The sequence below is a fragment of the Polyodon spathula genome, chromosome 1, assembly GCF_017654505.1.
Source record: "Polyodon spathula isolate WHYD16114869_AA chromosome 1, ASM1765450v1, whole genome shotgun sequence".
Classification (NCBI taxonomy): Eukaryota; Metazoa; Chordata; class Actinopteri; order Acipenseriformes; family Polyodontidae; genus Polyodon; species Polyodon spathula.
The window spans coordinates 93,839,125-93,907,521 of record NC_054534.1 but is presented as its reverse complement, the minus strand read 5'-3'; the positions used below and the strand labels follow the sequence as shown (position 1 = coordinate 93,907,521).

Here is a 68,397-nt window from a genome sequence, read left to right as displayed (position 1 = left end):
TTTCACTTTGACATTATGGACTTTTTTTGTGTTGATCAGTGGCAAAAACTCCTAATTTTTTTTAAATCAATGTTGTAACACAAAATGTGGAAAAGTCCAAGGGGGGGGATATTTTTGAGAGCCACTGTGTGTGTGTATGTATGTTACAACTGATACAGCGTACTGCCTTGGGACCGTAAAAACAGTATAAGAGGTATGTAATAACCAGATACATGCACATACCTGCCAAATCAGAAATCAAAACCTAGTACAGTACTAATTAATGTACATATACAATGTATGTAGTATAAAGGTTTATTACAGAAGAAACGGTGTAACCTGTAACTAGTACTGTATGTGCTATCAGAGCACTACAAGGAGGAGAATTTAATGATTTTCTTGTGGTCCCCATGATATTGGTTCTTTATATCAGTGTGTACGTTTTATCCTGTGTAAGTTTGGAAATGGGTTTGATTGTATATACATTTACAGTACTGTACAAGAGAAGTAAATCTCAAGCAATTTCAGGTTACAGCATTACAGAAATGCAAAACAAATGTCCTCACAATCATCTTACACTCCACTCCAGTACCCAAATAAATAAAATGAATAGATTAGCACATAACCTTCAGTTTATACAAACACATTCATTTATCTTATGCCCCCAAACTTTTCTAGGTGGTGCAACAGTTTGTAGAACGTAAAATCTACTTTTGATTCTTGCTGTCACCAACACTTTAAAAACAGGCAGTATTAGCTAGCTAGATATTTTTGCCAGCTACCTACATACCGGGGATGTTTTAATAACCAACCTGTCTTTTTTTTTTTTTTTTAATTTTAAAGAGATTTACATTGGGGCAACATTCTGGTGAAGAAGACCAACCTTAAGGAAGTGAAATATACAATCAATGGGATCACTCACAATGTCGTGACTAATGGTGTTCATATAAACATCATAGACTACACAATCTCCAGGCTGGAAATTGGTTGGTAACAAATGAAGAAAGCAGAAACTACAGAGCTGAATTATACTTATTGGTTTCAATTCAGAACCCAAGTAACCAGGCATATTTATTGGTGAATAAAAACAAATGCTCTTGGGATAAAGCAACATAAAACTAATTCTGTCTATATTAATCTGTGTTTGTTTGAATTGGCTAGAGACAGTTCACCTTCTAATTCATTTTCCCTGGCTGGCAGGCTGGCTAATTAATTTTTTTTCCTGATTTTTCTCTGATTTTTGCTTTAACTGGCTGAATAGATGCGCTGTATACTGAAATCGATCACCTGTCAATCAGTGTGGTGGTGGAGACAAGAAACGTCGGCTCACATTCTTTATAAGCACAATGCAAACAGAACAGTAACCCATTGATAATAGGAGAAGAAAAGTGTATGACTTCCTTGCTGAGCTTTTGAAACTATTGTTTTATCTGTCATGGTGTAAAACATTCCTTCCATCAGAAGTGATATTAGGCCTTTTTTTCCCATTCCTCAGAGGATCTGACTGTTTCCTGTGACATTTCAACCGACAAACAACTCTTTATGGGGCAGGGAGACTACCAGTTTGAGATATATCGAAAAATGAGAGAAGAAAACAAGTAAGCCTTTTAATTATTTGGTTGGTGTTTATAAATCTGACTTGTAGCTTCCCTTTTCAAAGAAATTCATAAAAACACATAAGCAGGAGTCAATAGTATGTTTTAGTTTACAGTTGGTATTTGCTATTAAGAAAATTGAATAACAAAGACCTGCGTTGTAGTACTATGTGAGACCTTTTGGTGTGCTGTATCTCAATTGTTTGAATTGTGTTACATTTGCTGTTACTTCCTTTTGTGTATTTGCACATGTTTTACATATGTTGCAATAACTGGCCAGACAGTAAATCTGCTGTAGATTTGTTTTGTTTTGGCTGGTCAGACCATTATGCTGACATGTTCACTTCAAGGTACTACCCTAGATTAGGTTAAATCCTTTTGATCAGATGGGTGCCCTAAAATATATAAAATGTTAATACATTTGTTTTGTTTCTTTTTTTTTAATTTAGTAACAGCTGGAGTGAGTACAACCCACATACAAATGTTCTGTGGCTTCATTACCTAACGGACAAATTATTGCACATGAGGTACAAACACAAACCACGGTCTCTTGCTTTGAAATCAATTAAGAGAAATATTGAGCAATTCTACAGAGAACTCCTACAATATAAATCAGCAACTGAAGTCCTACAGTCTTGCAGTCTGTTTCAGTGAAGAAAGACTTTGCCTACTTAACAACATTTAAAGAAAAACATGTACTGCTGCGTGTTACTTTCTGAAGATTTTAGATTAATGAAGACTGTGTACCAGTATGCACTGGGCATAGACTTGTTGAGCTGATGGAGACATCCCCTGCCACATTATTATATAATATATATATATATATATATATATATATATATATATATATATATATATATATATATATATATATATATATATATATATAATTAGTGCCTTGCAAAAGTATTCAGACCCCTGACCAATTCTATCATATTACTGAATTACAAATGGTACATTGAAATTTTGTTCTGTTTTGATATTTTATTTTTAAACACAAGTTCAGAATCAATTATTGTAAGGTGACATTGGTTTTATGTTGGGAAATATGTTTAAGAAAAATAAGACTGAAATATCTTGCTTGCATAAGTATTCAACCCCCACACATTAATATTTGGTAGAGCCATTTTTCGCTGCAATAACAGCTTTGTCTTTTGTGGTAAGTATGTACCAGCTTTGCACATAATGTTGGAGTGATTTTGGCCCATTCTTCTTGGCAGATTTGCTCCAGGTTGTTCGGGTTGGTTGGACAACACTTGTGGACCGCAATTTTCAAATAGTGCCACAGATTCTCAGTGGGATTGAGATCAGGGCTTTGACTGGGCCACTGTAGGACATTCACCTTTTTGTTCTTGAGCCACTCCAATGTTGCTTTGACTTTGTGCTTGGGATCATTGTTTGCTGAAAGGTGAATTTCCTCCCAAGCTTTAGTTTTTTAGCAGACTGAAGCAGATTGTCTTGCAGTATTTTCCTGTATTTTGCTCCATCCATTCTTCCTTCAGTTGTAACAAGATGCCCAGTCCCTGCTGATGAGAAGCATCCCCACAGCATGATGCTGCCACCACCATACTTCACTGCAGGGATGGTGTGTCTTGAGGCATGGGCAGTGTTAGGTTTGCGCCACACATAGCGCTTTGAGCTTTGGCCAAAAAGCTCTATCTTGGTCTCATCTGACCACAAAACCTTTTCCTACATTGCAGCTGGGTCACTCTCATGCTTTCTGGCAAACTCCAGACATGCTTTCAGATGGTACTTTTTGAGTAAAGGCTTCTTTCTTGCCACCCTCCCATACAGGCCAGTGTTATGCAGAGCTCTTGATGTGGTTGACTGGTGCACCATTACTCCACTCCCAACCACTGAACTCTGTAGCTCCTTCAAAGTGATTATTGGCCTCTCTGTGGCTTCTCTCATAAGTCTCCTTCTTGTTTGAGCGCTGAGTTTTGAGGGACAGCCTTTTCTTGGCAGTGCCTGGGTGGTGTGATGCAGCTTCCACTTCCTGATTATTGATCCAACTGTGCTCACTGAGAAATAATAACCAAACACTTGGATATTATTTTGTACCCTTTCCCTAATCTATGCATTTGTATTACTTTATCTCTAACTTCTGTAGAATGCTCCTTGGTCTTCATTTTCCTTCAGATTCACAGCCTTACCAATGATCCTTCAACAGTGGGGTTTTTATCCAGAAAATGTGACAGCAACTTTAATGGTTCACAGGTGGAGGCCAATGGTAAGGTAATTGTGTCTTTGTTAGGGCAATTTCTTTCATCGGTGCAAACTGGGAGATTTCACAGCACAGGGGTTGAATACTTATGCAAGCAAGATATTTCAATTTTTTATTTTTCTTAAATATTTCCCAACATAAAACCAATGTCACCTTAAAATAATTGATTCTGAGTTTCAGTGTTTAAAAATAAAATATCAAACAGAATGAAATTTCAACGTACCATTTGTAATTTGGTAATATGAGAGAATTGGTCAGGGGTCTGAATACTTTTGCAAGGCACTGTATATATATATTTTATCTATCTAACCGGAAATTATCAGATTGAAAAAGTATTCATACCCTTTGTAATTGCAAGCCTAGATTTGCTCAGCTGCAATATATTACCTCAGCAAGTCACACAATTTGTTGATGGACTCAACCTGTGTAAGAAATTAGTGGATCACCTGCATTAAATTAATCTGTGAGTATGTATGGTAAGTATGGTAGAGACTTTCAAAAGAAAGAATCAAAATGAAGACGAAAGAGCATTCTAAGCAAGTCAGGGATGTGATTATTGAGAAGCACAAATCTGGGGAATGGAGGTATTCAAAGGTATCAAAGGTATTGAACATCCCTCGGAGCTCAGAAGGGCACTTCTTAGGGAAGCTACTGTGAGGCCAACTGACACTGAATGAGTTACAGAAGTCAGTGGCAGCGTTGGAAGATGATGCTCATGTATCAACAATCTCCAAGGCATTCCACAAAAAGGGCCTTTATGGGAGAGTGGCAAGGAAGCAGCCTAGGGTGGAAAAAGAGTTCGCAAAACAACACTAGAAGATACTGCAGTTATGTGGCAAACGACTTGTGGTCTGATGAGGCTAAAATGGAACTTTTTGGCCTGAATGCTAAGCGGTATGTGTGGTGCAAATCAAACACTGCACACCAGCCAGGCAACACAATCCCCACCGTAAAGTATGGTGGTGGTAGCATCATGTTATGGGGATGCTTTTTAGCAGCAGGGACTGGCAATATTGTCAGGATTGAAGAGAGGATGAATGGTACACAATACAGATAAATCCTGGATAAAAACCTGTGCCCCTCTGCCAAAAAACTCAAACTGCATAAGAAGTTTGTCTTTCAACAGCACAATGATCCAAAGCACACTGCCAGAGCAACACTGCAGTGGCTTAAAATGAAGAAAATAGATGTCCTTTAGTGGCCCAGTCAGAGTCCTGACCTTAATCCCATTGAAAATTCCTGTCCATCACGTTCCCCAACTAACTTGATGCAGCCTGAGCAATTTTGCAAGGAGGAATGGGCAAATATTGCTCAATCACAGTGTGCAAAGTTAATAGAGACTTACCTGAAAAGACTACTGGCTGTAATAACTGCCAGAGGTGGTTCAACCAAGTATTGACCCAGGGGGATGAAGACTTAAAAAAAAAAAAAAAAAAAAAAAAAAAAGTTCAGTTTTTTAGTCAAGAAATTTTATTGTTTACAAATTAGCAATTTCCTTTTTTTGGGGGGGGGGGGGGGCTCTGTGAAGAAGAATGTGTGATTCACAAATAAAAATTCCCAATCTAATGCATCAAAATCCCAGGCTGTGAGACTCTGAAATGTGAAAAAAGGGATGGCGGCTGAATACTTTTTCAAGGCACTGTGTGTGTGTGTATATATATATATATATATATATATATATATATATATATATATGTATATATATACATACGTACATGTATATAAAATAAGGAGTTGGCCGACATTGTCATTTTCTGAAAGCCTACAAAGCATGTACATTTTTATGTTCCCATGTCTTCCAGAAAAAGTACTTTATCCTGCAGAGATGTCATTTTTGTCATAGTGATATTTTACATCTGATTGAGGAAAATGATCTTCTAATGCAGGGGTGTCAAACATTCCTGTCCTCGAGAGCCGCACGGTCTTCTAGTTTTCATTCCATCTTAAACTCTTAATTAACATAAGTGATTGAAGTATTTGTTCAATTGGACATTTAATATTTTTCAAGGTTTTTATAGTAAACTGTGCACTTGATTCAAGGTACACTCCGTATGAAACATTCTGAGGTGTTAGATTTGTCCAATTAATCAAATTGTTAGACCAAATAAGTAGTTGAGAGCTCGGGTGGAACAAAAGCCAAAAGATGCTGCTGTCCTAACCTTCTCAAATGTTTGTTTAGTTTCCAGTTGCCAGCATTTAAAATTTTTTTTTTTTTTTTTGGGCCTATCAAATGTTTTTCTGATACGATGTGGTTTAAATATCAGTGTATACCAAGCATCTTAATTTTAAAATTCAATTCATTGCTCCATGGCAAAAAAAGTTACTGTCATCTTGCAGTTTGCAACTGTTAGTAATTCATTCAAATAAATACAGTAGTCAAAAATCTGATACCTGTTTGTACAAAAAGCAACACATCATCTTTGGACAGTCCATGAAATCTTACACTGTGCACTGTACTATACAAAAAATGTGTTATGTGCCACATTTACCAAAATATAATCACTTCTTGAATTTGGCTAATCACTGGATTTCTGAGGCAACTTTACAAAAATGAAACTAACTTGTGTTAAATTATGTAATAATTTTCAGAAGTTCTGTACAGCATTTTCAATGTTTGTTTTGCAGTTTTATGTACAAAAATTTAAAAAAAAAAGTTTTTCATTGATTGTTTTTATATATAGCAAGATCAACAGGGATCTCTACACACATGTAATGTGCATTTCAGTTACTTTTTTTTATACCCATAACTAACTCGTTTTGTAATTAATTCACATGGGTAAAGTAAGGCATTTCTTGCTTCTATAATTACATATAATGACTGATAACATTTTTTCAACTGAATGGGTGTTTAATACCCAATGAAGATAACCAATGTGTCTAATGGTTTAATTCAGTTAGCACTCCTAGGAGCTGATGTAAGGATAGGCGCAGTGCAGAGAATTGCAGCTGCAAAATCCAAGTTGCCTAGCAACCGTGCAATTTATTTTGCACTGCGGCCTATGTAAGCTTAAGAGCAATGAAAATTACTGAACATGCACAAATGAGCCACAGTCATAATGAGGGTCGCCATGTGTGCTGTCTGTGCATCAGGCTATTTAGTGGCCACACTTACAGCCAGGTGAGGTGAGTTAGGCATACAGAGAGCAGTAGGCGCTGGATATGAGATCAGTTATACTACCAAAGAGTAAATCCTTACATGTCATTGTAATGTTTGCGCCTGTTTTAGTATTCCAGATCCCTGCCCAATTCCATGCTCTTCTTTATTTGAATACATTTCAATATCATTTCAATGGATTAATGATGGCAAAGTGCTAATTTGCTAGTGGGTGCAGAATGCCAGGTGAAAAAGATTCTTTACATATGCCACATTTTTAGAGAACGATGAAGTCCCAATTTTTATGTCCAGTTAACTGGGCATGAGCTGGGGGTGCGGTTAGTAGGACAGACTGCCAGCTAGAAAGGACCAGACCTAAGACAGAAGAGCTGGCGAGGACCACTCTAGTAGCAGACCAGCAGAGCTGGACATGGTAACTAGGATAGAAGGTGGTCACTGACTTGAGGGTGGCGATGCCAACACAACCCAGGGGCAATGGACCCAGCAACCGAAAACACATACAAGGGTTATGACTTGGGGAGACACCCCTCGAGGGAGTGAGACTCACTTGCCCCCCAAAGGGTGGACCTCTGGCTCCTCGCGATATCTCCCACACCATGAGATGAACAAAAGACAGAAGGACAAATGGGACAAGCAGGAGGATGGCTAGTAATTTAGTAGGATGTGAATCTGTATACCTGCTGCTCAGTGGAGAGGAAAAAAACCCTTGAGGCTGATTGGGGGGGAAACCTCTTGTGACCCCAGCAGACAGGAAGCCCACACCAGCATACTAGCAATTTTAGAGGGAGCAGCAACTATATTGGAGAAGGATGAATGAGTGTAGGAATCCACTGCAGAGGAGGACCAGCTCCTCCATATTTGTATGCAGCCAAGTGATGGAGTAAGCATCGAAGGCGGCTGAGAGGCAGCTAATCTCCATAGAAAGATCTTAAGAATCCCACGGAGGGTCAGGCGAACTGCTGGTATGGAGAGAATCCCTAGCATGGACGATGAGAGCCAGGATCTGGTTTTGATTGAAGGAATATGATTATTCGATTCTGGGTGCAGAAGGTTGAAGACACGGAGCAGGCTGTAGAATAGGAGCTCTTGAACAAGGAGTGAGGGCTGCAGACCTGTAATGCTGAGCAGATTGAAGAAGGTTACTGAGTAGTATTCAGTCAAATAGCATCTGGAGAAGCTGGGGATTCTGGATGGGGGTTATGGAAGCAGATGGGACCAGCTTACTGAACTTGGATACCGAAGTAGAGGCAGACGGAAAGCTGGAACTGAGGGCTGAGGTGGCAGCTGGACTGAACGAACATATGAATTGTCTGCTGGGGAAGCTCGGCACCTTTACGCTCCATATTCTAGAAACAAGGGCAGAGAGATGAGATGCCGCCATTCTATGTGTTAGTTAATGTGGGATCGATCAGCGGTTTGCTACTATCATGTCTGCTTGAAATGGAAGGTAAACTCACATTAGGAGGTTTGGGTTTTGCAACTCCAGTTATTCTCTTAATAGTAAACTCAATCAAGACAGATTTCCAGTCTCTTACCACATCTCATGTATTAATGCTGTAAGATTTGAGCGGATGAGTGGCGATCCTATGACTAGGATTGCTAAGGAAGTGCCCTGTATTTTGATTCGATGGGGATTAGCGTTAGCCTTGATTTGTGGGAATGCTGCCACGATCTGCGTATTGGAGGAAAGCTGGAGCATTGGCGGCTCTGGAGAAGTGCAGTAGAGGATTTATACAGTAAACTAGAGCAACTTTTGCATGCTGCAGTAGTGAGCAGATCTCAAGAGGGAGTGGAGATGTGCTGTAGTAACGAGCGACTAACAGTTGAGGACGGGATCTGCTGAACAGAACAGAGGTCTGAGGAAGAAAACAATGGAGTGCTGTCAGTAGCGTTCACAGGCCCAGCTGTAGAGAGCAGAGATCTGCTGAAGCAGAGATAGTGAACGGAGGACTACCATCGGTAGAGTGCGGTGGTCTGCTGCAGAGAGTAGGTATATGCTGAATGCGGTGGATATTGGTCTTTCAGTGTTAAGGCACATTTAGATGGAGCCAGAGATGATGAACGCAGAGATCTGAGACCGCTGCAGAATCCGAGAGGATGAAGAATGTGTTGCTCGGAGGAGTCTGGAAAACCTATTGATTGGTCGGGAGCAGTTTTTGAGAGTATTGTCTATTGGAGTCTGAAACGTTGATAATCGTAGGACATGGTTCTGTGGCGGCTCGCATTGATGAAATGATGACTTTGAAAGTTGAACAAGGTGCCTTGATGAAGCTGGTCAGATTGGAGGAGCAACGCCAGATGAGGAAACATGAATCTGTGAACAGGAATGATGTGAACTGCCTGATGCAGGGAAGCTGGATGTTACTGAGATGGTAGATTCTGAGCATCTCAAAAAGCAGCTGAGTAAGGTTGCTTCATGATCAGGTCCTTGAAGAGGGGAAGAGTTGAAATTGAAGAATGTCAGTTGATATAAGTTGGGAAAAGGTTGAGGAGGCAAGGGAACTCCTGATAATCGCTCAGAGTGACAAAACTGCAGGAATGTATAGAAAAACTGGAGTGTGCAAGCTTCACAGTGATAGCAAACCAGCTTGAAGACTTTGTATAGAATTTGTGGTGTTATACTGCCATCTAGAGATTATGATTTGAATTAACCATTGGCTTGAGTGAGGCCAGGTAGAATAGATTTGGTTATTGTGATTGAAATCCTTCTCAATGTAGAACAATTGTGTATTATTTCAGATTTGAATATATTAGTTGCCTGTTTTAGGACAGTTAGTCATGTATTTGAATACGCTAACACAGTATTTAGATGTCACAATTCTGCGAGTTGACGAGCCCTCGCAGGTTGTGAAAGCGCAGCAACTGCAAGCCAGAAGATTGCAATACTGAAGCATGGAGCTTGCAGTGCCGGATGAAGCTGCCTGGTCACCATGGCGACTTACCACTCCCACAGTCACTCAATGAGGGCATTGCCGTGGTAGCCATGGACAGAGGCGCCGGTGAAAAAGGTGCAGAACAGCGGTGTCAATGTCTTGTTGAAGGAGCTTTGAAAGTCTTAGTGGAGTGCCAGTCTGTCCAATAAAGATGCGGACAAGTTGAGTAAAGAAGCTGTGGTTTGGACGGTGCTGTTGCTGGGCTGGAAGCTGGACGGAGCAGGAAAGACTAACGCTGGAGCTCTTGCAGCTGAATAGAGAAGGTGAATGATGAGAAGAAGCATCGGAGCAGGTAGGAAAATAATTGATAATATTTTGGGAACGCTGCGTAGAGAACTGACCTCCAGTGAAAGGCAACGAAGTGTAGATTAGCAGTGAAGCACGAAAAGACGGTGTCTGAGCATTTGCTACAAAAACGAAACACTAGACAGCAAAGGTGCAAGTGATCAGGACTTAAATAGAGAATAGGTACTAATTGACAGGAAATTGGAAGCCCCCGAACTATGCAGGCTAACATCTAAACATGTTTTTTGGCAGCCATGTATGTTTTACAGCTGCAAATCACTTGACATGTATCCTCAGAGTTACAAATTTCTCCCAAACGAGCTCAAGACCGTGAGGAAACAATTGCACAATAAAACAGAACACTTTATGTCTTATCAAAAGTTTGTGAATAAAATGCAATATAAAAGTAGGAAAGAAGGTTAATATTATAAATCAATAGTTTAAGCAATAATGGTTAGGCAAAGTCTCAGTGTAAATGTCAATTACAAGTGAAAGCAATAAGTTGTCTAATTTGTCTGGTTCTGTAACAAATACATATATTCATAAGTCAGTAAATATATAATAGGAATGTGGAAGCAGGATAATTGAGTAAATAAATCATGAAGTGAATTTATAATTAGTATATTATGAAGTCATTAATTATTTATCAACCAGTGTGTGTGTTTGTGTGTGTGTGTATATATATATATATATATATATATATATATATATATATATATATATATATATATATATATATATATATATATTAGTTTGAATCATGGCACACACATTAACACCCAAAGAATACAGTGCACTCCGTTTATAAGAATCACATCCGTCCCGGATGGGCGGATTCTTATAAGCGGACCGATATGATTACAGTTGTGCGGAAGCACGCTTTTGCCATCAGTAGTTTAATTACAGTATACAAATACAATGGTGCTCAATCACTGAGGACAATACATCAAAACAAGTCCTTGTGGGTAAGCAGCTAGTTACATGACCACCATTATGTTCACTCAAGGCTGAAGAATCCTATTTTACTACAATATAGTTGAGAAGCGATCATCTGGTGAGGGTGCCTAGTTTAACTGCCATGCAGTATTACATAAAGAAAAACAGACTGACATTGTTTTTTGACACATTTATATGAAGGAAAAAGGTATACCGTTAATACAATCGTATAGACATTGTTTACAGTCGACTTCAACTACAAGTCTGTCTGACTCAATGTATATGTTTGTATTATAACAATGTATTTAAACACAAACATTGTGGGTGATTCCCCTTCCCATTTTCTTGTTCAATTTCCAATGCGGTTAGCTCAGACACCTATTTTCAACTTTAAGTCACACTCTACGCTGTGTGAAACTGCACATAGCTGGCCTCTTAAGAAAGGAAGTGAGACAATTCAAAACTTACACAATACTAGAGCAGAGGAACTTAATATAAAAAAGCATATCAAACACAGTTTAAACATAATGCAAAACTTTCAGTGCTGTAAAAGCTAGTTAAGACTAATTTACTCTCTGTGGTTCCTTCTCTTTACACCTTCCTCACAAACATAGGCCTTTTGTCTCTGCGCATCTAAGGTAGACACCTATTACTTTGGCTGTCTGCCCAGGCATCTTATTTGTGACTTTTGTGACAGGGTGCAAGTGTCTGGTTTACTTTTGTAAACAATGTTACTTCTGCATTTTTCCTAGTATTACAACACACATTTTTAAATATAAAATTGTATAAAATAACTTAATCAATACGTTATACAAAAATCCATTCTTTCAATTGTAGAGAAAGCAAACAAACGCCCTCCGTGATCGCTATTTTTGCAGTTTTCTTTGTTTTAAAACCCATGTTTCACAATAGTGCTCCAGTATGTTCAAACTGCTGGAACCCATGCTGTGTTGAAGATAACAGAACCAGATCATGTGCACTGAGCAAGCATTTAATTTGAGTGTCATCCAGTTACTCCTGGGACAGAGGACTGCTCCAGCACTGTAGCCAACTCATTGATATAAATGTTAGAGAGTAGGGCTCAGGCTGCACCCATGTCTCACTCCCCTGCCCTGTGTGTTAAAACTGTCCCTTTTTGTTCTTACTTTTCACACTACTTTTATTTTCTGAGTACCTTGATTCAATAATATCATACACCTTGCCCCCTATGTCACTTTGGAGGCGTTTAAAGAAGAGGCCAGGGTGCCAGATTGAATCAAAGGCTTTTTTTTTTATTTTATAAAGTCGATGAAACAAGCAAACACTCTTCTTTGCAGGTCTGATTGCCACTATTGTTAATAATGGCCTGCGGGGTGTAAATGTGGTCTTTAGTGCGGTGCTTTGGTAAGAAGGCTTACTTGGCACACAGTGTTCTGTCTGAAAGTTCAGTATCCAGGTGTTAATAATACTGCAGAATACTTTCCCTACGTCAGTGTTTACACACGTACCCCTATAATAACTATTTACAAAATTACTGCTCTTCATTCAAACAATGAAGAGCTCAAGCCATGAACATTCCAACTGCTGATTCTGAACGATGTAGTTACTACTAATAGAATTGTTATTTTTTCTTTTTTTTTTTTTTTTTTTTTTTTTTTTTTTTAACATGGGTGCTGTCTTGATTAGCCCGCTAGCGGCTGTTTACTTTTATGTGCGAGAACGGAGTGTTACATCGTCGAATGGGGAGAAGGAACCGACCACAGGAGCCAGTGGTGTGCTGCATCTGAAATGGACCAATAGTGTGAAGCCCATCTCTTCAGTGTTAAAATTTGATTATTGGTCGCAGCCTGTGTTTTTTTTTTTTTTTTTTTTTTTTTTCTTGTATGCACAGATCAGTCTGTCTCTTATTTGTGCAATTACACAGTGCTTCCTCTAGACAAATGCAGCAAAAACAATGCTTAAGAAACCAGCTACTGTAATGTAAAACAGGTCATCATTAAACAGTTTTAGATACTATGATGTGTGTGTTTTTTGTTTTTTTTAAATCTGATCTTTAGTTGCTTTTGTGCATTTTCATTTGCAAGTGAACTGTGACATTAGGGCCTCCTTAGGACTATATTCTGCAATTTTGAACACTGACTTTGGATACTGTTTTGGCCAGGTTAAAACCACCTCTGTTCATCCTCTCTCCCCACTAGCTCATTCAAATCTCCAGTCTCAGAGCTCATAAGAAGCCAGCACCTGTTCAAAGGCTGGTTAGTTAGAGCTGGAGGAAGAAGTCACAGGAAAAACCTTTACCAAACAACAACATTTTCAAACTTAGTCTCAGTGTACTTTAACTTTTTAGATAAAACAGGTGCATCCTTTTTTGATTTTTTGCACTTTGTCTAAACTCTTTTCTTAGCTGTAGTTTCAAGGTCTGTTTAGAGTTTATTGTTTTTGTGTGTGTCAGTCTCCATTCTCTAAGTCTCCTGATTTTTTTTCTAACCAAGCTGTTACACCATTCCACCCATCACAACTGGACCGGCTCATCATTTTCAACGATCTCAATTCTTTCCTCAGTCTTCTACATTCAACATCATTGCTTTGTTTACTGGACTCATTTTGGGACTTTATCATTCGGTGAGATTTATTCCTTTTTGTTTGTTGGATTTTTCTACTTTTTCATTTGCTACTTTTGGTTTCTGTTTTTTTTTTTTTTTTTTTTTTGGTTTTGTTACTTTGTATGGATTTCAATGACACTGTTACAACTGGACTTGTTGGGGCAACCTGTCATTCTCCCACCATTGCCATAGAGACTGTTTATGTAATTGTTTCCATAAGTCATTGTTTTTCATCTAATTATTTAGTTATCCTTTGACTTTCTTTGTGTGTGTGTGTGTGTGTTGTGTAAGTTTACTGGAGACCCTGTGGACAGTACACTAATTTCTATTTTGTGATACTGTTTGGCCTTCTGTTTGTACCTACATACTTCTGCTCTCTCCAGTGATCTATTTTCTTTATTATCATTATTTGAATGACTGTTTTCAATATTTCTTCTTTCTCCTTTTGTTTGTCTGTTCTATACCCATTTGTATTGTTTTGTTCATTTTTGCATTTGTTGATATTATTGTTCACAATAAACCTGTTCGTGAAATTGGCACCTCTGACATCCCTGTGTTTGCTGTCTGTCGCTCTTACTGGCTTTTTTGATAATATTAAATAGGGTCAGAAATGAGTAGTTTTTCGAGATTTACGATTATACTGTAAATCACTTCTGTTACAGCGTTAAAAGTGCAATGTTGCACTTAACACGCATTAGTTGCCATGGTGCTAAGGGAATGAATAATGGTTTGTAAACAGTAATGTTTGTAAAGTGGAAGAATTGCAGGTTGATGTGAAACATACAGTATTTTACCAAACTAGAACTGTTCTATCGCAGTGTTGTCCAATGGAAATAGTTTTAGCCACATGCGCGATCTCTTCGCAGCAGTGTGCCATTGAAATTCATGCTTGGGAATGTATTTATTTTTTGTTTATTTGTGTTGCTTTCCTGACCTTGCTCAGGTTGTGTGTGTAAATCTTAATCCTTTTTTTTTTTAAACCTCAGTTTCTGCTGTCAATCCAATTGCCTCTTTTCACTTGTCAAATGTAAGTAAAAGATAATACCAAGCCTGGACTGATTGGACACCTCACCAGTACGGGTATCTGAAGCATGATATGACTGTGCCCGATGTTTAATTTCCAGCACAAATGCCAATGTCATTTTCCCTGTGGCATTCACACCAGGATTTGAACCAGTGAGTGGATGGTCATATGGCTCATCGTGCAGTCCTGCACAGCAGTGCCTTTACTAGAGGTAGCTGAGTTTTGTCATTTTTAAATTGTAATAACATAATTCATGAATTACAAGTGGATTCTCCGCCATTCATTTCCATTGGGATTCTAATACAACCGTTTCAATGAACAAACATTACAAATACACTTCTTGATTCAAAGCAGAGACTTATCAAAGATATGAATCAAAGGAAACTAATGTATAAAGGATGTCTGTACTAAAGAAGATTGTTTCTCCCATTTGTGCGTGAGGTAATTTTATAAGAAATCAGGTTTATTTTACGCCTAAAAAATGTGACTATGTATGCTAGTATCTATATTTCAAATTCATAATAGTTCTCACACCTGGAAAAAAAACCACTGCATGTATTGTTCAAATAATGCAGTGTTATGAATGTAAAAAATAAATATTTCTGAATTCTCACTAAAGTTTATAGGTATAAAAAAACCTCAAAACAATGCATTGAAAATAGTGCCTTTTATTTTAGAACTGTCATTGCAACCAAAGCATTGTGCATTTTATATTTTATTACACAGAAATACAATATATATTTTTTCTGATTAGAGTTCATATTCACGTAACTATATATGGTTGTTTTATAAAAACATTTGAGATCCTTTGTCCAATTCAATTCCTTTGTGTGCAAGTACAAACTTAATTCTTAGAAAGAAAAGTATTTAGTAAACCACTCTTGACGTTGGGGGTCTTGGCGTTCCACTCTTTGGTCTTGACGTTTCTCTTCCACTGGGCTCCTGGAAGAATGCAAGAATAAGGGTATTAAATCAACGTCTCCAGCAAGTTATGTACAACCCATCTTTCAAAGCTGGGTTTGACTCAAACTCCAGTTATATAGACTTAGAGATGTTAATGAGCCTCAATACCTGGACCGCCTTCTGCAAGAGTTCTGAGCTGCAGTCTGGAAACTGATTGCTGATAAATCTGCTTGTTATGATTTAACAAAACAGATCTACTGGATATTTTGTGTTTTGTGGAAAACGAGTGCCCCCTTGTGTTGATAGAGTGTCCTCCTCAGTACAACATACTGTAGCCCTCAACCGTGGGGCAATTAATCCCATGTCAGACAATATGTATGTAATGAATTTAGCAACCCACCCCTGATTGCTTAAAACACTCGCCTGCAAACTAGAATGGGACTGATTAGCGGCTAATAAAAGGAGGCTGCCGCAGCTAAACTAGGCTGGTTGTTGCAGGGGAACGAGATTCCCGACTGACCCTGTTTGGAAGTGATTACAGTTAGGTTTTTTAGTTGTTGATTGAGTGTGTACGAGTTAGGACTGCTGGTGCGCTGGAGAAGAGTGTGCTGGACTTTTATTGGTGAATCTTCAAACTAAAGGACTGTTTATCTCTGCTGTGCTGCCTTTCCTGGAAGCTGGCTGGAAAGAGCCTGTGGTGTGTTTAAACACTAAGATTGGTAAAGTGCTTCTGGCAGTGTCCTCCTTTCTAAATCGAGCTGTGTGTGTTTTTGTGTATTCTTTTAATTGCTGTATGTACTGTGTTTTTTATAGGGATATTTTTATTTATTGTGTGTTTTAAAAAAAACTTTGGTTTTTATTATTGTGACTTCTGCTCCTGGACTCTCTTGTGTTTGACCCAGTGCTTCCCCCCCCTCCTGACCTTGCTCAGGTTGTGTGTGTAAATCTTAATCCTTTTTTTTTTAAACCTCAGTTTCTGCTGTCAATCCAATTGCCTCTTTTCACTTGTCAAATGTAAGTAAAAGATAATACCAAGCCTGGACTGACTGGACACCTCACCAGTACGGGTATCTGAAGCATGATATGACTGTGCCCGATGTTTAATTTCCAGCACAAATGCCAATGTCATTTTCCCTGTGGCATTCACACCAGGATTTGAACCAGTGAGTGGATGGTCATATGGCTCATCATGCAGTCCTGCACAGCAGTGCCTTTACTAGAGGTAGCTGAGTTTTGTCATTTTTAAATTGTAATAACATAATTCATGAATTACAAGTGGATTCTCCGCCATTCATTTCCATTGGGATTCTAATACAACCGTTTCAATGAACAAACATTACAAATGCACTTCTTGATTCAAAGCAGAGACTTATCAAAGATATGAATCAAAGGAAACTAATGTATAAAGGATGTCTGTACTAAAGAAGATTGTTTCTCCCATTTGTGCGTGAGGTAATTTTATAAGAAATCAGGTTCATTTTACGCCCCCCCCCATTTTAATATCTGCCCAAGTGTACCTAAATTTAACCCCCTGACCTCCCAGGATATCAAAGATGGTGGCAGTGGCTGCCCTACCCGAACCCAACTCTTGTTACACCAAGGCGTGGGTTTGCTACAAGTGCATTAATACTTCTTTCATCCCTGATGTCTCGCTTCTCTTAGCATTAGTATGTTAACATATGCTGTCGAAAATCACATTGGAACATCACAGGACCCCTATGTGCAACAAAAACATGTTTTGTCCTGTTCTCATGTTTACTCAATAAAGGAGTGTCTTCAGCTCAGCAAACAATTCAGGACTGGAGGGGTTTATATATATTCTGCTGAAATCTGTCAACAAAGTTTAATGACATTGTTTGAGGCAGATAATTCATATGAAGTGTTACTAGTTTGTACAAAATGAATGCAATCAATTTGCAGGAATTTGTGCTTTAAATGTACGGCTATATGATTCAGGACAAGGGCATACAAATCCCCCAGCATACACAGTTTTACAGGAATTATTTGAAGGTTGTAAAACTTTAAATATGAGAGAGTCATATAATCACCCTCCCAGAAAATGTCTAATAACCCAGTAAATCCATTCTTTGATGACGTTGCACTATTGGTCAGGCAGAGGTCGTATAGTACCTTATGGGTTTGAGCTCAGGAACATGTGCCGAGGGATTGAATGGTCTGCACACACTCCTGCCATGGTCCGAACTGGGAGACTGTATTGCCTGGGGAGACCTTTTCACTGGATTTGGTTCACTTCCCAGGAAGCTTTTCTCATAGAAGCGAAGGTTTGGAACACTGATTACACGAGGGGGTGTTTCCTCCGTTTTCTTTTTCTGCAGCACAGATTAAAAACATCACTTTAATTCAGTAACTGCAGTATACATGGCCGACCTTTGTGGTGTAGCAAGGAAATGTTTGGACAATGCAAAAACAATAAAGTTTATGACTGTTTAAGACAGCTTGCATGCACTAACTACAGTATTATCTAACAAAGTAATCTGTAATACAACAAGTGGATAAGCACTACATTTAAAGCTGTATTGTAGGTCCTCCAGTTTTAAAAATGTTAAGGTTATTACATGTTAAGCCTTAATTCTAAACTCTCCCCATAGCACAGAATATTTCAACACCACATTTTAAAAACTAGCCCTAAAATAATGAATATCGACATACTGAGATACTCTAGTGACAGTGCTACGAGTACTATGCATGAGATATTTTACCTTGAGTGTTGGAGTTAAACTGCCTGGCTGTGGTTGGTTTTCATATCCTCTCATGATGACGTTATCGCTGGGCGTCTGAGGAGACTGTTGACATCTGCGCTCTTCCTGCACAGGAAGTGAAATAACAATGGTTACTTGTAACCCGTTCTTAGAAAACTAAGCCAAAACGAGAACTAATTTTAGAACTATATTCAAATGTTTTACTATCAGTAAACCAGTGATACACAACAAAATCGCATACCCAGTGACACACAACGAAATCACACACCCAGTGACCATCAACAAAATCACACACCCAGTGACACAAAACGAAATGCTGGAGCAGCAGTTGGTTGGAGGAAGAATGGATGTGTATAACGTTATCATCGGCACTCCCCTGACTCCTCCCCAAACTTTTCTTCTCACACCTCCAGCATTTCGGTCTGTACTTAACAAAGTATGGCAACTGGGCTAGGGTGATGGTGGTCAATGTGAACCCATCAAAGAGCTGAACTCACTAGCTGCTACCGATTCCTAAGAGTCAGGAAACAAATTAAATGTTGTTTGACACAGCATGAAATGTGCAAGCACCCACTCTCCACATCAGGTAGCTAGAGAACAATTGTGAGTCAAGCACCACTGAAATGGATGATACTGCACAATGCACCCAATTTAGTAGCCTGCAGTCTGATTCAAAATGTGGTAAAAAAACACACATACCCCATTTAAAATTTACTGGCATTTATTCTCCCAGCAAATACATTTCTCAACATAGGAACCACTACTGTCAACGTACGTAATGTTAGGTAAATGGTGAGAACCATACTCACCCTCTGTTAGACCTTTTAACTTATAGGGACAGTGAATGAGATTTCTTTGTGTATTGCATTAACCCCTTTTCTCAAAGTGTGTCTCCAAAGCTGGCAGAATTAACATTTAAAAACACTTTGCAGAGGGAGTTACCCAATGTGACTACTGTTATTAAACCTAAAGTTAGTCAAAATACATTAAAGTTTAAAAAAATTAAAAAATTACTTACCACAAGTCGTTTGATAATATGGTCTCTCGCGCTGACTTTTTCCTGGAGTTTCCCTATCACATGTAAATCCTCCAGTCTGGATTCTTGTCTTTTGGACTTTTCTTCACTCTCCTTTAGTCTGTACAGAGTAATTAAATGTTTTCAAACAAATAAATGAGTGTCAGTTTACTAGCATATACCACAGTGTGTAAAGCAGTTTTAAAAAAAATACTGAATGAAGATCAAAGCTGTAATTAATTTTATCATGAGGAAACATCATAATAAGTGTCCAATTCAGAACTAAGAGGAGTGGCATAACTAACGAGTATGCACTTTCTCCCAACGACTATGAATTACTTATACAGCGAATAATCAAAATAACCCTTGTACAATCAAGCTGAACTATGGAAAGTTGTCTGTAAGTGAGCAGCCTAAATTAAAAATGCTTAAAAGTTGATTAAAAAAATAAAAAGTTAATGGCCTCATAGTAAGTAAGTGCACTTTTAATACATTTAGTATAAACTTATTTAATCTTATCTATATAATAGTTCCATAGTTCCACGCAAAAACCCTAGTTTCCTATATTATAGTGCAGCACTGACAAAAGTGATTACAGTAAGCTGTAGTGTCTGCTCCTTAATCACTATGCTATTTTGCAGATTGCAAACGTCTTTGCTTACAATTTCAGTTGTTTATTGAGCAAAAAAAAAGTTAAACCAATGACAATAAAAATATGCAACAACACATATATTAAAATGTTTTATACAGAACATTCAGTTTTCCATCACCTGGTATATATATATATATATATATATATATATATATATATATATATATATATATATATATATATATATATATAATGTGTGTGTGTTCATGCACAATGTCTGGATTCCTTTCTAATTTGATTAGGTATACTGTTCACCCATACCCTGTTTCCAAGGAGACTATTCTTGCTTGGAGACGGGCCTGGGCGCTGCTGAAGTCAGACACAATGGTTTGAATCTCCTTCTTCTGCTCCTGTTTCAAAGACTCCAGCTCTATGTGATGCCTGGTGACAAGGTCGTCCTCTGTGGACCTTGGGATAGAATGAAACAGCCATTCAATTACATATTGATTATTTGTATTCATTTAAGGTCATTTCTCACTCTAGCTAAGGCAAAACATTTACCAAAGAAAAAGTATATGAGGCGGGTGTCTCAAACAGGGGTGTCCAAGCACGGTCCTGGTTCAACAAGTAAATCTAAATAATGAACTACTTTAGGGTCTTGCTGGAGGTTTTGGCTACCCCTAGTATATAACTAATACATTTGGCCACTATGTTTCAAGAAGAGCATTTTGCTCACTTAACGACACAGTAGCAGACAACTGCATTTCTACAGGGGTACTGGGTTACAGCCATTAATTTGTCTAGTGCAGAGGTCATCTCTGCGCTTCCAGTCAAGGTCTTTATTCTAACTATGTCCTTAATTAACAAATTGAACAAATTAAACCCATGACAAGGTCCTAAATCACTGAATTACAGTATGCTTGTTATGGAATGACATATCACCGGTCTACTGTAACACAAACTATTACATAGAATGGCCTTTATTTGATCATTTGCATGTAATGGGCTATAGTAAAAAATAAAAATTAAAAAAAATTAACACAATTTAGAAAAATATTTTCATGAACCATCATCAACATTTCTATCCACCTGCCTGGATAAACAATGAATGACTAAAGGTTCATTTAAAGCAGCGCACTGAATTAATTCTGCTCCCACCTTCTCTGTTGCTCCTCAGTGTTTTGGAGCTGAAAGACCTCCTGCTTCCTGAACTCCACCTCAGAGCTGAGTGAAGCCAGCTGCTCTTTCAAATGTGTGTTCTCATTCCTCAGGCTGCATACATCACTCTGATATTCTTCTAGCTGACTCCTTAAGGCTTGTAACTCATTCTGTTGCCTTCCTTCCTGATCACGGAAAAACCAAACACACTGCAGTATGTAAATTAGTTGCTATTGTACAGTCTGTTGTTATTGACTAGTAATTGAGCAATACTGCATTTCAAATGTAATGTTTTACCAGACTAACAAAAAAAAAAAAAAGTATTTTCTTTAACCATGGGAGCTGATTCTGGAAAGACTGCTAGAAGCTGAATACTATCTTACTCTACAAATTCAAGTACATACCCAGTTGTTATAAACCTGGTAAATATTGATTGAAGCCCACACACTAAATAATAGAATACCAAAATACAGGATATCAAGCAAACATGCTTCAACTGCCCAGAGAGATAAGGCTACTTTAGTTTCTACTCCTATTCAGTAATAAGTGGTCTCTCTGAGCACATTGGTTAAAGGATTTGCTGGGGATCTGTGATGTTACCTTGTCATGAGGTTGTGACGTGGTATTGCACCTGGTTGCTGACTGCCCACTCACCTGCTGCTGCAGGTTTAACTCTCTCAGGGTGCTGAGCTCAGTCTGCAGGTCTTCAATCTGCTTCATGTGTCTCCCAGCCACCTGCTGGCACCAACCTGCATGCTGCTGTGTCAGCTCCACTTTCGGAGTTTCTAGAAAACACATAAAATGACCTTACAAAAGGGACAGTTCAACCAAAACGTACCCATACTCTCAGTATATGCATTTGTTTATGTGGTATTTTAAAATATTTACATTCATTGAACAATTTTTGCACGTGATTGTAGTGAGTCATTATATTCATAATTATTATTTTTCTTATACCATCCTTATATATATATATATATATATATATATATATATATATATATATATATATATATATATATATATATATATATATATTTTGCCTTTTGCAATATAGGGCTTACTTTTGATTTATATGGGAACTGCAATTTGGAATGTTGCTTTATTAACTTTAGTACTGCTGTGAAAAGAATATAAAAATACACAGGCATATCCATGCATATGTTTCAAACCTGACACACAAAGAAAAGGTGCACTTAAAAATATTAAATGATATGAATAAGTTACTTCATACCACTGGCACCAACGCAGATGAAAAAAGGTGTGCCAAAAAACGCATTACAGGGCAAATCTGCACCTGTTTGCGTTGTGATTTTTCATCAAAATCAGGAAAAATCACATTTCCCAAATTGGGCCCTATTTGTCCAATACTGTAGTTTTATTCATTATAAACTAATGAAAGGAGACAGCCCTAATTTAAAACAAAGTTTTGCACACTGATAACTACATGTCGCACTTAGCCTTTCAAGTTTGCGCTTGAAATGAGTTAACTGGGCACTTGCTGCTGGCAGAGTCTTGATATGGAATAAGATTATTGGTCTTTGGTGTTTTAAACATGTAACATTCTTCAGAGTTAGATACCCAGGAGACAGCTCTGCTGCTTCTCCACGCATTGTCTCTCAGCCAGTATCCCCTTGCCAGCTTTCTCTTCCAGAGGCTGTTGGGCCAGCCTGTGGCTCTGCTGCTCCTCCTGGAGCTTCTCTTCATGCTGTTTCTGCAGACGCTCCTCCGCCTCCTGCAAAAACAGAGTCAGGCTGCATTACAATGCATCATCACCCATACTTCAGCAGCTTTTAACACCTCCCCCAAAACCTACAAAGATTATAAAGATTTGTTATATTTCTTATTTTTCAATTTAGTGTGCACAATAGCTCAGGGCTCACCCTGCACAGCACCACACTGCCTTTAGTACGGGAGCCACTTGGTGGCCCAACTTAGTCATAAAGGAGTTCTTTATCCAAAACACTACATTCGATATTTGCTACAAAACTGATGTTCTTAAAATGCAGTGCTGCTGTAAGAATGTCCTAGAAAACAGCTATTTAAAAAAAAGATATACTAATCAAAATGACGTCCATTGATCCTTGTTTGCCATGAAAATGTCTTTTTTTCTTCTTTAATGAAAGATGATGTTATGAATGCCTACCTTCAGCTCCTGATTTATGCTGTTCTCATCCTTTTTTAGTATCTGTTGATTTGCTGCATCCAACTGGGATTTCAAGTTTCGCTTCAGTTCAGTACTTTCCTGAAGTTCCTGCTTCAGTTTTTCCTTTTCTTTGGTGAACTGGGCCTCAAGTTTCTGCAAAGCATCTTGGGACAACAGCTGGTTTGATTCAAGCTTCTGTTCGCCGTGCTTAATAAAAAAAAACAAAAGCCACACTTTCTGTATTATTTATGATGAAAAACAGGTAACTGAAACTGCAGAACACAAAGCTTTCAGACATAAGCTACACAAGGTAAAATAAAGGGACTTCACCACTTTACAAAGTCCTCAGAAAGCATAGTCTGACAAAGACAAACTAGTTCACTATGCATTCACTAATTATGGACAATGGTTAGTATAGTGTTTTTAAGTAAAAGGTTTTAACTATCTTTAAAGAGTACGAAGCAGGGTTCCGAAAAATATAGCGTTACACGTCCCCACGTGCTGCTACAACTGTTTAAATAAGTTAAACCTGTAATTTTTCTTTTCATTGCTAACATCCTGACAATCTTTTACACTTACAACTTTCAAGTCTGTTTCAAAGCTCTTTTCAAAATGTCCGCTCTAGTGCACTGATAGTGTAAGGACTATTGACCACATTATCAAACAGGTAACACAGCAATAATGATTCATGATGTGGTACGGAACTGAAAAGCCGGAGCACTTGTTTTTATGTTTATTAAATTTTTTTGCAGTGATTTCCGCAGTGATTTAGCATACAGATCTCAAACCCCAGTGCTCCAGGTACATTATTGACAGTTGACTATACTTTTTGGAACAACACTCCTTACTTTTTAAGGCATTCGCAATTATTTCACCTGTTGTATTATTGCTATTTCATTCAAATTTAAGTAAAGTACATTTTTTTTAATAAACTTTAATATGCCACTCATAAAGTGTTAAGTTAAACTACATTTGCAATCTGCAGCAGGAGGACTGATCACTCTTCTTTCTGACAGGCAGGTCTTGGGGCGACCTTGTTATCGTGTACCTGCGATTGCAGTGCTTCGATTTCCTTTCGCCATTCCTCATTGATCTTCTGGATTTCGGTCTCTTTCTCTTTCTGCATGCGATTCAGAGCAGAGAGCTGCTTTTCTGCATGTTCTTTCTTCAAGCGCTCACAAAGCCGGTCACACTCAAGCCTTAAAGAGAGAGAGAGAGAGAGAGCACATTTCACTTATCACGTACCAACAACTGGCACACTCATTACAGAGACTGCCAGACAAGCAGGATACAGTTTTGTAACATCATAAACAAAACTGAAAATGTTAACAAATTTCAGGTTCTTGTTCACTAATTTTGGAAACACTTACCTTGTTTTTTCTTTATATTTTGCTTCGACCTGTCCTAAAATCTGGTCTCTATTTTTTTGGTTTTCCATTTCCAAAGCTGATATCTCTTTTTGATGTTTTTCTTTTTGTTGCTCCAATTCCTCCTTAAATTAAAAGAGGTAAACAGGTGAAAGAAGTCACTGCAGGTTACACCTGTTAGTACTGTTAATGTACAGAATAAATGCTGATTGTATGGTACCTGGTTTTCACATAAAAGATAGTTGCTATTAAAGTAGCAAATGCAATAATTCAGTAGTTAAATCAGTTGTCACAAAGTTTTGCAGCAAAGCAATACCCTCCAACTTTAGCGATTCCCACTTTTAAAAAAAAATGGCTTTACCTTTAACTCAGAGATAGCGAGGTGCGTCTCATCCAGCTCTTTGCTCAGCATCTCACTGGACTTGCTGGATTGAGCACTTTGCTCACAGCTGTTCTCACTCTGTTGCATTAGACTCTCTAGTATGGAAACCTGGACAGCCAAGTAAAATGACATGTATAGTGTAATAACATAATTTCTCTCTTTTTTTTGACAAGCTAACATCTTTTTTTTTTTTTGGTAAACAAGCAGAAGACAGTAAAACCAAAGTGGGGTACACTGTTTGAGAGGAATCAGTGTTGAAGATTTCTGTGATTTTGGCCACTGCAGCAAGTTGTTCCAATATATTGCAAACATCTCTAGGCCACATTAGCACACAGCTTACAGTGGCTTGCGAAAGTATTGACCCCCCCCCTTGGCATTTTTCTTATTTTCTTGCCTTACAACCTGGAATTAAAATGGATTTTTATTTGGATTTCATGTAATGGACAAAATAGTCCAAATTGGTGAAGTGAAATGAAAAAAATAACTTGTTTCAAAAAATTCTAAAAAATAAATAACGGAAAAGTGGTGCGTGCATATGTATTCACCCCCTTTGCTATTAAGCCTCTAAATAAGATCTGGTGCAACCAATTACCTTCAGAAGTCACATAATTAGTTAAATAAAGTCCACCTGTGTGCAATCTAAGTGTCACATGATCTGTCACATGATCTCAGTATATATACACCTGTTCTGAAAGGCCCCAGAGTCTGCAACACCACTAAGCAAGGGGCACCATGAAGACCAAGGAGCTCTCCAAACAGGTCAGGGACAAAGTTGTGGAGAAGTACAGATCAGGGTTGGGTTATAAAAAAATATCCGAAACTTTGAACATCCCACGGAGCACCATTAAAGCCATTATTAAAAAATGGAAAGAATATGGCACCACAACAAACCTGGCAAGGGAGGGCTGCCCACCAAAACTCACGGACCAGGCACGAAGGGCATTAATCAGAGAGGCAACAAAGAGACCAAAGATAACCCTAAAGGAGCTGCAAAGCTCCACAGCGGAGATTGGAGTATCTGTCCATAGGACCACTTTAAGCCGTACACTCCACAGAGCTGGGCTTTACGGAAGAGTGGCCAGAAAAAAGCCATTGCTTAAAGAAAAAAATAAGCAAACACGTTTTGTGTTCGCCAAAAGGCATGTTGGAGACTCCCCAAACATATGGAAGAAAGTACTCTGGTCAGATGAGACTAAAATTGAGCTTTTTGGCCGTCAAGGAAAACGCTATGTCTGGCGTAAACCCAACACCTCTTATCACCCCGAGAACACCATCCCCACAGTGAAGCATGGTGGTGGCAGCATCATGCTGTGGGGATGTTTTTCATTGGCAGGGACTGGGAAACTGGTCAGAATTGAAGGAATGATGGATGGCGCTAAATGCAGGGAAATTCTTGAGGGAAACCTGTTTCAGTCTTCCAGAGATTTGAGACTGGGACGGAGGTTCACCTTCCAGCAGGACAATGACCCTAAGCATACTGCTAAAGCAACACTCGAGTGGTTTAAGGGGAAACATTTAAATGACTTGGAATGGCTTAGTCAAAGCCCAGACCTCAATCCAATTGAGAATCTGTGGTATGACTTAAAGATTGCTGTACACCAGCGGAACCCATCCAACTTGAAGGAGCTGGAGCCGTTTTGCCTTGAAGAATGGACAAAAATCTCAGTGGCTAGATGTGCCAAGCTTATAGATACATACCTGTGATGAGTCAAAGGGGTTTCGGTCTGCAATTCAGCCTCCCAACAGTAGAAGGCATCAAACCAACTCGGGACTTCCCTTACCAAGGTCTTGTGACCATGACAAAAGTCATCTTTTTGAGGGGCGGCACCTTGGTGAGGGGCGGAAGTACGAGTATGTAAATTCCAGCCACTGGAGTCAAGTGAAATTAAGGATACCTGTCAGTTTGGGATTGGTGATCCACTGACTACCGGGGTGGGGTTTGTATACTAAAGGGAACGTGCTACTGTGTTCGGGGTTGGTCCTAAGGAATAGAGGCGGGGGAAAAAAGGCTGGAGGGAAGTACGTGGGAGTTTGGACTGAACCACGAACGGAGGCCTTACTAACTTGGCTCTTTTCTGTTTTTATTCCTTTTTGTTTTATTTTTGGATTTAAGCAGAGCGCGAAGAGGACTAAGAGGCTTCCGTTCCTTTATTTTTGATTACTCCAGCACTCCCTCCCTCACATCCTTCTTTATTATTTTTCTTTTTTTTTCCGTGTAATATTAAATAAAATTTAAATTTTTACATGTAATTCACTGTCTGGAAAATCCATTTTTACTCACACGCCTCACAATACCCCAAGAGACTTGCAGCTGTAATTGCTGCAAAAGGTGGCTCTACAAAGTATTGACTTTGGGGGGGTGAATACTTATGCACGCTCAAGTTTTCTGTTTTTTTGTCTTATTTCTTGTTTGTTCACAATAAAAAAATATTTTGCATCTTCAAAGTGGTAGGCATGTTGTGTAAATCAAATGATACAAACCCCCAAAAATTCCATTTTAATTCCAGGTTGTAAGGCAACAAAATAGGAAAAATGCCAAGGGGGGTCAATACTTTCGCAAGCCACTTTATACAGGTCTAGTGGACCACAGGACACATCACATGATCACCTACATGTACAAGCTGCCAGCTCCAGCCCTAGAAAAGTTATACGGTTTGCTATATTGTTTGCTATACCTGATGTGGCCAGGCTTGATAAGAAGCCAACAGGGGAACATTTCAAGCTTTTTTAACTACTGCAATGGCTGTAGAGAAGTTTGGCCAAAAAAGTTTTGTAACATTAAAAGCAAATACAGAAACTGAAAGCAAAAATAAACTTCATTGCTATAAGCGTACTATTGCCAAGAGGTTTTTTTTGTTTGTTTGTTTCAAATGTAGCACAATACTAACCCGCAGTGACCTTTTGACGGAGGACATGAACTTCTGAGGTTGGTCGTGTTTTTCTTGTCCAAGTCAGCCAGTGGAAACGAGGCATAAGGGAATTTCTAATTTTACTTACTTTTTTTTTTTGGCCCAGTCTGTGTTCAATTTCTTTTTCGGTCCAACGAGCTACTGTGGGCTATGAAATACAACACACTTCAATGTGTCCAAATTTCTATCTGATAATCAGGTATATCAGAAAATCAAGGTTATGCTTTTTCGTTGACACAAAAAAATCCAGTGGATAATAAAGTGGCAGCTGTACAGCGATGGACAAGTGTTTTGAATTATTATAGAATTAACTCATTTTGCTTCATAAAGTCGAATGAAACCTGCTGGATAATGTTACATTAGCATATTGAATTACATACCACTTTGTAGATTTCCATATTCTTAATGAAAAAACTGGAAAGAAAAATAATAATTGATATTTCAAAATCTAACATGAAATATTATGCCTTCCGGTAGATGTTTACGATATCATTTTGTAGTTTCTTTGATTACATAATGTCAAATAAAAGATCTAAATTATGTTCATACATTTTTTAAAATTATGCTGTATATTCTTTCCACACATCAATGCTATATAGTATGTAGGCCAGTTTATAATAATATGGTTCTGAAGTGGCCAAAAATATATTTCTACACAGCTGATTTATCCCCAATATAATTATTTTTAGTATGTGCGACATCAATTGTAGCTTTATCAATGAGGTAAACCACAATCAAATTGTAATTCCAAGAGATATAACTGAAAAGTAGACAAACGCAAAACCAACTGAATAACTGTTTTTAACAGAAACAATGTGCAGAGATTGCTATCCTCTCCCTATTCATATAGAATGGGTTGTGGTTAAAACAAGATGGCAGACTGCTCAGCATTACATACAACAAAGCTGTTTGTCATTTATGGGCAGTGGTGTGTAGATCTGCTGTGCTATGCTTCTGACATCCCAGTCAGCTTTAGAAATGTTAATTTGTTACAACATGCAGATTATTGTGGTAGGGGGGCATTGGTGGCTGCAGTAATCTTTAAAAAAAAAAAAAAAAAAAAATATATATATATTATATATATATATATATATATAATATATATTATAATATATATATATAAATGACTGCGCTATTTAGGTGTATATAACTACATGTGTACTTCATTTATATGTACTATATAAGGAAAAGACAACATTACATATGAAAGAATGACATTACACCGCACACAATGCTGTATAAGCAAAAGGCTAAATATATTTGCCATATTTTTGACAATGATTAATACTTTAGGCAAATTTAATTAAACTATTAACACTGATCTTATTAAAACTATTAGGAGTTATCTGTGTCGGATAATGAGAGCAATTCTGAAACAGTACCTCACTGATGGATTCCTGGAGTTTGCTCGAAAGGACATCTTTCACTTTCTCTAGCTGTTTTCTCTCATTCCTCACTCTCTTTTTGGACTCTTCCACTCGGGTTTGAAGATCCTGCAAAAGAGTGAAAGTCCATCTTTTAAATCACAGTCTTTAAATGATGTTTCTGTTTGAGGGCAGAAGAAACATGATGAAGTAGTGCAACACGAAGCAACAGAACGGTAGACAGAGAAGGACAGACACACTGAAAATGCCATGGAATTACTTCACCGAACACATTGAAAACGCCATGGAATTACTTCACCGAAGGGAAGCAATCCCACCTTTTGTGTCTTCCGTCTCTCGATTTCCAGGGATGTCTGCACTGACTTGAGTTCCACTGCATGTTTCCTCATAACCTCCTCCAAGGCCTTCATTAGCTGCTCTTTCAAACGAGTCTTCTCATCAGGCTGACGATTCCATTTCCAGAGCTTTTCTTTGTGTGTTTGCTGGAGGTCCTGCTTATATGCAGTAAGAGCTTCCACATGCTGCAAACCAATGTCAATGAGTGCATGTGACCTGATGGAGCTCAGCTGACTCCCAATGTCATGATTAGTATAGATATGGATGGCAGGACATGATTGTAGTTTCAGGTTATAGTTTCTTTCCATCAGTCTGACTACAGAATCATTTTGCTCTTTAACTTTCACAGATCTGGTGAAACTTTCCAAATATCTCTTGTATATGAGTAGGGCTGACATTAGGATTTCAGTTTTTTCACTGTAAGCTGGACTGCAAAATTCAATATTATTGATAATATCAAACAAGTTCTCAACAAGAAAGCTGCAATCACAACTCTACCTGTTTCACTTGCTGGGCGTGCTCATTGTGAAATCACTACTCTACCTGTTTCACTTGCTGGGCGTGCTCATTGTGAAATCACTACTCTACCTGTTTCACTTGCTGGGCGTGCTCTTTGTGAAATCACTAAGTGTTTCACTTGCTGGGCGTGCTCATTGTGAAATCACTACTCTACCTGTTTCACTTGCTGGGCGTGCTCTTTGTGAAATCACTACTCTACCTGTTTCACTTGCTGGGCGTGCTCATTGTGAAATCACTACTCTACCTGTTTCACTTGCTGGGCGTGCTCATTGTAAAGTCACTACTCTACCTGTTTCACTTGCTGGGCGTGCTCTTTGTGAAATCACTACTCTACCTGTTTCACTTGCTGGGCGTGCTCTTTGTGAAATCACTACTCTACCTGTTTCACTTGCTGGGCGTGCTCATTGTGAAATCACTACTCTACCTGTTTCACTTGCTGGGCGTGCTCATTGTAAAGTCACTACTCTACCTGTTTCACTTGCTGGGCGTGCTCATTGTAAAGTCACTACTCTACCTGTTTCACTTGCTGGGCGTGCTCATTGTAAAATCACTACTCTACCTGTTTCACTTGCTGGGCGTGCTCTTTGTGAAATCACTACTCTACCTGTTTCACTTGCTGGGCGTGCTTGTTGTTCTTTCCATTGCTCTTCTGCTCCAGCTCCCTAATACGGTTCTGAAACTGCAACACCTGACTTCTTAACTCTTCCAGCTCAGCAGATGTCTTGTTCTGAGACGAGCAGTGACTCATCAGCTCCTCTGTTTAGGTTCATAAAAAGGTGAGAGTTACATCTGGACCTGCCTCACAGCAACTTATTACATAGTAGATAGTACTTCAAATGTACTGTCTGGATTAAAGATATAGTGAGGCAGTCAAAAACATAAAACACTCAACGGTAGATTTTGTACTAATATAAAGATGTGTTAAGAATGCAATATTAATTATATACTACGAAAGTATATTCTGGCATATTCTTTTTTTTAATATATATAAATTTTGAATCGGCAGTTATTTTACCCCCAGTTTTTTTCTCCCTGTTTGGAATGCCCAATTATTCAACTTGGCTCACCACTACAACCCCCGTACTAACTTGGGAGAGACAAACATGAACACTTGCGTCCTAAGAAATGTGTGCTGTCAGCCATCTGCTTTTTATCACACTGCAAGCCCGCCGTGAAGCCATTACAGAACTACAGTGTTGGAGGACTACGTAGTTCTGAATTGCACACAGCCAGGCCTGCAGGCACCAAGGCTCCCCAGCCGACCTAAACTCTTCCTGCCTGTGCAGCTCTTGGCCAGTTGTGCGCTGCCCTCCTGGGAACTCCTGGTCACGGTCAGCAGTGGCATAGCCTGGATCTGAACTCCAGCTCGGAGTGTCTTTACTGGATGTGCCAGTTGGGAGCCCCTATTCTGGTATATTTGCTTTACACATATCCAATATTGAAGCTGTTCAGGCATTTGCCAACAGGTGGAGTTACATCCCTACGAAAGTCTACCACTGTGATATTGAAGTGGTTGGAAATATATATCTGAAAAAAACAGACTGGTAAAAAGTTTAAATGTACATTTTGGGGATTCATAATTTGTAAATACAAATTTCCCGAGAGGAATGAATCATTAGTAGTTTTAAAAAATCACAAATTCATATAAGCAGCTCAATTCTGCCCCATGCTCTTCATATAAGCAGCTCAATTCTGCCCCGTGCTCTTCATATAAGCAGCTCAATTCTGCCCTGTGCGCTTCATACAAGCAGCTCAATTCTGCCCCGTGCTCTTCATATAAGCAGCTCAATTTCATGTTTGTTTAGTGTATCCAGGTTGGTAGAGGTTTTCCTTCACCTGATTTTGTCAATATCTCATTCTCCTGCAGTATGAGCCGCTCTTTAGCCACTATCAGCTCGTTCTCTGATTTCCTCATGTTGGCGACGGCCTCGGAAATTTTGCAGTATGCTTCTTGAAGCTGCGTTTCCAATTCCTGAAGAACAACAAGTCAGGGGTTAGCATGTAAAAAGGGATATTAAAGGGATGCACTGAATGATCTTAGTTTTGGCTGAATACCGAATCAGCAAAAACTGTCAAGAAAACTGAAGGAAACTGTTGAATGAAAAACAGACTGGCAGCTACTATCAAGGGACGTGCACAATCTATAGTTTTGAGCCTTTTAGTTAATATTATTTTTATTACTGAATGGAAATATATCCCTGAATAAGATTTTAGTTTAAAACGTACACAATTTACCCCCCCCCCCCCCACACACACACAACAGAAATGTCAAAATACAGAACAGTTTACCTTTACAAGAAAGGAGGGCTGCACCTTTGCCATAATAACCCACTATTTTCTTTAATGACGTTTCTACCTGTGTCAGCTGTGAGAGCTATGACGAAAAAATTACTGTGAGTGACCTGAACCTCCCTGCGAAATAAAACCCACGTTGATTTATATGCACCTTGTGTGTAACACCTATCAAATAGGCTACAAAACAGTTACAAAAATGACTACAAAAGATTTAGAAGTGAGTAGTTTCTCGAGATTTACGATTATACTGTATTTACAGTATAATCGTAAATCTCGAAAAACTACTCACTTCTAAATCTTTTGTAGTCATTTTTGTATTACTTTAGTATAAATACATGTTAATTTGGATTCATATGTTGTTTTTTTCTGACTTTATGTGAACGAAAATACACATTTGCCCGTTTTCCCATTGGAAATAGTGATATTTTGAAATATCACTGTCCTGGTCACAAAAGCAAAGTTTGTGGGGAATAATAGCCATTTTCTATACTTTTGACGCATAAGCAATTAGGAAATAACACTTACTACCCAGGAACAAAAATTGTGTTACATAGTGTTATCAATTCATGTGTTTCCATTACAGGAATTAATATAAAGGACCTCATTGTCAGTGAGCGAGACAAAGGAAGTAATATTGTACCTGGAAAAGCAGATTAATAATTCATAAGATAAAGAGTGGCGATAATAAAAGCAGTACAACAAGTGCACAGAGACAGTGTTAAATACCTATTCAGGTACCTTCTCCAATTGCCTCTGTGTGAAGGGCTGCAGCTGCAGCAAAGCTAAAGGCAAGGCATGCATTGCTGGCTTCACTGTAGGTGCTAATTCGATACAAGTTATTGTAAAAGACATCAATACCAGCTGCATTTCTGCTGATCGTGATCGGTACATATTCATAAAGCAATGACAATTTCCACTTGGAGCAGCCCATTGCAAATGTATACGAAAAGATCTAACTTTGACTGAAAAGTGGAGGATCTCTATAGTCATCCTTCTGCCTTTTCTCCCAGGGTTGATACACTGTATTGTGACCTTAATAACACCACTAAACACATTGATAGTAGAAAAAGGGTTTGCAAAATGCCAGGTTTATACATTTGAAAGTGATGGCATTAAGATCAGCTCCTACTTAGATTATAAAAATAAACCCCATCATGTGGTTTGCTACCATTCAACAGTGTGACCGAACAGCAACTGGGAAGTGGTTCAGCCCCCAGCTCACTCTGTTATTACTCACTCATTCTCACCCAGCTGTAAAACATGTCTGAGCAGATACCCGGTGACAATGAGATGCTGTACCTCAGGTATGTCACTCTGGGGAAGTATTCTTAAATAACACTTTTAATGATGGCTTTTGGAAGCAACCTTTAATTCTAACTATAATGTGTAAAAATGGTTTTGACTCCTCTTAGCTTTTTACCAAATGTAAACAGCTGTTCTCATTTTTAAGGTGGTAGTTGTTTTTAATAATAAACTGTACACAACCTCCATTTTTATTGGGTAAACGTCAGGATCGAATCAGTACAACAGGTAGTACAAATGTAAGTTTATATCTATAGGCCTGGCAGTATCTATTATGACTTGACTTACAAAAAGGATGATGAAAGATCTACCATATGGTAATTAAGTAAAATGTGTTGAGCTGAAAAACAAAAACAAGAGAGATGGTCATTGCTCCCTGCACTTTCCTTCACACAGTACGCATAGAAGGGCTAGGTCTGTTGTGAAATTGCTGAATTAGTAGCTGCAAACGGTCTTAACTTTATTTAGTGGTTAAATGGATGCGGCCTGATAACATAAAAATAAATACCATACAAGTAACCACTCTAAGGTAATTCTACCTGTATACTCTCCTGTAGTTTGACCGAATGCCTCTTGCAGTCATTTAACCTCTGACCTTTAACCTCGAGTTCCCCCTCCGTTCTCTTTAGCTTTTGCTGCAGGGCAGCCTGCAGAGCTTTCCTCTGCTCCAGCTCCCGCTGCTGCCACTGTTTCAGTGTGTCACTCACTGACTGCTGCAGAGATCGCTTCAGGGCCTCCTGCTCTTCCTCGTGGGCGGCCTTCAGGCTGCAGATATTCTGGTTGAACTCGTCTGTCAGCTTGAGTTTTTCAGCCCTGAGCTCCTCCACCTCTTTCCACAGAGCCTGCGTCTTGGAGTTGCACATTTCCTCCATCCGGCCCCTCTCGTCCACACTGCTCCTCCGCAACACCCGGCACTCGTCCTGCAGGCTCGTGGACTCCTGGCTCGCTCTCTCCAGCTCGGCCACGGCCTTCTCCTTGTCTTGTTCTAGCTGCTTCCTCAGCTTGGAGAAGCTCTGGAGCTTGTTCTCAAAGTCTTTCTTCATGTCCAGCATCTCTTTGGACAGGGACATGACATGCTCTGCGTGCTCCGTCTCGGTCGTCAGCTCGCGCTCCTCTGTCTGCCGCCGGTACGCGTCAAAGTCGTTGAGCGCCTCTTCCTTGCGCTGCTTTTGCTGCTCCAGAGCCTCCTCCATGGCCTGCAGCCGCTGTCTCAGGTCCATCTCCTCCCCCACCCGGATCTTGTACTGCAGAATCTTCCCCCGTGTCTCCTCCAAGATGCATTGTATCTCCTCCTGGTGTGTATCCCGCAGGGCCTGCAGCGTGGACTCGTGCTCATCACATTTGGTGTTCAGGGAGTAAATCACCTGAAAAACATTAGAAATTAAATTATTTTTTATTTATTTTTTTTTACTGCTTTTTAAATTATTTCTTTTTTTTTTTTTAAATAAGTCAACTTTGACTCGGTAGGGAGAGTAAAAGCAGCAGCAATAGGATTTTTGCCAGCTCTGCCAGTTTTTGGAAGGGTGAGGAAGTAGTTCAGTCCCCATTTCCCCCCAGTCCTTGGATCCCTCTATCCTTCTTTTGATATAACACAGATGCCCAGTGTCAGTCGTGCTTAGGAAATTAACTTCTGTATGGCATTTCCAAAATCTGTAACTAGATCCAAACAGTATTTAGTTAAACAAACCTCAGTTGTAGATAAATTAGTTATTTTGTACAATTATATTGCAGTTTATCTTACCTTTTATGTGCACATGAAAATAATCCAGATTTCAAATACGCATTTAGGATTCAGCTAGAACCTAAACTAGAATACTGTTTTTGAATATACTGTAAATTTGACCTGTAAATAAGTCTGTGCCAAAATCAATTATGTCTGCACTGCTAAAAATTGTGTCACTTGTGTTCTATGCATCATTTCCTGGTAATTCACTAAATATAATAATGTCATGCGGATGCCATGAGGATGACAAAGCACTAATTCAACTAAATTCAGGGAAGTTTCCACCCTACTGAAGTAGGTGTCGAGTGAAAAAAGAACATCAGCCATCAAGTTTGTCTATATATGCAATGTTTTTATGATATACTTAAGTATTTTGGTCAAGGATACTGTGGCAAATTAGTTATTGTAAACATAATAATAATTATACATATCATTTTCATATCTCAAAATGAAAAAAACTAAATGTCTCCTAGTTAGCTATCAGTCCAAATTGAATCATACTTTAATGGGTATCCATCAAATTCTCCAAATGGTATGTTATATCTACAATGTTTAAAATGAATGCAACAAATAGTCTCAAGCAATTAGTTTTGCAGTGACAGGCATATAAGCAAAAGTAAGGCTTAATAAATGCATTTGTAAAAAGTTTACTTTTGAAATCAGGCATGCATTAGGGAACCATGGCACAACTCGAACTGCACAGATTGATGCGCCATTACCTCCCAGCTGTAGCGGAAACAGGCTGGTTTAAAATGAAGCTACTGTTACAGGGCAATTTAGGAGCTCTATTTATACACTAAGATTTAAAAAAAATGTACCACTTGTATTTGAGCAGCAAAAAAAAACATATCACTTATATGTGGATAAAATTCACTAGATGTGATCGAAAAATGATAAACTTTGTTTTAGATCAGGTGCAGAGACTTTTTATTGTGCTGATTAACAAGTGACATCACAAAGATGCTGAAAAATGATCTGTTGATCTTGGGCAGGTGTTGTGACTCTTGTCCCAGTTCGTGGTCTGTCATTGACAGAGTGTCTGGTTATACTGTCTCGCCAGGTTTGAAATTGCTGGCTGTGAGCACCCAAGATTGCGAGCCACAGTACGCTGCCCTAGACCAGCCTTCAAAATGCTGATTGCACGAAGGTGCTGCTCTTTTGACAGAAGTGGCATATTGCTTTTATTCAAGCTTGCAATTTAACAGCTGAAATCACTTACACAAACTTATACAAACCTGACTACACCTGTCTAAGAAAATGCATATCAGTTAATTTAGTCAGATACAAAATACGGCCCATAATGTCTTAGTCAGTACTGCTTGAAAGTCTGCATCGTTTCCAAAATGATAGTTTACATGAGTTTTGATGTGATTGAAGTTTGTTTCTGAGTACTGTACATCTTGAATATGTCAAAAGTTTACATGTACTTGTAAATATCAACATTTCAACAAGTCAGCTCAGAAAATTTCAGAACCTGCAGTAAGTATTTCTTTTTTGTGTGTGTTCTTTCGGAGACATGTTTTTTTGCTTATCTTTAATATGGTAAGTGTAAGCTTCTGGTCATACACTATTGGAATGCAGACCACCAGACTTTAGCAGCACATAAATACCCTTCCTAAAAGTGGAACTGTCAACAATGACTTCAATATACTTTACTGTATGCATACTGTACATCCTACACTCAAATAGGGTGGTAGACATATCAAGTTTAATTCCCCAGGAATCAATTACAAGCTGACACCCAGAAATTGCTAAAATTGCAGTATTCTCTCGGCCTTGTCCCATTTTCAGAGTAAAAGTAAACCTGGCAGAAAGACTTACCAGTTGCAGTCGGGGATCATGTTCATTTCAGAGTGTCACACAGGAACATGTTTTGGACACAAGGACTAAAAACAGTAGTAGCTGTTGCACTCTTTCCAGGACGTCATATACTATTACAGGCTTTAAAAGCAACAACTCATTCATCTCACATGGTCTAATGTCACTTTAGATGTCGCCTTTCTGTCTGTGATTATTGCCAAAGCACTCTTCGTGGCCCCCTAACAACAGAGCCAAAAATACCAGTGTGTCTAGTGGAAATGGAAATGCAATTTCCTGTGTCACAACTCAACACCCTCAACGGTTAGTAATGGAGTACTTTAAGATACTTTTTGTATTTCACTCTTCATTTATGGCTGTATACACATCTTCACATAAATACACAGCATTCACTGAAACTTAATGTAACATTATTGTTCATGAATTCTTTTTTAAATACCTTACTTCAATCGCTAAATAACTCAAGGGGATACATTCTCAAAGCAATTTCATCTAAATCTTTATTCGCACAATTAGTTTCCTTACGATTTTTGCAATTCCAGCTTGGATCCTGACTCAGAAGCTTAACAGATTTGGGAAGCTATCTTGGAAATGTTCGTTCAGTTCTCAAAGACACCTAAAGCCCTGGCTTTCAGTCAAATAAGGTTCAAAAGGATTCAAGTAAGAGGTGAAGAAATATATTTTTTTATCAAGAGCTCATTGTATTAATCCTCCATCAATATAGTGCATAATGTATATGTTAAGGCAGGGAGTCCAATTCAGTATGATCTAAATTCTACCACTAGATTCTATTGTGCTTTTTATATATAATTATTTCTTACAGTTTCTACTTCATTATTTACCACACTTTCCATCCACCTTCTATCCAGGAGTTGAGTTTGAAACATTACAAACTGGTGTCTCTACCACTAGACCCTTACATTTTACTAGATTGCTATCTTTACCTTAACTTAGCAGCAGCTCACCTGTAAATTATATAAACACCAGCTACAAATCCATCTTGGCTATACTATACTATTCTGTTCTATTAAATTGAAACAACCATGCAAGCAATGTCTTTGATGTCTGCTAACAGTCCTTTGGGGTCTTAAGTTGGTGTAATTGTATACAATGACTTGGAACAAGCAATGCTTGAAGAATTCACCCGCAGCTGTTCTTTAGAACCAAAATCCAATTGTTAATGACTCTAATTACATTAACTATTTCAGTCAGTAGATACATCTGTCTACCTATCTTTTGGTGCCACTGTGTATCTGCCACACCATTTACAGTCTAACCTGTTTTATTAACCACTCAAATGAACACCTAAAATTTCCCATTGTAGAGCACTACAAGTACCGCCACATAGTGCATGTACCAAGGCTATGGTAATCTAACAGTGCTTGTGTATTTTCTTTAGTGCATTTCTGTCTGTACAAATATGTAAAATGCCAAAGAGGGTCCTATGTGATCTCCCACCATTTAAATCAACTGGATTTCAGGTGATTCAAAATTAGAAATATGCAAGAATACTAAAAAGATGGACAGTTCAGAATACAGGTAGTTACTGTATGTCAGTAGAAGGGTTCAATAGGGCAGTGCATCTTTTTAAAATGTAATGTTTACAGTGTGTGCTAGTAATACATTAGTGGCATCCAACTACACTATGCCCATTATCATTTATTGATTCTATCAGACACTGACAAAAAGTCCTCGTGAAAAATGTGCCCTAATATACTAATATACAAAGTTTATTTTTAGCACTTGGTAAGACTCTCCAAAACTGATGTCCACAGGCATTCTGGGACAGAAGGGTGAATTACTATTTTTTCTTGGATATTAAAGACAAATAGGCCTTTTATACACATGGACTTTTACATAGGTGCTTAGTTTAGGGGGATTCTTAGTTTAGCAAAGAGCTGCCTACTTGCTATTAGAAGTGCTTGTCAGGTGTAACGCAATGTGTATGTTGTGGTTTTTGCTTGGTGTCGATGTGGATAAACGAATCGCATGCAGGAAACATATATCAGAGACTGCCACTCTCACTCTGTGTGAGAAGTTTATAAAAGCACCAGTGCACTTAAAAACAAGAAGCTATTGTCTGCCTGAGCCTCCACCAGCTGCTGTCATTTTTTTTTTCATTTACCTGGTGGACGAAAGCACAATCTACTGATTTTTGTTTACAAGAAGAGATAGGTGGCACGATCTTGAATGCCAGCACCTAAATCAGCTATCACAACAAAAGGCAGTTTCTGTTTAAGTGATGTCAAGATCCTCTTCTGCTGTTGTCTTCCCAGTGCCTGACAGCCCAGATCGAATAGTACTTTAAGAAAACAAACAACAAGCAACTCATTCACTAAAGTGCGGTAGCATTTTTTACTGCGTAGTAAATGTGTTTACCATGCGTTAAAATGTCGGAGCGCAAAGTAAAATACAGCATGTTAATTGGTGGAGGTATAATGAGGTCTTTTAGTGTGTGGTATTTATTTCCAGCAAAAACTCTGAATACAGCAGTAAATTGGAAAAAACACCACGCGGTGTTATCAACAGTTAACACGCAGTAAAAAAAAATAAAAATACTGCCCTTTAGTGAATGAGCACCAAGGTCTCTTTAGCAAGGTGTTGCTATCTCAGTTTTGTAACTTTAGCATGGGATTTTATACTTTTTGTATTGAGCTGCCAATACTTGAAGAATAGGGGCTGTGTTTTAAGGTTCTTTATTTTACTCATGTTTCTCACTTTGCATTACAGTATATATTTAATTGTCTATTTGATGCTTGTTACTTGCAAAACAGTACAAAACCAGCTCTCCCAAAATGTACAGTGCCTATAGAAAATCTACACCCCCTTGAACTTTTTTCACATTTTGTTGTATCAATGCGTCAGAGTTTCATACATTTAACTGAGGATTTCTCCCCACTTATCTACACACCATACTCCACACTGTTAAGGGGAAAATATATTAAAAATACAAAACTGAAAGCTCATGATTGGATAAGTCTCCACCCCCCTGAGTTAATACTTGGTGGAAGCACCTTTGACAGCAATACAGCTGTGAATCTGTCGCCTGATAGGTCTCTACCAACTTTGCACACCTAGATTTGGCAATATTTGATCAGTCTTATTTACAAAACTGTTCAAGCTCTGTCAAGTTCCTTGGGGAGTGCTGATGCACAGCAATCTTCAAGTCATGCCACAAATTTTCGATTGGATTTAGGTCAGGGCTCTGACTGGGCCACTCAAGGACATTTACCTTTTTGTTCCTTAGCCACTCCAGTGTAGCTTTGGCTGTGTGCTTTGGATCACTGTCATCCTGAAAGGTGAACTTCCGTCCCAGTTTCAGCTTTCTTGCAGAGGGCAGCAGCTTTTGGGTTTGCTGCCAAACAACGCTTTGCATTTAGGCCAAAAAGTTCCATTTTAATTTCATCAGACCAAAAAACTTTTGCCACATGGCTACAGAATCTCCTGAGTGTTTTTTTTTTTTTTTTATATATATATATATATATATATATATATATATATATATATATATATATATATATATATAAATTAAACTCTCATTTCAGAATCTGATAGGGAAATGCTGTAATGAGTTCAAGGAGAAGGGGCGGAGCGATCAGAATGGCAAATTTTGAACTGATTTAAATTGATTGGATGGGTCCCTAAAGATTAAATCATATTACTTTTCTGATCAAATGAGCATTAGCTTATGTAAAATTGGCAGAGAAGCTTTCAGATTGTCAGGAGATGCTTTCTCATTATCATTGATTGGTACTGAAGAACTGCAGAGACAAGGCAGGGCATGTCATCATACAACTGACAAGTTTTTAACAGGTTCCTTTCTGTTTTAAATGATACCTGTCGGCTTAAAACATGTTGAAAAGGACATTTGAAAATAAAACTATTTGGAGACCCTTAAAGGGATCAACACCACCCCCAGCCCCCAGTAATGCAAGCCCTGGCATTTGCCTCTTTTGCAGAAAGAAAAACATACGTTTATCCATGTGCTGTTTTTCTTCTATTAAACTAACAGCTGTGATAAAGCAAAATACTTATAAAACACATTATATAGTTATCACACATATGCAACAGAAAACATTAATCTTTGTCTATTTTTTCCTTAAACCTTGCAGGATAAAATATACTTCTTGTATAATACATTTAATATAGAAATAAAAAAATAAGGGGTCACCAAATTAAAAAGAGATGTATCCTGCTTCTAAGGTATTTTTCAAAGAACAAAGGTAAAATGAAACGAGGATGTGATTCTTTTTATTTTGTAATTGTTTTAAACTATTTGTACTCAACTATCAATGCATTTTTTTTCTTAAATTAAACTGACACCTGGAGACATGAATCTATTGTATTTCATTATTGCTAAAAACAACATAAAATGGATAGAAATACAAAAAACTGAAACTTTCAAAACATTTTTATAACATGAATTTCACAAATGTGAAAATAACTAGTGCATAAATTATTTTGCATCATTCACTAACATACATTTCTTAGCTAGGTACCTGTGGTGAACTGAAAGTGAATAGACTTATTTTAATAGAAAATATGTTTCCAAATACTTTTGTCATAGTTTACAGCCCCTGCTATTGTTGTGATGGGCTATTTTGATGCACAAAGTGTTCAAACCATGACACGCTTCAGTGCACCGCGTTGTAAACATGGCACGGTGATGTGACGTGACAGCGTTGGTTTCCCAGTTATTGCCTATCGCTACACACGAAGCAAAGCCACTTGCATGCTGGTATACAAATATCATGGATGTAGAGAATAATTCCAGCACAATACAATGGTACGTGTATGAGCCGTTACTGTTAGACTGTGTTAGTCTAACCTCTTCAGGTAGAGAGTGACGATTCAAACGATATCCACCAGTTAATTTTAGCAAGTGGATAAACCCACAAAGATTCTGGGGACACTGGGACCAGTTTTCCAAAAGTGGGACTGTCCCGTCTAAAACGAGACATCTGGTCACCTTAGTTAATGTGTTGCCTACATTGCTATAGGGACAGAGCTTGCAAAGTTTTTTTGTTCAATATTCAGAATAAAAAAGAGAATGAAATAAATACACAAGATTGGCACAGCTGTTGATAAGCTATCAGATTTAATCCCACCCATTCTTTCATATCCTGTTCTCTGTATAAAAAGTCTCGCTTCGCTGTCTAAGCAACTGCTGCAGTGTGCATTACTGTTGCAACGAGGAAGGAGACTTATTTAGTGTCTGTTTACAATTGACCTGAATAATCACTTTCTAAATTAAATTTATTACCCTTTGTTAACCTTGGATAAATCCATGTGCAGGTTAATTTAGCCTGTATTTAGCTTGTATTTAGTCTAAAGACTTTGTGAAACACCAGCAATGTATTGTACTTCTCACTTTTTTTTTCTTCTGAAACACATTTTCTCAACAACAAACATGACAGATGTACATTAAAGGAATTCCACACATCACATCAACTAAGTGCACTGTTCTCAATGGCTGGCAATCAGCCAGTTCAAGCAGCTACCTCCCTTCAGTTCTCCCACATACTGTCCATCAGAGCGTACAATGCAGAGACTCTGTTCTCATGTGATCATATAGCTCAACATTTCAAGATACCACAGTATTCCACTTGTTGACTGCAGGTTACTGCCTGCTTAATATGTTTTGTTATATATTTGCTTTATGGCTTTTAATTACTGCCAGCAAAGGCGTTAGCTGTTAATTGAGCTGAACTGTATGGAGGTTTTTATAATGTACACTCCACTTCCTTATTTCACCTACGGGCTAAGCTGTATATGAACCCAGTCCAGGGGTGAAAGTCTAGTACATTACCAACTGTGCCACCACACCCTCTCAAGATTTGATTCTAAGAATAGTGTACACTACTCCCTTTTTTTTACCCCATGTCCCTTTACACTTTTGTTTATTTCCGTTCCCTTAAGCCTCAAGTTTCCAGATGAATGTTGTATAAATTCCAGCAGTGGCACCAAGGTTCTTACCACGTTTATATTAGAAACAGATATTTTTATTGACAGACAACATAAGTCTGGGTAGTACATAATATGTCTCCATGGCTTATAAAACCTCACCTGGTATTGCTGATCTAGAATTTTGCACAGGATGATACACTGTGGTGTTAAAAAAAGAAACATCTGTTGTTGTCATGGTGTGTAACAGATTAAAGGAGTCCCATTACACTGATATAAACATATCCTTTCAGTTTATCTTTAGCTGAACTGTTACCATCCTCTCTAAGACTCTGACATTTTTTCTTTAAAATGACCCAGTAAACTGTTGAAATTTAAGAATGGTGCACTGTCTCAGTCATTTGAATTCAGTGATAAGGATTTTTAAACTATTATATCCCATTTACACTAGCCACTTTTAAGCTGACTCTGAGATGGCTTAGGTTTTTTGGGGGGGTTTTTGTTGTATAAATGCAAACATCAGGTCCAGCCCAGGTTCAACCATCCTAAAAGTGGCCTGCTCCAGAGGGGGCTCTACGATGGCTTTGGTCTGTTTTTTGCTGTCCTGTGAATACAACAGCCATGAGACGGTTTACGTTTGCCACGTACATGGGCAATGCTCCCATTGTCAACATCAAACAGGCACAGATAACTGCAACAGGAAGTTCTGATTGTTACCAGGAGAGCAGAACCAAAAAATATTTTTGAGAGAACGCTAAGCAAGACAGAGGCAGAGGATTCCAAAATACAAACAAACTTTTCTATTTGTGCTATAGTGTGAAAAGACATTTAATAATTAATGTGGGATAAATGTGAAACAAGCCTAGCTGCCACAAAACTTTAATGTCATAAATATTATTTTTAATAATAATCTACAAGCATAACTTGTGATCGTACTTTGACACGTATCAATACGAGGAAATGTTTGGTTTTGTGGGTACACCTATCTAGAATTAAACCAATCATTACAGTAGTCGCTATGAAAATGAAATGTTTCCTTCACTGAGAAAATACAGCCCTTTGTTTAAAGGTAACATGCTTTTGGTCTTGTGCATTGCACTTGTTTTTTAATGGAATTTATTATTCGTATTTAATTTGTCCAATTATTATTTCCCCCCTGATTTTCACCCAATTGGGAATGCCCAAACTCTTTTCCCCTTACCGCAGTAATTCCACACATGGTTCAGGAGACCCGTAGGTTCAGTGGGTGTCCTTAGATCCCACGACCAAGCCAGCTTCCTTTTTCACCCAGGAACTCAAAAGCAGGTGTCAACAAGCTACTGACCTCTGGAGGACAAAAGCCAACCTTGCAGGTGGCCGCCTTTAAGTTCACTGGGCGCATGGCCAGCAGCGTTCGCTGTAGTGAGATGACGAGAAACAGTCATCCACGGGAGTGCCAGAGCCAATACAACACTGCCTTCGGAGTCACCAACGAAGACTGGCCTACTACGCACAGCCAAGAAGCTAGCCTGCACTGTATGACTCACCCTGCGCACCATGTGGCTGCACTTCTACCAAGTGACGGTTAACCCCGGGGATGAGATATATGCAGTGCCGTGATGGTTCATATGTTAATCTTTTTATGGGGACCTTCCTGCACTTCAAATTAGGTAAATTTCACATATCCAAAATAAACAAGTTTTCACATAGTAAACCTTCAAGGCACTACATTTATCCCAATTTAAGGAGTCATATCGTGGTATTTTTCCAAGTCGTAGTCTTATACCATACAAATGGTTCCGTGATGTACGTTAAGTCTTTTCAGTGTGACTGTCTAGAAACCATGTACACTTTCCAAACATCCCTATGTTTACAAAACTATTCAATGTCAGAAAATTGTACACTGAATTTGACTTTTGTCCGTTGGTTATAGAAAGTTTCCCATAAAACAAAATTAAAGTTACTATCACATATTTCTTGCAAACAAACTGAAACTAAAAATTTATCTTTTATAGGTAATTCCATTGCAATTTCCACAGGTGGGCGACACACGTCTTGATTTTTGCTAAAAAAATCCACCTGGGGTAAGTTTTGGACCTGCTGTGTTCAGAAATGCGAGTATTTTGTATGTAAATATTATTTTTATTTCACCTTCGAACCTGGCAAAGGTCCTAAAGTGAAAAAGTGACCCTGACCAGAAAAATCACCCTGTGCCTAAGTTAGACACTCCCATCATGTGGAGCACCTTGTTCGATTAATAGGGCTTTGAGAAAAAAATACCAGGAGCACCTAACTCACTTTTGGCAAGTTGCCAGATGAGGGGTAAGTGACGAGTTTTATTCGAACTTCAGCCCAACCCTTTACCCTGTAGGGTATGTGGGTCCTAAAATGTTTATATTGCTGTAAGAACCTTACAGACCACATTCAATTTTGTGAAATGCTAGTTTTGTGAAAGTCACCCCACCTGTCATTAACCCCTTCTGAAATTAGAATTTGTGGTATTTCTACCAAGTTTAGGGGGGGGGGGGGGGGGGTGGGGGGGGGGGGCTCCAAAAAATCACCCAAAGATATTTTTGGATAGATGTTGATGAGCTCTACAAAACATTTTGCTATCAGTGGATTTTTGAAGTTGCATTTGTCATGCATTCAAGCATTGCTTATGGCCACTTTGGTGATGCTCATGTACCACATAGTCCTAACTGAACTGGCATTATTCTTCAATTTTGCATTATCTGGGGTTAGACCTAGAGCAAAAAGTGACAAGGTGTGCTTCCAGTTGAACTAATTTGGAGCTGAGGGGTTATGAACTTTAGATTTCTTTGTTACAGTGACACATTTGAAACTGCCAAATCCTCAATTACTTGCTGTCTTTCTGTTCATCTGTAAGACAATTTGGATACATCTTGGATACATTGTATATCTATGTGTTACCAATAGAGACGTGCTTATTAAATTGAAAATAAACTTCGTCTGGACATTTTTTCTGTTTATTTGGAGTATCAGAATCAAGCTTACAGTTTGCCTACTTTTTTTTTTTAACTTTTTCATGCTACTGATGTAAAATTTTAGATGTTACAGTCACGCCAAGCTATTTTTGGAAATTGCACTTTTTATAACTGATTCTAATACCAAACAAAGCGAGACGTATTATATGAAGATTTTTTTTTTCCTAAGTTGAAAAGGGGGTCACAATATTAATGGAGTAACTGCACATTAAAAGAAAACATCCAGCCTAAAACGACAAATAGGTAACTACAGGAAGCCTTGCCTTGCTTTGTGTGACCGAGGGTTTGTGCCATCGCCTCCTTCGTTCTACGCAGGACGCTTCAGGGTCAGTTGCAAATTTAAACATGGATTAACTTCAAAGATGTACATCTTGTTGCCGTTCTATATAACAAAACAGCATGTTGTAACGTACAAACGAGCCAGCATTTATATATTAAGACGTGATCTGAGACTTTGCCTAAGGACTATGTCCCCAAAGGAATACCGTTCGCATATGCTACAGTACATAGTATCTTGTGTCCCAAATCAATCGTGTGACATCATAACGGTGCTTTAAACGCCATAACAGACAACTTGAACTAAGCTGCATCAACACGCCCTTTCAACGACCTTTGCAGCAATACTTCGTCATGACGTTATTTATTTATTTGTTTGTTTTTTTCAATTTTTTAAACGAGAGTTATTAGAAGTGAGACCAAACTGCATAAACCAATTTAATTTGCAGTTACAGATGATGAATCATCATTACTAATCATTTGAGTAAACTAGTGAGATTAAGTAGTTTTAAAAATGCAAACTGACGATTTTACAGATTGTTCAATCCTACCTTTGTTAGTTGTGCAATCTTTTTGCACATTTTCATATGCATCTCGTAGTCGTAGAATTCCTGCTCAATGTTAGGTAAGTCTGCAGCAGTGCCGTTGCAGGATCCTCCGGTCTGCAACATTTCACTGGCGCTAGAAGCAGCCATAACCTTTGCTTAAACAAGCGAAGAAACAGATGAATCCATTGTGCAAAAATTACATATGGACGTTTTCATGCTCTTTCAGAAAATGTCTAATATCCCGCATCAAAAGCGACAGAGCTGTGAATGCAGGAGAACATGTGCAAGTCTTGACGTTTTTTTTTTCTTTCACAGGAGTTTTTCACATTGGCTGGGAGACAGTCGTGTAGTCTGATGCTACAATTCCAGATGGAGACACTGATCTGTCAGTGTGGCTGTTCACTTTTTTTTTTTTTTCAAGTACCAGACGCATGTGATCTTTATTATTATTAGTTACAGAAATTGTAACACGGCCAGTGTCTCAAGTAAATAGTTCATTGTTTACTGCTTAGAATTTAAAAACACTGCAGCAATTCCATAATCGTTTTCTTTATGTTTAGTGAAACAAATCTTTCACTAAAGCTGAAGACCATGTTTTTTTTTGTTCAGAAAAAATAAAAAAATAAAGTTCAGGAAACTGTTGTGAACAATTTTGAAAGGTGCCAACAACAATCTACATGCAGCTGTATTTTATTCTTTAAAACAGATTTTTAAAAAAAATCCTCAAATAAATTGTAAAAACTATCGAAAAGGTATTATTTTAGCAAATCTCTCGTGTATTGTGGTCCATTTAACATTTATATGGGCTTAGATTATAACAGCCAATTGAAAGAGATACTCTGTTATGGCAGAGTAGTACAGCCATGATAGTAATTTTACTTATTTACTTAAAATTTTGACATTTCAATATAAAAGTCAACTTCTGAGAAACAAGGTAGTAGTCTGAATTGTCCTATTATTATCCGAAGCACAGTGATAATGAAATACATCCTGGAAGCTGCTGTAGGCAACTACACAATTATAATTTTGTTATAAGTGTGTAAAACTTTTACGTTTTTTAAATGTATATATTTACATTTGTTTTGTTTTTACAGGTTTATTTCTTATTTATTTTTTGCTTAACTATAAACCGAGAATGATTTTGGTAGAGATTCCGATTCATATTTTACAAATCTGAATCATAACTGGTTCAGATTAGCAAGTCTACTGTACTAATATTTTGACCAGTTTGAATATGTCTGCTCTACTATGGGTTTATTCTGCCTCTGTGAAATGTGATCAAATGCACTAAGCACAAACCACAAAGGAAATGTGTACAACAGTTGTACACTAAATTGTATGAATAATTGGATTTATTACTATTCAGTTGTGTAACCTCCAAATTAGACAACATATTAGTAGAATATCAATTAAATTAGACAATCTGTAGTCTGCAATGTATCAAAATTAATATGTTCACTTGACATGAACCACTAGACCTAGGGTTACCAACCTATGGCTCCCGAGTCATAAAAGGCTCTTCAAATGGCCTAATATGGCTCTCTTGATTGAATATTTATTTTTTAAAGACCGGACTATAGAAATGTACCAGTGCTCGACTCAGTTATCACATACTACCTCACTGTTCTTTTAGGTCCACCTACCCTCTGCTCTTATTGTTATAATTGGGTAAGCAGTTCTGTATTTCTTTGTAAAAAGAAAAAAAAAAATGTTTCTCATACACACTGAAAAAGAAACAGCTTTAGTAAAACCCCAGATTATCAATAACCTCTTCAAAAGAATGGCCTTGCCAAGTTTAATCAGAATTGGACAAGCAGTTCTCCATACATTATACAACATATGTGACATGCAGATAGAGCATCTCCATACAGCTGATGTGTCAGCATACAATCATTTGTCCTTTGGACTGATATCAATGCAAAGTGGAATGCTGGCAAGCTGTATCAACACAGAATTTTACAGGAGATGTTGGGCACTAGATGACATGGCTTACTGAAAGAAGATCAAGACTATCTGAAGCATCTGCAGCATTTGCTCTTATCCGAAATGCTCAGGCAGAAGGAGCCGGTTCTTACTGTGACCCAGTGATTGCCAGACACATTAAGAATCTGTACAAATCCCTGAGCTGGTGAGCTGAAGGAAGGCTGGTGACAGCATACAAACCTCCCACCTGTGGGTACTGTCTACATAGCAGAGCCTGGCTATGGTCTATCATCTCATCACCCAGCCACGTGTGTTGTCCCAACACAATGTTCTGGATGCTTCCAAGGTTCCTCAACAGTAACAGTGGTGCTGGCTGACCCTGTTGAATCCCCATCAGTCTGGCAAGTCACCTGTGCGGAATTAATTTATTTGTAGATAAGTTAAATATTGTAGAACTTTCAAGTGCATATTATATTAATACATAAATAAAGAAGTGTGATTGAAGTAACAGCCAATGGTTTCTAATGTTTACGACATTATGTCACCATGAACCATCCAATTGCTAGGCTACAATGTTTATTTATTTTTGCTAACTACACATCAGTGAACAATCAAATGAGTATTCACTTGATTATTAATATATATTTTTAGTATCTCTTAGGGTTACCTGGCAGGTGTTTTCTTTCAGTCCATGCGACACCACATCTGCCTCATCCTCAGTTGTCTCCGCAGATTGACCTACAAGGGGGGGTAGGGGGTTGGGCGAGCCCCAAAAGTAGGAGTTTTATTGTTATGTTTTGGAGCAGATTGCTCTGTTGGCCCATGAGAAAAAAAATAAAAATAAACTTGTTTTAACGCACAAAACTAGTAGAGAGCTGATTAGGTGACAATAAACCAAACACTGTTAACTATGTGTACAAATGTTAACCCTCCGTTCTCCACTCTTTTTCTCTACAGGTTCTTTTGGGATTCTGTAACACCAACCCCGACCCCCCAGATGAACATCCAGAAAACACAACACAGGTAAGGAAGCTTGTACTCCATCATTCTGCAAAACTGTAACAATATGTATATGCGAAGACTAACAAATACAGAATAATTGCCCAAGTTGTAGCATGGTTAAAGGTAACAAACATACAATTTCTGAATGGCTTGACACTCACGTAGGGGGTCTGCATTTTTATCTTCTTGACTTAATTGAGAAATTACATTTTTACTCATATAAATACATACATATAAAGCTAGTTTAATTAAGAAACAGTATATATTAGCACCCTGCTAAACTTCCAACTGTTTAAAAAAAAATTGAGAGAAATGTAAACTTAAATGCTTCCATGAGTAACTGCAAAGACCAAGCCAGTTCTGATTACAATAGATTTGTTCAGCAGTCTTACAGCTATGCCCTTCCATCAAGATGGCCAACTTCCGGTTCCGTCCTACCGTCGAGACAGCCCATCCCTGTGAAGGCGTACCACCAGCCTTACTTTGGCCCTTCCTGGTCGGAAGGAAGATTAGCAGTTCAGATTCATTCTCTCCCTTTCACATATCCCACCCCTCAGAGTGGAGCCGAAGGAACACTCGGATAACCCCTAGTTCCCCAGACTGTGCCCCTTCCAGAGAAAGAAAATCTGCATTTTGGTGCGCTTTTTGGTGTTTTTATTTTATTTTATTTTTTGAAGAAAAAAAGTAAATAAAAAGAAATAGGAAGAAGCGGCTGGAGGAAACAGCAGCAGCAGCAGCAGGCCCCCAACAGCAGAGCAGGGCCAGTCGCAGGTCTCTGCCATGTCTCTGCAATGCCAGACGTCTGCCTCGTCTGTCTGGATGAGGAAGGATGGTGCTTCCTGTGCGGCTAGGTCAGTTACCTTCCCCTCAGCCAGAACAATGCATGGTTGGAGAGGGAGGAGCCCGAGCGTCCAACGTCGGTGAGAGAGGACCCGTTGGCTCTGAGGCAGACAAATCCATTCTTCTCTGAGGGGCTCTGGGACTGGCTGGAGGAGCCTGAGAGGGATTTCAAGGAGGCCCTCCTCGCTGTGATCAATGTCCTGTGGGCCTAAGATGGGAGCGATGGGAGGCCTGGGAACAGCAGCCATGCATAGCATCCATGAGAGACATCGCAGGTATGGTGCTCGACTACCTGAAGGCGGACATGAAAGGGGTCTCGCCATCTCTAGTCCCATCAGGAGAAGCACCACTGCCATCTGCAGCACAAGAGGGAGAAGCCCCGCTGTCCCCAGCGAGGGAAAGGGAGCCAAACCAGTCCCCTATGAGTGAAGGAGAGCCGCACCAGTCCCCTGTGATCGAGGGACCAATGATGGAGGGAGACTACCTGCTGCTCTCGCCTCCACCACCATGGGAAGAGTACTCACTGCTCCCATTTGTGCCAGTTCGCCACTGCCTGGGGATGCCTCCAAGTCACTGCCTGGGGATGCCTTCAAGTCACTGCCTGAGGATGCCTGCATGTTACTGCCCGTGAATGCCTCCAAGTCACTGCCCAGGGATGACAGCACGACACCGCTCGGGGATGCCTTGAAGTCATCACCCGGGGATGCCTGCATGTCACTGCTCTGGGATGTCTCCATGACACAACGCGGAGATGCCTGTTCTTCATCGCCCAGGGATGTCTCCACTACACTGCCAAGGGAATGCCTCCATGACTCCGCCTGGTGATGCCTCCATGATACAGCACGAGGATGCCTATTCGCCATCGCCCGGGGATGACTCCACTACACCACCCAGGGATACCTCCACTACACCGCCCTGGGATACCTCCACAACACCGCCCAGGGATGTCTCCACTACACTGTCCGGGGATACCTCCACGACACCGCATGGGGATGCCTCCACGACTCTGCCCGGGGATGCCTCCATGACTCCGCCTGGAGAATGCCTCCATGACTCTGCCTGGTGATGCCTGCATGTCACTGCCCGGGGATACCTCCACAACACCGCCCAGGGATGTCTCCACTACACCGCCTGGGGATACCTCCACTATACCGCCTGGGGATGACTCCACGACTCCGCCTGGGGTGGTGTTAAATCCAGCAGCAGACTTCACACTGCTGGAAAGTCTGGGGATGGAGCCCCAGAAAAGGGAGCTGTCAGCTACAGATGGTGTGTCCCGCCCATTTGTATTATTATTATGATGTATTATATATTTTATTGTTGCGGTACGGACCAGAGCCGCCCACATTATGTGTTATTCTTTTGTGTTTAAGAACCTTGTGACAATGTGTGACTGATCAGCTAATGAGTAGTTAATTAGCTGACAATCACGCATTATTATTAACCCTTAGCGGTCCATTTATTCAGCGCTTGTCAGTGAGTCAGGTCCAATTTATTTACATATGCGGTTTTTTTTTTCAGAGTAAAACAGGTTTATAAGGCCCTGCATAGCAAAAGAACATCAGTACTGCATCTCCAGCCAAGCCCCACCCCTTGTTCTCTGTATTTTTCACATACCTCTATAGACGTGCATACTGATAAATCCTCTCCTGATCACTCATTTTATCACCAAACTCCTCAATAATGTGATCCAAGTCAGTATTTTATTACTATAAAGCATCTCAAAAAGCTCTGCAAATGTCTGTGATATTCTTTGAGCGCTGGATGCAGAAGCAGCTATCTTCTTTGTTTGTGTCCGTGTTATCGCTGTGGTGCAGGGGCTATGTGTATTGCTCAGATAACCCGGAGAAAAAACGATTAGAGACCTGTGCTTGACATCTTTTCGGACTGGAAAGGGAAAATTGCAATGTCGGTCCTGGTCCGACATAGGACCGCAAAGGGTTAAACTCGTGCAGACTCTGGCTGAAGGGTAATAAGATAATTGCTAGCTAGTTAACCCCTCGGCCAGAATATAAAAGACCTGCAGACTGGCAGCACAGAAAAGTGTTCAGAGTGGAGAACGGTAGTGGAGAGTTTGGAGGTAAACTACTAAATCTAAACCTAACAATTGCTATGTCATGTTGGCGGACCAGCACCACATGACATGTCAGGTACTTGTTTGTTTGTTCGTCCGTTGTTTTGTTTGTCTATTTATTTTGGCCCAAAGTGCAGTGTGCTGTTTTATTTAAATATTTTATTTATTTGTTTAATAAAACATTGAGTGCAGCCATTGCGTCTCAGTTTCAACCCCAGTACTGCCTGTCTGTGTGTTCAATTCTGGATGTGTGATGTCATCCACCAGCCAACTTGCCACAGCTACCCATATTTTTTTTAAATGCTATATTTAAAAAAAAAAATACATACTTTTTTTTAATAGATTTAAACAGAAGCGTTATTAGTTATTTATTGGACATGCATCAATTTGTGAAACTACTGAAACATGAAGATTGTCAAATATAAAGAGATTGTCACTTTATAAAGATAGAAATGAAATGCTTATATATGAGATTGTCAGTACAATATTTTATTAATATTTTAAAATAAAATACAGACTGTAAATCTCATAACAATGTGTTTATGTATTAATTAATTAATTTTTCAGTGAGAGTAGTGCAGAGAAAGAATGTTGGCCAGTTAGCCATCATGGTACAAGATGTTCGATGAGGAAAAATAGCTGTAACATATTGTTCACTGTTTTAAAAAAATAAGTATAGAAAAGAAATAAGCAAAAGAAAAAAACAAACCTCTGGCATGCTTCACAATTCTGGATCTTAAGTAATACTTAAATCATGAATGGCAAAGCAGCAAAAAGCAAAACATTTGTTTTTCAATAAAAAGTACCCAGTGCTCCACATACTTTACAATCCCTTTCCAGTAAAAGCGCTGATTGATTTCCCACATCATCCTCTTGATCACAAAGTTTCCGGCATGAACTTCGTTCAGAATGGCAGTCTTCACCTCTTCATTGGTCTCGGAGGACAGATGCAGGGGGCATTTGTGCCTGATCTCGCCAAGCTCCAGGTGTGATCTTGTGTGTGCCTGGACCTTCGCTGTCACTGAAACCAGTGAGTGGACCGTTCATTTGCCATTGCGGTTGATCATAACAAGTTATGAAGACAGCAGGCAGCCAACACAACAGTTTCTATGTTAGGTGGTTCCAAAGCAATTGAGATGAGAAATAGATGAAAACGATTTGCCAAAATGCAAAAAGAATTCTCCACAACATGCCCGGCTCTTGATAGCCTGTAATCGAATACTTGCTTGTCTAAGATTAGGCATCGGGTATGGCTTAATGATATTGTTCCGCAGAGGAAACGCCTCATCAACAACGATCATATATGGGCATTCTGTTGAAGTGCCTGGTAGCTCTGAAGGCTCTGGTACACCAAGCATTTTTTCAACAAGCCCTCATGAAGACTTCTGTCTTTGAAGCATCCAGCATCATTTTTTAATTTTTTTAAAATTTGGAATCGCCATTTATTTTTCTTATTTTTCCTAAATTTCAAATGTCCAATTATTTTTATTTCAACCCGGCTAACCGCTGATACCCCAGCGCTGACTCGGGAGGGACAAAGACGGGCACATGTGTCCTCCGAAACGTGTGCCGTCAGCCGTTCGATTCTTTTCACTAAGCGGGCCTGCCATGCAACCACCTTGGAGCTATAGCGTCAGAGGACAACGCAGTTCCGGATAGCTTGCAGGCAGGCCTCCAGGCGCCCGGCCAGTCTACAGGGGTCGTTTTGCGTGGTGAGCCGAGGACACCCTGACTGACCTAGACCCTCATCACCCGGGCGGCGCTCGGCCAACTGTCACCACCCCCTGGGAACTCCTGTCCATGGTCAGTAGATGAATAGCCTTAACCCGAACCAGCGACCTCCAGACTATAGGGCGCATCCTGCACTTCAAGCGGAGCGCCTTTACCAGATGCACCACTCAGGAGCCCCTGTATCTAGCATCATTTGCCCTTCCATTGCAACCAATGTCAACACATATGAAGCGATAGTCAGCATCAGCTAGAGCCATTAAGATGAAAGCTCCAATAAGGACTATCCTGTGATGGAACTGGAGAGCTCCAATGAGGACTATCCTGTGATGGAACTGGAGAGCTCCAATGAGGACAATCCTATTATGGAACTGGAGAGCTCCAATGACGACTACCCTGTGATGGAACTGGAAGGAAAGACAGGGCTGCTGTCAACAACCCACATCCAACGGCAAACCAGTCTTCATTCTGACAAATGCTAACAACTCCACAGCGTCAGCCTCAAGTGCACATGCATCCCTATAAGTGCAGCAACACATATATGCAGCCACATCTGGATAGTAATGCGGGTACTGTGTACTCTGCAATGTCGATTAGACCTTTCACTACAGCAACAGACAGTTCAGAAACCTACTATCAGGATTTTGTAGACAATAATAAAAGTAGCATGTTATTTTTTACATTTTTTTTAAGGTAATTATTTTTGTTTAGATAAAAGTACAAAAATAGTACAAAATATTTATGCAATTCTTGTTCATTTCTTATTGTATGTGTAACTGGAGCTAAATGTAACATTTACCATGTGTATGTCTTTTATTTCACATTCAAATGGATGATGACGAGTATCATCACATTGTAGTTATTGATCGTGTGGGACATGCGTATTTACGTTGTTCTCATTTAAAAAAAGTGAACGTATATTCTTTAATAAAACTCTTGCAAGTACACAAATAAATTGCTATTTCATTTGTAACTCATTTAAACATTGAAGTGGTAATTTAATGAATTCTCCGAAACACATGACATGGGAACTTCATTTTTCATGTCGCAGGCTACACCAACCTTTAAGTAGTCCTCATGAAGAACTTGATAGACTGCCTCACACATTTCAGGCACAATCTTCCCTATGGTGGTTCTACCAACACGGTTCAAGTAGACTTTTATAGGATTCTCTTGGAAAGAATATTTATGAGAAATTAAATGGTAATGTGGATCTATGCTTAATAATAACTCGATATAAATTGTATTATATTGAATTTAACATACCTGTAGCCAGATATTACAGTGTGATAGCCAGTCGTTCTGAAGGGCAAACTGAACAGATGAATTCTGTATTTTCTTTCTTGATTAGAGGCGTAACCTTCTCTAGTAAAAAGTCGAAGGGATGTATGTTCCTACATAGGAAGGCATGGTAATCATGAGATCTTCAGACCTCAACTCCCTTAAAAGGTTATCATGAGCACCCTGCTGATGCCTCAACATTATACACTTATTTTAATTTTTGTTGGCCCTATTAATATTAAATTATTCACCAACTCTCGCAATGGCTAGTTAATTTATCTATTTAGTTGCAAAAGTAAAAATCAAGATATACACATAGCCTACAAAACAGCCCCTCGGCTATATATTAAAGCTTTGATTAAGAATGCTTTCCAGTATTCATTTACAGCGTATGCATTACAGTGTTACAATAGTACATAATAAATTATATAATTACACTACAAAAATACATATAATAGATCCTATATAATGCAACTAATACATATTATATAATATATAACATGTAATATCAGATATATGACAACTAATATATTATAAAATCCATAGTATAATAAAAAACAAATTATAAACAAATAACAACTTTGAAACAGTATTAAAATATGTTGTTAATTGAAGAACATTTATTACAGTAATTCATTGTGTACTATTGTAACACTGTAATGTATAGGCTATAAATAAACACTGGAAAGCATTCTTAATAAAAATTTGACTCGTTGTCAAATATCCGCCATTTCATTTAGAAACTGATATGGATTAACAATGTTTCTTTCATTTAAAATCCTGTCCTGTCTCGAAATGTCTGGTTTAATTACATACATTTTATGTAAATGTATACAACTGTATTATTCCAGTAAGCATTAATTTATGTTGTCTATGGTTTGGAAATGTGCTGCAAAAACATGTTTTTATAAACAAAAGGAGATTTATCACAGCACTGAAGGACACGGTCTGTAGATAGAAGCAAAAAGACACTGAAGAATAAGTTAACCTTAGCTCTCTCTCTCTCTCTCTCTCTCTCTCTCTCTCTCTCTCTCTCTCTATATATATATATAACCTTGTAGGCTGTGTATATCTTGATTTTTGCTTTTGCAACTAAATGGATAAATTAACGAGAGATTGCAAGATGTGGAGAATAATGTAATAGTTTAAAATCCAAGTTTTAAAATGATATTTTATTGATGCTAAATAAATTAAACCCCGAAAAGTCTGCGCGTATCAGCTTGTTTACATTGCTAACAGCGCTCTCAGCTGCAGACCTACAAGCACCCAAATTGGCAGACGGGATTCTCACTCAAAATCAGCCGTTGGCGGCTCTTGTTCTATATCTATGTCTATGGGCAGAACACACGAGACGAATTGACTGCCTGGTGAATTTATCCGACCAATGAGAATCTTGGGCCAACCTTTCCCTTTCCACAAAAGGAAATATTTCGTCTCGCGAGACGAGCCTAAAGAGGCAATTTTTTTTTAAAAAAACTGGCGGTTTGAGGAGAGAGAAACAAGTAAGGTTATTTTTGTGTTTTGATCTTATTGTACTTTTAATATGAGTATATTGTTGAATACGAGGGTTTTTGTTTGTTTGTTTAAAATTTTTGTCCGCTAGGTATAACAAATGCCCCGTACTTTGTTTTATTAAAACGTTTAAACCTTAAGTCATTGTCAGGGAGTTATATTGTTTACATTCTGTTAAGAAGGATGGAAAGGGAGGAGGGGTTGATATTGTGTGTTATTAACATTATATTTTATGTAACATGGATGTTGAAATGTTTTGGCAACACTGGATCACTTCTGTCATGGTAAAGCCAGTTTGAATTTGCTAATGCAATGCACGTTATATGAATGTATGTGTGAATCATTCGTTGAATCTCCTCTGGGACTAAGTAACTGTATTAAGACTAGTAGTACGGTAGGCTAGTTTAGCAGAGTGTATTTCACAAGTAAACTATTGAAATCGATCATCTGATACTGTTGATTCCGATAATAAATTAGTAAAAAAACCAAAAAAAAAACCGTTGAAAAATATGAACACTCTTTACTGGAACTTTTGAAAATATGTTTCCAATGTAACATTTGTTTTGATTCGACAACAGTAAATTCTGTATTGTGCTTTCACAATGTAAAAATAACACAGGGTGACTGGTTGCACAGAAGAAAAAAAAAACTATACTAAGATAATGAGAAACGTACAAGAAATTCAAACTATGCTACATTAAAAAATACATTTTGAAGGTAAGTGAAGTCAGCCTGTGGAGGTCCTACGTGGTTTAATGTGAACAGAGAGCCATCTAGGAGATGTCGGTGGCACTACCCTTTTTTATTATTATTCTCAAGTCATAACAGAATACGAGATTACAGTACAATTATGTTTGTTCTGTGGTACCAAAACTTTTTCAAATGGAAGCCACCATTGTTTTTAGTAATTGTCCCACTACAGTGCCAGAATGGAACCAAAGCAAACTTAAAACTGCAACAGACTTGTACTATATGCATTACAGTTTCGTGGTGATTGTAGATATTAGTACAGTACATTAAAATGAAGGATTGTATTATGAATGACAACAGACTGCATTGGAATGCTTTGTACTGTACATGGCCAATCACAGCGTGTGGTTAAATGAGATTTTGTTAATTCAACATGGTGAAAGAGCAAATAGAATGTGTGTTAAGAGGCTGTCAGGGTGTGGGATATAGACCAATAAAGTAGGTAGATGCAGACCACAAGTTGATACCTTCAGTAAAGGTTGAATGTTTGTCAAAAATGTGTATTCAGCTAACAGAAGTATTCACACAGAATGTGCCTGCCAATTGGTCAAAACACCTTTTTTTTGTGTACGTGATGCGTTTATTTTAAGGCATTGGGACTACTGTAAAGACAAAAACAGCCTACTCTTATACAAAGCCCGTGGTACCAAATGTCCAATTGTGTATGTGCTGTTCTTTGTTTAACTAAATACAACCTTTTTTAAATAGATGTTTGTGACAAAGTGAAAGTGGTGTGGATGAAAGCAACCCGATATCCAGACAGTACTTTATTAAAATGTCTGTGTTTATTCAAAATAAAACAATAAATCCACCACTCTACCAACTATCGTATACAGGGCAGGTTGCAGTCCCAAAACAGAAAATATGTACATCCAAACAAGGGGATTGTGGTGCATGTCTGTGCTGTGCAGCAAGGGTAGTTGCTCAGGGGTTTGTGCTGGCTCTGTGGTGGCAGCTCCCATCTCCTAGTCATCCTCTGCAATACAAGACAAACAAAACACACCACACAGCTCTGGCTGGTTAGTTTTTCTACTCCCCAAATCCTCCCAGTGATCAACCCGCTCGTTCCAAAATGGCCAACCTCCGTTTGCCACCTATCGCCGAGTCAGCCCATCTATGAGAAAGCATACTCCCCCCCACCCCCACTTACAACAGCGTCATTTCTGGTCGGGAGGGAGGGGTATTTGTAGTTGAGATTCCTTCTCTCTGTCACAATGTTTTATAATGGGCTGTAAAACATTTTGTTTTCACAACTGCAAAACTCCCTTTGTTAAGCAAATTATTGCATACATTGGGATTGAGTTAGAAAGGCCAAGAGAGAAATAGAAATGAACATTGCTAAGGGAGCTAAAACCAATTCCAAAATGTTAGATTCAAAGAGGAGATTATTCAAAAGTTATGTTAAATGATTACTTTTCACAAGTTTTTACAAAGGAAGATACTGACAACATGCCCCACATGTATCCAGTTCCTATCCATGAGGCAGAAGTGTTAAAGGGACTAGGAGCTCTTAAAATATGGGCTAGTAAGTGTACACAACCAAAGGGGCCATACTACATCAAGTTTTAAAGGTTATCCATTAAATAACTGATTTATACCTGAATAGTGGTTTAATTAAGTAATTGTGGGTATGATTGTTACAATTAGGTTAGAGTAGCCTTTGCTGTGCGCCTCTGAGCAAAGCGATTTGCAGTTAAGTGCAGTGAAAATGTGAACATATAAAGTTCGGTGCCATCATTTTTTATATTCTCTCCAGGTATGAAGATGGTGGCTGAAAACGAAGTATTGGAGATTAAGGAAGCTTTTGAAAAAGCTCAGAAGACTCATTACAACAAGGCCAAACTGGTTTCTGCTTTAAAGCAGAGATATAACAAGGTAAGGGTTTTATGGGTGCTTTGCACTCTAATAGTGAAAGTAGGCATGTTTGGATATTAATTCAGTCTTGAACAAAGAAGACTACGTGGCGACCTAATTCAAGCATTCAAAATTCTAAAAGGTATTGACAGTGTTCAAGGGACTTTTTCAGCCTGAAAAAAGAAACAAGGACCAGGGGTCACAAATGGAGTTTAGAAAAAGGGGCATTCAGAACAGAAAATAGGAGACACTTTTTTACACAGAGAAAGGGTCTGGAATCAACTCCCCAGTAATGTTGTTAGCTGACACCCTGGGATCCTTCAAGAAGCTGCTTGATGAGATTTTGGGATCAATAAAAAAAACTAACAACCAAACGAGCAAGATGGGCCGAATGGCCTCCTCTCGTTTGTAAACTTTCTTATGTTCTTATGTTCTTATGTTCTTATTTGTTAGATTTATTCAGTTAAAAAAATATATATTATGCTAGTAAGTGTACACAACCAAAGGGGCCATACTACATCAAGTTTTAAAGGTTATCCATTAAATAACTGATTTATACCTGAATAGTGGTTTAATTAAGTAATTGTGGGTATGATTGTTACAATTAGGTTAGAGTAGCCTTTGCTGTGCGCCTCTGAGCAAAGCGATTTGCAGTTAAGTGCAGTGAAAATGTGAACATATAAAGTTCGGTGCCATCATTTTTTATATTCTCTCCAGGTATGAAGATGGTGGCTGAAAACGAAGTATTGGAGATTAAGGAAGCTTTTGAAAAAGCTCAGAAGACTCATTACAACAAGGCCAAACTGGTTTCTGCTTTAAAGCAGAGATATAACAAGGTAAGGGTTTTATGGGTGCTTTGCACTCTAATAGTCTATCATAACTTTATTCAGTTGGAAATCACCTCATTAATGACATAGTCATGTAAGATCACTGATAGCACATTTGGACTATATTATTATTTAAAAAAAAAAAAAAAAAAACAAAAAAAAAAACACACACACACACACACACAACTGTTAACGATCATAGGTTTGGCAGAATATTGGAGAATACCTTCAAAAGTGGACTGTTGTGACTCGTTTCATTTGTATTTTGTATGAAAGTTACCTCAGAACAATGTTTGCCCTGTCAGTTGCTCTTGTGTTTGTTCATTTTTATGTATGTATTTAGCAATTTTATTTTTGTAATACTTGTTATCTAACTGTTAAGGCAATTTACTTTTTATAAAATAAAATCAAATCTGTGTACATTTGTTTTTGTAATCTGCATGTTGTCTGCCATTTTCTTTTCTAGCTGGAAGATAAAACAATTTTTCATGAGGAGTTTGTTTATTATCTGAAGTTCCCAATGATTGTGTATGAGCGGGAGCCAGCTGTAGAGAGTGTGATAGATTTTGCAGCAAAATTTGCTACAAGTTTTGAGGAACCTGTGGAGAATGAAGAGGCTAATGAAGATGATGAGGAGAAAGATAACCCCTTCCTGAATTACTTGTTTCATTTTCTGCTTAAGGTATGAAAGATAAGACATTTTGCTAGTTTGAATATGCCTGAATATTCAGTGAAATGAGTTGTAAATGCATTTTGTCTTTGGTTTCTATCTTTTTTTGGCATACTTGTTATTGGATTTGATAGAAATGCAAACACATTTATATAGGTATTTATTTGCCTCTAAACTTAAATGTGCCCTACGCTATAGTGACAATACGCAATCCTCAATTGCACAGGCACACATTATAATTATAGTTAAACGTTTATTAAAGTCAGCTTGGCTTATGTTTTGTTTTTGTGTTTTTAGTCTCATAATGCAAACAGCCATGCCGTCAGGTTTCGTGTGTGTCAGCTTATTAATAAGTTGTTGGGAAGTATGCCTGAAAATGCCCAGATTGATGATGATCTCTTTGATCGTATTCATGAAGCCATGCTGGTCAGAGTAAAAGATACATTTCCAAATGTGAGAATCCAAGCAGTTTTGGCAATGGCTAGACTTCAGGATCCACAGGATGGGGACTGTCCTACTATTAATGGTATGTAAAATCATTCAATGTTAAGATTTGCTTTTGTCTAAGTAATCTGAAGTACAGTTTTACTCTGTAAAGAGTTAGTTTCAGCATGATTTATTGTACTGCATGTACTGTAAATGTATTTTGGTTACAGTTGATTTCTAGCACCACAAAGAGCATAAATGCACTTTTTACATTATTATAATGGAGGTTTTTCCTGTTCACACTAGATGTAGAAATCATTGTAATCTATTTACAGCCGGTGAATAAAATAATATAATCTATCAATTGCCTCTTTTGAGAACACTGTCTAAAGAAAATTAACACCTGATTAGAACACCATGTTTATTAAAATCTTTATCTTGTTTTTAAGCCTACTTGCTTTTGCTTGAAAATGACTCAAACTCGGAGGTGAGACGAGCTGTGTTGGCTTGCATTGCTCCATCTGCTATGACACTACCCAAAATTTTGGGGCGTACCAGAGATGTGAAGGAAAATGTTAGGAAACTGGCATATCAGGTTAGTAATGGTTGTACTGGATCTTACAATAGTTTAAAACATACATAATATAATAGGTTTCTGAATGTACATTTTAAAAGACAAATCATTAAAGAAACTGCGTGACGGGGATACAGATTCGGAGAAAGGAATAACTGATTGTTTTTTGCAAGTAAATGTTACCAAGGTTGCAGTAATTTAAACCAATTAAGAATAGTGGCTTTATACTTTTTCTTTAGAGGTGGCACTGTGGCAATAGTATATTAATTAGGGATGTAATGTTAGTACATTTTTAGGAACGTTTTAAGTGCTATGCAGGTGTCTGCGTTTAAACCATATCTACATACACATACACACTTGGTTATTCTGATGTGTGCTGACAGCCCTGGTTAATATTTTCCAAGCAAATAACCCCTAAATAAGCAAACAGTATTTTAATATCGCAAAGACTTAACTACAAAGTTTAAAAAATAAACAAACAAATACATAAACACACATACATACCAAAATATACATTGAGATTAGGGCGGTCATTCAAATTTTTGATTGGTTAATTTATGGGCTTAGTTGATTAACCACAGATTAATCTGTGCAAATTTTTTTAATAAAGGTAATTATCTTATAGTGGCTTCATGCATGTAATACAAAAAATAATAGTCTTAAAAAATAAAATAAATAATAATAACACTATGTAACACAATTTTTGTTCCTGGGTAGTAAGTGTTATTTCCTAATTGCTTATGCCTCAAAAGTATAGAAAATGGCTAGTATTCCCCACAAACTTTGCTTTTGTGACCAGGACAGTGATATTTCAAAATATCACTATTTCCAATGGGAAAACGGGCAAATGTGTATCTTTTCGTTCACATAAAGTCAGAAAAAAACAACATATGAATCCAAATGAACATGTATTTATACTAAAGTAATACAAAAATGACTACAAAAGATTTAGAAGTGAGTAGTTTTTCGAGATTTACGATTATACTGTATAAACTACTCACTTCTAACTCACTTCTAAATCTTTTCCAAACACCTTTCTTTTTATAGTATCTGCCCTTACTGTGGCACCACAGCGGTCGGATACGCAACGGACTGCTGTAAATGAGAAAATTGATTACATTAAAAAATATGCATTTGGTAAAATTTGTCAAGTGACTGGTTATACGTCTAGCATATTATGTAAACATTAAGCGCCGTTATTCAAGCACAGCCAACGCCCTGTTTTGTCTTATTGCGCTAATAAAAAAAAAAATGGGTTACTAGTTTTTAGATATAGATATACGCACATTTTATTTAAAAATTAATATAGGTTTATTTTTTCCTAAATTACTAAGCTAAGAAAAATAGTTCCAATAAATGTAATAGTTCCAATGAATTTAATAAAAACATTATTTTTAATAGTAAATTAAATTATCAGCATATTTTCAATATTTGTCTCATGAAGTTGACTGTACCAGGGAATGTACAGTTTTCTAAATCAAAAGGCTGGTTACACAGATTGTGCAGTAGGTGGCACTGTTTGGTGAGTAGGGGAGTTTGTTTCTGCCTTTTGTTCAAGTTGACAACGGCAAAGATCTTCTATATACACAAGAAGGTCAACTCCTCTTATTTAACATTGTAACTTCTGTCCATGCTTAAGCGGTGCATGGGAATACAAAGAGTTCCAGTTAAAGTGAGATATCTGCGTCCTAAGTACTTATGACTGAAGTTTGTTTACGTCTGTTTGGGATACAGCAGGGTGGTATTGTGACTTGTCTTTTTGTCGTGTGTACGTTTTCGGGACAAAAATGAAGATGCTGTTTTAAAGTGGGTCTAAAACCAGGTTTATAGATCGTCCCACTGTGGGAGAATTTAAAACATCATTCAGGCCAGCTCACAAGCTTGTTTAATTGCTAACTGAATACTGTGTGCAAGCTGATGTTACCACTTCAGCAAAAAAAACTGTGTTTATTTCAGTCTTAGGTGCAGTTAAGTCCATATTAATTTTTGTTTGTGCTGACCAGTCATTAAAAACTGACAACCCAAGCGGTTACTTTTTTTAGTATTCCACTCTTCATTATTGGCTTCAGTTGTATTAATTTCAGCAGTACTGAGAGAGAGAGAGAGGTGTCTTAAGTAAAGGGCAGGAAAAAAACGAAACCGTGAAAACTTTGCATCGCGCGTAGAGGGAGAACACAAATGTAATGTCATTAAGTGGGGTTGGCATTGCAGGGGCGATGAAGGGAGGTTTCAGTTCCGAGTGAAGGTCTCTCCACACACCAGATGCGATTTGTTTGAAATTGGCGACCAGACACTTTCTCAGCAACATGACCATACATACCAGAAGCGACACAGAGGGAATGCGACAGGTCTAAAATCTGCCAGATCTATACAACTGTTAAATTGCTATTGACAAAACTATAATCAAGACTGGTACATATTCGTCATCGGCAACATGATGTGGAAATTGAGCATCTTCTCTGACATATGGCAATAAATCACACACCAGGCCGATCCAATTCCTTCAAAATGGACTCCTATCTATTATCTTACAAATCTGTATCTTTATAATTTTGTGATGCCCTTTGTCATAAAGCTCTGGGTATTTTTGTTTTCTCTGTTATTTTGGACACTGCTTCACCCTGCTGCACCACATGCATTATTCAATGCCCTACTTGACGTTGCAGTGTATAGAATAGTAGGATCTCGATAATATTTTTGTTTTGAATTGCCACAGAACTTCACTTTTATGCATATGTAAAAACCTTCTTGTTACAGATTTGTGCCACAGAACAATTTAGTGAATAAAACATTATCATAAAAACAAACAAACCAAAAAAAAAAAAAAAAAAGCCATTGCTTAAAATTAGGTCACATGTTCAAGTTGTGTGAATGTTGGAACTTTGTCATTTTTAAAAGCCAGCAAAACTGCACATTTTTCATTTAATTGCTGGATATGTAGACTGCATGTATGGTCTGGTTTATTTTTGCTTATTAATGAACCTATATTTATGCAACTTATATAAATTAGAATGAAAATGTCTCAGTGCTACTAAAAGCACCCCCTGCAAGCCACCCAGACATTGTCTTTCTTCTGGATGTCTTTGTAGTCGTTCAATATGCAATCATATAATAATGGATAGTGCTGCACCTCATAAATTAACTTTTTGTCGATCATGATTAACTTGTTTTGAGGCGTGTATTTGATGTGTGAAGGGTGTTAACCTTGCTTCTGATTGGTCAGTTTCATTCTAGTCGCGCAACGAAAAAAATAAACACTTTCTATTTTAGGTACGCAAAATTTTCTCAAGGCGACGTTGCTCGCTGATGGTGTGGATACTCCCATTTGACTGCAGTGACTTATAAATTATTAGCTCGTGTCACAGCTTAACTGCACAATAGACAGTTGATTTGGCATGCAAAAACAATGCGGGCTGTGATGGATAAACCAGTACATTTGAAGAGATGGGCTTTGTATCAGAAATCGTATGTGATGGGTATATGCATTAATTTGTTACATGTATACAGTAGAGTGTTCTGCGTTTTTTGGTTTTTAACTTTAAAAAAAAAAAAGAAATCTGAATTTTTTGGAGTTTTTTTTACATATTAAAATATGGAGAAAATCAGTAAACATAGTTTAATTGAAACATGAGTAAAAAATCAGGGTGGAAAAAAAATCTCAGTATACACACTTGACATATGGAATGTGATGCTTAGCACTTCTGATTTCTGATTAATAATGTCCCTGGAATGTATGATGAAGCAGAATCTGTGCAAGTCAAAGCCACATTTTCCCAAATTACAGTGCCAAGAAAAAGTTTGTGAGCCCCTTAGGATTTTTACATATTTCAAACCTAAAATGTTATTAGATCTTAATCTAAGTCCTAATTAATAGAACGATAACCTGATTAAACAAATGACACAAAACTATGATACTTTGTCAACATGTATTGAGCCACAAATGATTCAACATTCAATATCCATGTGTGAAAAAGTATGTGAACCTTTAGATTCAGTAACTGGTGGCACCCCCTTGAGCTGCAATTACTTTAAGCGTTTCCTGTATATGTTGGTCAGTCTCTCACATCGGTTTTGAGGAATTTTGGCCCATTCCTCCTTACAGAACTGCTTCAACTTGGTGACATTTGAGGGCTCCTTGCATGGACAGCTCGCTTCAGGTCCTGCCACAACATTTCAATGGGGTTTAGGCCCGGACTTTGACTAGACCATTCTAAAACGCAGAATTTCTTCTTCTGCAGCCATTCTTTTTTCATTGTGTTGCTGCATGACCCACTTTCGGTTCTGCCTCAGCTCACGGACAGATGGTCTGACATTCTCCTCTAGAATCTTCTGATACAATGCAGAATTCATGGTTGTGTCAATGGTGGCAAGCTTTCCTGGTCCTGACGCAGCAAAGCAGCCCCAAACCATCACACTCCCACCACCATACTTGACCAAACTGCATTCTGTTCAAATGCAGTTTGGTTTTTGCCAAACATAACATTTCTTGTTGATGCCAAAAAGTTCTACCTTTGACTCCTCTGTCCAGAGAACATTTTCCCAGAAGTCTTGTGGATCATCTATGTGTTTTTTTGCAAACTTCAGATGGGCAGCAATGTTCTTTTTACAGAACAGTGGTTTTCTCCTGGCTATCTTTCCATGAACACCATTCTTGTTAAGTCTTTTTCTGATAGTTGAGTCTTGAACACTCACATTAGCTAAGGCGAGAGTGGCCTGCAGATCCTTGGATATTAGTCTGGGGTTCTTTGTGACTTCCTTGATGATTTTCCGATTTGTTCTTGGAGAGATTTTTGTAGGACAACCACTCCTGGGTAGAGTGACTGTGGTCTTGAACTTTCTGCATTTGTAGACTATCTGTCTGACAGTGGATTGATGGAGCCCCAAATCCTTAAATAGTTTTGTAACCCTTTCTAGACTGATGAACATCAATAACTGTTTTTCTGAGGTATTCAGAGATTTATTTTGATTGTGGCATGACTTGTTTCCACACACCTGTATGGTGAAGACCAAGATCACAAAGTTTCTGAACTTTATATAGGATGGTGCCTCCCAAACTCACCACTGAAGATCTACCTAATTACTTAAACACCTGATTCTAATTATACCCTTAATTGAACTGTTAAAACCAGGGAGTCACCTTACCTTACTTACTTTTTCACATACCCTGAATCGTAATTACTCATTGTTTGTCTAATTCATACATCATTTTGTTTCAAAAGATATGGAATTGGTTAATATAAACCCTATTGGATATTTAAGAAAAGACTGGTTTTGACTCAAGGCGGCTATCATGGTAAAACTATGGAATTTCCATAGTTTGGTGTTCACAGACTTTTCCTCGGCACTGTAGCTGGTACTTTGTGAACGTTTGGGCGATCGCTGTGCTGACGGAAACAATATCTACAGAAGGTATGAACATGACATGAGCACAAAACAAGCTAGGTTTATTCGCCTTGAAATCATAAAAAGAAAAGCAAATTGGCAGAACTGGGTGGTGCAAGCTATGCATCCTCTGCCTCATCTCAACCACTTCTGCTATTTTTGCTTTGTGTACTTCGAAACATTTGTCTTCTTTTGAATATTCATAAACCGAGTTATGTTTTCTCCCCATTCCTCATCCACTAAAAATATATTTTCATACAAGTATTTAAATTTAGTTTTTGATCAAGCTAGTGGTTACTACGCCCAGCAGTTGCCACTTTAATCAGACTTTGATTGGCCGACATAATCAGGTGATAGTGTGTTTGTGAAGTGACAGAACCAAGTTTTGAACGTTATTTGATCCCTGACATCTAAACGTCTGCTGTATCCCAGGATACAGTGTTGGACTTCTTATTACAATGTCAGTCAAAATGAAACTGCATTTGAATCAAAATATTGTGTATTTTAGAAAATAGTACCAGGAAAATTATTGAAAAATAGACAAATAGGGTATAAATCAATAAAAACTGATTATATATATATATATATATATATATATA

General features: G+C 38.3%; 4 protein-coding genes across 8 annotated transcripts in view; 2 read left to right on the top strand and 2 right to left on the bottom strand.

Moving 5' to 3' along the window:
• The window catches only part of LOC121327584, a 25,450-nt gene extending 23,067 nt beyond the window's left edge, over positions 1–2,383 (top strand). The window contains exons 14-16 of the mRNA XM_041271724.1: positions 823–965; positions 1,475–1,577; positions 2,024–2,383. Of these exons, the coding sequence (XP_041127658.1) occupies positions 823–965; positions 1,475–1,577; positions 2,024–2,228 (451 nt within the window). The 3' untranslated portion in view covers positions 2,229–2,383. The remainder of the gene's footprint in view (positions 1–822; positions 966–1,474; positions 1,578–2,023) is intronic.
• Positions 2,384–15,336: 12,953 nt separating this feature from the next.
• Positions 15,337–47,296, bottom strand: LOC121324409 (protein FAM184B-like). Of its 5 annotated transcripts, none has more exons than XM_041266247.1 (18): positions 46,959–47,296; positions 34,242–35,066; positions 31,942–32,077; positions 30,710–30,861; positions 29,568–29,771; positions 29,248–29,358; positions 24,936–25,064; positions 24,578–24,699; positions 24,256–24,406; positions 23,208–23,414; positions 22,643–22,796; positions 21,716–21,846; positions 21,062–21,270; positions 20,225–20,371; positions 19,315–19,432; positions 18,297–18,401; positions 17,707–17,906; positions 15,337–15,615 (listed from the first exon to the last, which is right to left on the bottom strand). In XM_041266247.1, the coding sequence occupies exons 1-18, from the start codon at positions 47,100–47,102 to the stop codon at positions 15,525–15,527; spliced, it is 3,336 nt and encodes a 1,111-aa protein (XP_041122181.1). In that variant the 5' UTR covers positions 47,103–47,296; the 3' UTR covers positions 15,337–15,524. The 5 variants fall into 5 exon arrangements, with proteins under 5 accessions (XP_041122181.1, XP_041122191.1, XP_041122200.1 ...); XM_041266257.1 differs by having other exon boundaries at positions 21,062–21,246; positions 46,959–47,295; XM_041266266.1 differs by having other exon boundaries at positions 34,410–35,066; positions 46,959–47,295.
• Positions 47,297–58,649: 11,353 nt separating this feature from the next.
• The window catches only part of LOC121324392 (ligand-dependent nuclear receptor corepressor-like protein), a 77,663-nt gene continuing 67,915 nt past the window's right edge, over positions 58,650–68,397 (bottom strand). Inside the window, exon 8 of the mRNA XM_041266200.1 lies at positions 58,650–59,041. Coding sequence (XP_041122134.1) covers positions 59,031–59,041 — 11 coding nt within the window. The 3' untranslated portion in view covers positions 58,650–59,030. The remainder of the gene's footprint in view (positions 59,042–68,397) is intronic.
• Positions 60,374–68,397, top strand: part of LOC121324401 (condensin complex subunit 3-like) — a 24,770-nt gene continuing 16,746 nt past the window's right edge. The window contains exons 1-4 of the mRNA XM_041266235.1: positions 60,374–60,755; positions 61,213–61,428; positions 61,714–61,942; positions 62,292–62,437. Of these exons, the coding sequence (XP_041122169.1) occupies positions 60,639–60,755; positions 61,213–61,428; positions 61,714–61,942; positions 62,292–62,437 (708 nt within the window). The 5' untranslated portion in view covers positions 60,374–60,638. The remainder of the gene's footprint in view (positions 60,756–61,212; positions 61,429–61,713; positions 61,943–62,291; positions 62,438–68,397) is intronic.

Excerpts from the sequence above, each read along its gene's own strand:
- LOC121324409 (XM_041266247.1), bottom strand. The coding sequence starts at position 47,102 with ATGGCTGCTTCTAGCGCCAGTGAAATGTTGCAGACCGGAGGATCCTGC. Across the intron at positions 23,415-24,255 it reads TCGAAGCACTGCAATCGCAG|CACGGCGAACAGAAGCTTGA; the intron begins GTACACGATAAC and ends TTTTTTATTAAG. Across the intron at positions 20,372-21,061 it reads ACTGAGGAGCAACAGAGAAG|GTCCACAGAGGACGACCTTG; the intron begins GTGGGAGCAGAA and ends TTCTATCCCAAG.